Source organism: Gopherus flavomarginatus, chromosome 3, assembly GCF_025201925.1.
Source record: "Gopherus flavomarginatus isolate rGopFla2 chromosome 3, rGopFla2.mat.asm, whole genome shotgun sequence".
In the NCBI taxonomy this organism is placed as follows: Eukaryota; Metazoa; Chordata; order Testudines; family Testudinidae; genus Gopherus; species Gopherus flavomarginatus.
The window spans coordinates 233,264,607-233,336,695 of NC_066619.1; the positions used below are offsets into that span (position 1 = coordinate 233,264,607).

General features: G+C 43.6%; 1 protein-coding gene across 2 annotated transcripts; it reads right to left on the minus strand.

Moving 5' to 3' along the window:
* Positions 1 to 4,696: 4,696 nt before the first annotated feature.
* Positions 4,697 to 60,599, minus strand: PDGFRA (platelet derived growth factor receptor alpha). 2 transcript variants are annotated; one of them, XM_050947421.1, is made up of 23 exons: positions 60,447 to 60,599; positions 50,812 to 50,872; positions 48,910 to 49,224; positions 37,276 to 37,539; positions 36,979 to 37,109; positions 35,398 to 35,569; positions 35,104 to 35,293; positions 33,121 to 33,236; positions 31,230 to 31,356; positions 30,020 to 30,213; positions 29,411 to 29,505; positions 29,172 to 29,304; positions 20,165 to 20,269; positions 18,605 to 18,715; positions 18,179 to 18,332; positions 17,488 to 17,654; positions 15,806 to 15,921; positions 15,266 to 15,388; positions 14,576 to 14,687; positions 11,611 to 11,710; positions 11,381 to 11,486; positions 9,535 to 9,770; positions 4,697 to 8,286 (listed from the first exon to the last, which is right to left on the minus strand). In XM_050947421.1, exons 2-23 carry the CDS (start codon positions 50,858 to 50,860, stop codon positions 8,139 to 8,141), a joined length of 3,264 nt encoding a protein of 1,087 aa, XP_050803378.1. In that variant the 5' UTR covers positions 50,861 to 50,872; positions 60,447 to 60,599; the 3' UTR covers positions 4,697 to 8,138. The 2 variants fall into 2 exon arrangements, with proteins under 2 accessions (XP_050803378.1, XP_050803376.1); XM_050947419.1 differs by lacking the exon at positions 60,447 to 60,599 and adding an exon at positions 58,765 to 58,863.
* Between the last annotated feature and the right edge of the window lie 11,490 nt (positions 60,600 to 72,089).

Sequence of the window (72,089 nt, forward strand, 5' to 3'; positions counted from 1 at the left end):
TCATTCACCTAGTGCTAAACTTTTTTTGAACTATTTAGGTCCTAAAGATGCAAATCGACCCCTAATAGGATTTCCAAAAGTCCCTAGGTTCCATACTGCCTCTGGAATCATTAGGCATCTAAATACCTTTTAAAATCTGGCCAAAATCCCTGTCCCATGATTTAGGAGGAAAAGCAGACACAGGTAGAAGCGAACTTGACCTCCCCTTAAAGACCCAGTTCACCCTGTCAGCTGATAAAAATATGACCAGCAGAAATGAATGGCAAACTTCCCACTCAAATAGTGTAGATTCTGACCCTATATTTCAAAGCGAGTGTAGAGGGCTTTGCACAGTGTTAGAAGGCATGAGTCAAAGACCAAAGAACTTTATCCCTCTCAGAAGCCCAAAGAACCCTTAAAAATATACTGCTCTGTATGGATTTTTGTTATGAATCAAATGTATAATTCTATAGAAGAAGTGCGACTTGTGCATGTATTGTAGACAATATCCTCGTTGGTATGTCTTTTGTTGGGTACAGTTTGAATGTTCAAGTATTTAAAGAAGATGTTGAGCATATACCTCCTGAAGGGCCTCAGAGGCAGATTGCATGCACCTGGAATGCCACTATGCACAAGTTCCTGCTTATCTTGCTTTGAAGAGTTTTGGTCCCATCACATTGTGACCAGAACGTGAGGTTGCTACAGCTGGGCAGTCCTTGCACGTCAGTGTCTTTGTTATGCAAGTGTTCCGAGCACATTTTCAGGTTGGCATAAGGAGGAATGAAGAAGCTTGAATTGGCCTGCAGCAGACTGAACACAAAGATAATCTCACCACACCAGTGGTGAGGCAGAGAAAAGACTGACAGCTGGAAAAGCTACATTTAAAGGTATTTCTTTGGGCACTTACTGGCCAGAGAGGAGAGCAATGATGTGAGTTCTGGCTAGCCCGAGTGGGGAGAGTCTTTAGGTGGCCAGGGCTGGATAGTTCAAGTTTGTCTAAGTGAAAAGAAAGTCATAGAGACTGTGGTGAAAGAAAAATCAAGGAATCTATGTGTGCTAGGAGCAAGAGTCTCGAAAAGGAGAAAGTGGTGCTGAGCTAAAGCAAGAAGGAATGTCTGTTGATGGGGAATGACTGAGAGACGATGTATTTGGGGCTCCACATTTTGGTGGATCTGGGTTATAGTTAGCTGTAGCCCACCCCCACATGCTGCTGAGGGGAATTATTAAGTCAATGGTATCGTAAAGTAGCACTTCTCATAACAGGTTAGAGCTTTAGTAAATAAATATCAATGACCACATACTAACCAGAGCAGGGAACAAGCTTGTATCCCACATCATGGAATATTATATCATATCTCTGATACAGTTATCATTATGTATTTAAACACCAACTGAAGAGAGTACCACAATTAATCGCAGTTAACTCATGTGATTAATTTTTTTAATTGCAATTAACAAAAAAAATCATGATTAATCACAGTTTAATCACACTGTTAAACAATAGGATCCCAACTGAAATGTATTAAATATTTTTGCATTTTTTTTACATTTTCAAATATATTGACTTCAATTACAACACAGAATACAAAGTGTACAGTGCTTATTTTTATTATTTTTATTACAAATATTTGGATTGTAAAAATGATAAACAAAAGAAATAGTAGTTTTCAATTCACCTCATACAAATACAGTAGTGCAATCTCTTTATTGTGAAAGTGCAACTTACAAATGTGGATTTTTTTTTCGTTACATAACTGCACTCAAAACAGTGTAAAACTTCAGAGTCTACAAGTCCACTCAGTCCTAGTTCTTGTGCAGTCAATCACTAAGAGAAACAAGTTTGTTTACATTTATGGGAAATAATGCTGCCTGCTTCTTATTTACAATGTCAATTGAAAGTGAGAACAGGCATTCACATTGCATTTTGTAGCCGGCACTGTAAGGTATTTACATGCCAGATATGCTAAACATTTGTCTGCCCCTTCATTCTTTATCCACCATTCCAGAGGACATGCTTCCATGCTGATAACACTCGTTTAAAAAAATGCATTAATTAAATTTGTGACTGAACTTCTTGGGGGAGAATTGTAAGCCTCATGCCCTGTTTTACTTGCATTCTGCCATATAGTTCATGTTATAGCAGTCTCATATGATGAGCTAGCACATGTTGTTCATTTTAAGAACACTTTCACTGCAGATTTGACAAAACGCAAAGAAGGTACCAATGTGAGATTTCTAAGGATAGCTACAGCACTCGACCCAAGTTTAAGAATCTGAAGTGTCTTCCAAAATCTGAGAGGGACGAGGTGTGGCTCATGCTTTCAGAAGTCTTAAAAGAGCAACACTCCACTGTGGAAACTGCAGAACCCAAACCAGGAAAAAAGAAAATCAGCCTTCTGCTGGTGGCTTCTGACTCAGATAATGAAAATGAACATGCATCAGTCCACACTGTTTTGAGTTGCTATCGAACATGGACGCATGTCCTCTGGAATGATGGTTGAAGCATGATGGGGCATATGAATCTGGCACGTAAATATCGTGTGTTGCCGGCTACGACAGTACCATGAAAAAGACTGTTCTCACTTTCAGGTGACACTGTAAACAAGAAGTAGGCGCCATTATCTTCTGTAAATGTAAACAAACTTGTTTGTCTGAGCAATTGGCTGAACAAGAAGTAGGACTGAGTGTACGATTGGTGCTAAAGTTCTACATTGTTTTATTTCTGAATGCCGGGGTTTTTTAACATAATTCTACATTTGTAATTTCAACTTTCATGAAAAAGAGATTGAACTGCAGTACTTGTAATGGGGGAATTTAAAAATACTATTTCTTTTTTTTTTACAGTGGAAATATTTGTAATCAAACATAAATTGAGTATTGTACATTGTGTTCTGTGTTGTAATTAAAATCAATATATTTGAAAATGTAGAAAACATCCAAAATATTTAAATAAATGATATTCTATTATTGTTTAACAGCACGATTAATTGTGATTAAAGTTTTTAATCGCTTGACTGCCCTAATAATTACTGAAGGAAAAGTCTATGGTACATATATGATCAACAATCAAATCATAATGCTTATGAGTGTCTGAAGTTGATTTATGCTGCAAAGTATGGTCTGATTTTAAGCTTTAATTTTACTGACTAGTGGCAATAGATGTGTGTACTGCGCTTATTAAATCTAGAGCAAATAGTTTCTTATACTTATTTCTTTTTGTCAGTTGAGATGATTTTACTCTGATTAAGCATCAGTTTATACTCTTTAAAGCATAAAACCTTGCTACAAACCGAAGGCCTGACTGTGCAAAATTTTACTCAAGTGAGTCATGAAACTCACATAAGGAAGTATTCAGACTATGGTGCAGATCCCTTTCTGCCAACCAACTTACTGTGCAGTTCTAGCCAACTTTTACTGAAGATCACAAGGGAAGAAAATTCTAGTTTTTAATGTGTATTTGCTGAATTTCCAGAAAGGTGAAAATAGAACTGGGAGGGGTAGCAGCAAAGGCATAAATTGCGGGATGAATACCTAGTGAACCCGTCTTCCTCACAGTTGGACCCAAGCAGCAGTCTGTTTAAGACAAGCCCCATTGTGGCAAGAGCAAAGTAAGTGAGGCCCATTGCTGCTGCTCATATCGTGAATTTAGGCCCTAGGGGATGCCTGAGACATTTTCGGGGATGTCTATGCTCTGTTTGTAGCTAAATAAAGTGTTCTCTTGCTCTATGAGAATCTAATTCAATAGATAGTTGATATGGTACTCAGAGTCCATCTAATATGGGCAGAAGCAACAAACAGGAGGTTGCTAGTCTGAATTCCTGTAATTGTTATTTTTGCACACCTGGGCCCTAGCTAGCTTCCATTGAAATCTATGGTAAACTGCAACAGACTTCACTGAGAGAAGGAGCGAATCTGACAGCTGTAATGCTGGAGTCTGGGGATTCCTCTCAAGAAAAGCACACAATTATATCAGTTGTACTAAGTTACATTGTGTGGGACTATAGGCCCATGTGAGGCATTTGTTTGGTTTGAAATGAAACTGAGCTTGGGACAAGCTCAAAAAGTTAGCAGTCATCAGAGAAAGTGCCACTACAGCCTTCTAAATGTAGCATCATCTAAACCCCTGTATTCATCAAGAATGATGGTGGGAAACCTCAACCTTGCAATTTTCAGGACTATATTTGGTTTTATATGTTGGTTTTTAAACTTGAGGTAAAATCTTTTCCTGCATTGTGCAGCTGCCCTTGTGGAGAGAAGAGGAGAGTACTGGAAGCATCCTCCCTTCTTCAGCAGCACACTCACAGATGAGCAGGCCAGGATCCCAATCTAGCATTCACTTGGGACCTAAATTGGATGAGCAGCTACCATACTGGCCAGTGCTCCAAAGCACCACTTGGTGGAGATGTTCTGCCATCTTGGAAGAACAGCTTGGCCTCCACCTTTTTGTCTGTATTCTGTAGTTGGCAGCCAGGTGCTGGAATAGAGCACCTGGTACATTTTAAAGGGGGAGCACAGTGTACTTCAAATGTCATGTGACACTCAAGTCCCTTGCCCTACACTCACCCATGGGGCTCAAAATACTTTTTCTCCCTGCTGGTTCATGGCATGCAGAAAACTCAATTAAGGAAATGTCATGGACAAACTGAGCAAGTCTGATTTATTATCAACTGATCATCTTTAAATAAGTGAGTATAGACCCCTACATAGCCTTAAATTATATATAATTTATTGAAATATAGAGATCTTAATTTACAGGGTTTAAGACAAAATATGAACAGGGGCATATGTAATACATGTTGTACCTTAGGTCACGCATATCAGTTAGCCCTTCTTCAAACACTTCACACCACTACCACTTTGGAAACACTTACTTTTTTTTTATTATTCTAAAATATAATTTTTGGACATTCAAAAGTGCAACAGTTAACGTGCCTGTGAATTATATCACAGTTAAAAAAATATAAAGAATGGCAGTGATACAGCTTGTCATAAATGTTTTGGCAGTATCCTAGAAGTCTATATAAAAATACATATATACATATTGATGTATAACATCACCATATCTTACGTCCTTCATCATATAATAGGACAATTTTTTACAAGTTGCAGCCCAAATTTTAAGGATTTGATTGACCATTTAAAATAAGAAGTTGCATTTCATAGGACTGTTTTGATTGTCATTATACGGAAGGAATTGGGAATTTCTCTTCTGGTGGCTTCTCAAAATTAAGCCATAAAAGAAAAAAATCTGCAATGCTGGAAACACAAAACAAAACAACTCCTCATTATACTACAATCTAAATAATTTTTTCCAGGCGCGTATCTCTGGCCCCAATCCTGCAATGAGCTGTGGTTGGACAGACCCCTTCACCGGCACTGAGCTCTGCTTTCTTCAATGGGGTTCTGCACAACAGGCTTCCATCTGCATGCAACTCATCGCAGGACTGAGGGGCTTAAGATTGCAATGGGACTGGATAGCCAGTAAATGTTTTGGTGCCGATCTAAAGCATAGATCCAGGCCCAAGATGTGTTGTAGATTCAGCATGAAACCAACAAGAGGAAGGGAGACAATATAAGAATGTTACATGACCTATGTTTTGATATCAATGGACCTACATGACCTGATTTTCAAACACGATGGAACACGGATCATATATAAAAATGCTTGCTAATTTGAACACAAAGTTATGTGACTGTACACACAAATTTGTCGTCTCAGTTGACCAGTCCTTAATTTGTAATGAAAGAGGTGCTAGGACTCCAGCAATTAGGTACAAGGGCTCAAGCATTTTTTTTAGCTTTCATAACTGACAAAGCAAGCACACAAAATAAGTGCAAATGACCCTTCAGCTATCTAATAGGCCATTTGTGTTTCGTAGCTTCATAGAGTTTAAGGCTAGATGGGAAAATTAGGTCATCTAGTTTGACTTCCGGTATGTCCCAGGCTCTTAAATTTCATCCAGTTACCTCTATGTTTAGCCCACTCACTTGTGTTTGACTAAAGCGTAGTTCAAGTTTACCTCAAGCATATCTTCCAGAAAGACATCCAGTCTTGATCTGAAGCCATCAAGAGCTTGAGAATCTATCACTTCCCTTCATAGTTTTTTCCAGTGGTTAGTCACTCTGCTTGGTAAAAATTTGTGCCTTACTTCCAATTTGAACTTGTCTGGCTTTTGTTTGCAAATGCCTCATTTGCAGCCATAACAGCATGCATGCATACTTTTGCATGTAGCCTTAGCCATGTGACATTCTGAAATTCAAACTTACACTGATTTATCCGTAATAATGGCAGTACTACATTTGGGACCAAATTTTGCTCTCCTTTGCTCACCCACAACGCTCCGCAATAAGTAAAGTCAAGAGGAGGCGCACAGCATTTCTGAGGGCTTAACTGGTCCTTCAAGTTTAGTTGTAATTTGTGGTTCAGAATCCAGTCACTTTGTTCTGTTTAGTCACTCACTGGTGGTCCCATTTCCACATGTAATAGGAAAAAAATTCCCACACAAGCTTGAGTTCGGATCTCATTTGTATTGATTATGTCATTTTTGGTACTGAGCACTTTCTGTGAGGTGCTCAGTGCACTCAACTCCTACTGAGTTTAAAAGCTGAGTGCCAAACAGGATTTGGCCCATAATTGGCATGTATCTTATTTTCATCTGTAAGAGTTCCAAAGCATCGTGTATCAATAACACATCATATAGACACAGCAGTAATCATAGCACATTCTACAGACATATGATGTCAACAAACAAGTATTGCAGAATCGAGAGTGGATAAAATTTTGTACTCCCTCTTTTCTAAGTGAAGGAGTCAGACCAAAATAACCAACACACTTGAAAGCAATTACTTGTCTTAGTTAGGGTTGGTAAAGATAACAGAGCCAGCTTCCTCTCCATCTATGGAAACCTGAAAACTAAGATAAGAACATATGTTACAAAATGATGACTGCACATTTAATCTGGAGCCTCAGGCTAAGAAACAAGGCTTCCTTGTTTGCTTCCAGAACAGTTCAAATAGCAAATCAGTTATTCACATTTGACCCCAAAATAAGCTCTCTTTTGAATAGATGGGCAAAATATTATTTAAACACTAACAATGATGTTGCTATTGATTAGTCATACGTCCCTTTTACAGTAACTTGGGAAACATGGTGTAAATTAATGAAAGGTTTAAAAATAGCTTTAAATTTAAAAAACCTCAGTAAATCAAGGGGTGATTAATTGCTTTTAGATCATCGTATTAGGAAAGCCACTCATCCGATACTGGAAAACTAACTCGTCACGTTTTAGAAGATACAAAGTTCTTTTCTACATGTGAAACTAGTTTTAGCTCACCAGCGCCATTATCATATTGTATACAGTCAAATACAACAATTGTTTTATATAAACATTTTGAATCTTAAATCTCTTTACCTACTTAAAGTTTAACAACTGTGCTTTTGCTGAAGGACAATGAGTTATAAACTATACAGTTAGTGTTACTGACAGTACTAGTAGTAGTATGAAAACAGCTATCTTCTATAAAGACTCACTAGGCTTCTAACACCTATTATAGAAGGCTTTTTAATTAATTATTATTATTCCCTTTTATTTGCATTACTGTAAAAAGTAAAATGTTATGTAGTTCCAGTACTTTTAAGTTTCAAAAGTGGTTTTTGCATGTACTTCATTCACATGATAGTTCAGCAGCAGCTGATATTGAAATTAAGTGGCAAAGTACACAGAAATCTTGAGTGATCTCTTCTAAGTCCACAGAATATATTCAATGCACACCTTAAAAGATCCTTGAGCACACAGTTATTTAAATAATTACAATGATGACGTTTTGCTGCAGTGGAAATTTTATCCATCAGAGTCACGAATGCCCTTGAAACACAAAACTGGTCTATTTATGGCCTTTGTCCTTCTACCTATTCAAACTGCAAATACCACTGAGATGTTACTGAAGTACTACAAAAAGCAACACTGAAAAGCTGATTTCAGCATGTCTCACTCTTTCATATCCAGGATGACCTCTGTGCACTGGAAACAAATCTCTACTTTCCTTACATCCTTTGCATTGAAATAAAGTGGTTTTCTCTACAGAGTAAAAAGTCCTTAGATCACATGGCGAGCTTCTCTTGTGACATAGCTCAAAGTTGTCCATTAATTCCATGTGAATTACAGGAAGCTGTCTTCAACCAGGTCTGAGGAATCTATTCCAATGTCATCCATCATGTCAATGTCCTCAATGGTCTCATCCTCTCGCTTGATAAAGGTAGAGCTGCTTGAACCAGTCTCAATGGCACTTTCTTCAGATGTCTGGGAACTGTAAGAGGCAGAGAAACTAGGAGCTATAATACATAGTGAAATAAACAAGATACTTAAATTTCTACAGTTGACCCATTGACATAGAAGTGGATCTATGCACCGACCTTCTGGCACCTTGGGTTATCTTAGGTGATCTCTAACTACCTTTCTCTTAGAGTGATTGACATCTGGTAGGAGGAAGTCACCAGAGGCTAATGAATAATTCTGGAATTCAAGAGAGCAAGTTGACCACACTTTTCTGATAATGCCTGCTGCCAATTCATCCATACAGTATTCATGAGTGAAACATTAGACTTGAAAGAAGTCCCCACCAACCAATATCAGATACTGCTGAGGCAAATGGCTAATCAGAAAAATCTGAGAAAGAGAGAGAGTGAGATGCTTAAGGAAAAGATGGTATAACAGAGACCACAGGTGCTTAGATCAAGCTTGGAAACTCCTGCTCTGTGGTAAAAAATGACCTCATTCCAGTTTCTTTTGATAATAGTCCAAAGATACAAAACTTGGCTCCTAGAATCTTAAATTTATAATAAACAGAGTATAAAATGAATGTAGCTGAAAATACTGTTAGCCACATTGTGCTAGATTCAGCTACCCTCATTTACATTAGGTATTTTATTTATGTATCTAATTCTATTGATAAGAATCCATTGATAAGAATTCCATCCAAAGGCTTTGTTACCAATTTAAAAAATCACAAAAAAACCCTCCAAAATAGCTAACCCCATTACAAGAACCAGCAGTTCTGAAATAAAATAAATCAATCCCTCACATACCTCAAACCCTGTTCCAACTCGCTCATTCTTGGAAAAACAAATGGGGCTTACTATGTGCCCCAAAGGCCAGTCAATTTTGTTATGTTGGACCAAGTTGGAAAGTTAATTCCAAAGGTGAGGGTCCTCATGGGTAACATCCTGCCAGACCCCTTCTCTATGGCAGTACACTACAAGAAAAGAGGAGGTCTCTTAAGTAGGCAGGTCCCAGGCCTTAATGAGTACCGGGCTTCATGGACTGCCCCATTGAAATCATTGGGGCTAGTCACAGAGAGCTGCACTCTTACCCTGACTCATAAGGAATAATACCTAACTCTACAAGTAGCCCCACTGAAGTCAGTGAGCTAGCTTTCTAGTAAGGTGCTACTCAAGAAGAGTAAAAGTATCAGAATCTGGACCAGACTAAGGTGCTATAGAAGGGTAAGTGAGGATGGCAGAATCTGGCCCATACTGTACTTGTAACCAGCAACTACCTATGCCTGTTCCTTTTGCCAAGTTCATCTTCGGAAACGGGATCAATGTCAGGCAGGGGGATGATGTAGCCACTGTCAGCGCTCAACCTTTGCTCATCAAATCCACTCTCCCTGTCCTTTAGCTTGTCTTCATTCTTGTAAGTGACACCGATGTAGGTGTTGTCACAGTCCACTCTCATGCGTGTGACCGCTGGGTGATCGCTTTTCAGGAAGTCCAGATGAATCCTTTCATAGCTCTGAAAAGATTAATTTTAAAATGGTCTTTGATGCTGTACAAGAAGGCATCTGCTCCTCAGCAACCTGCTGCAACTAGCTGTGCTGCATAACTAAACCAAAACAGTAGGCACTCTGCCTTGATGTGAGCAGGTGTGGCTCTATTGCCCTGAGCTGAGCTGTGCAGGCTTATTCGAGGTGTTTTACAAGGCTTCTTTGGAAAGTGCCTCTGGCCTGATAATACACACAGGTACGAATAGTTAAAAGATGGTTGGGTGGGTTTCAGTTTAAAATAGTGCTTGTACACCTCTATGTGCACACCTTGGTGCACTAACATCTCTGCAGGCAAGTGATGGCATCTTTCAGATGCAACTCTAGATCCAAACAGGGAGTTGTTAGTTTAATTATTCAGTGGCGCATGTATGCCCTGAGACTGGTTACCATGTGACTGTTACTCAATATTAGTAGTGGGGATCAGGGTGTACTGACACTGCATGATCTCTCTCCCTTCTAGTTTCTGTGTGCAGAGCTCTTCCACTTGCTCTCCTTCCACTAAGCTAATGAGGAGTGACAATGAAGATCCCCATTCGTTCCCTTCCCTCCTCTGGGCAGGGAGCAGGAGTAAATTCCTCTGGCTCCTGGCAGCTACCCTTCCCCTGAGTCTACTGACAAGATCTGGCACCTTCTCCAAGGAAGGAATGAGAGGATATTCCTGAAGGCGAGATGAATTCCTCTCCTCTCTCACTCCATTGGATGGAGCCCAGGAAGTGTGGTTATATGCAAATAGGGCCAAAGGTGGTGGCAAGTGAGGAGTGTGTGTGTGTGTGTGTATGTCGAGGAGGGGCAGAAATAATGAAGAGCTCTGCGACGAGGAAGAAGAGGGACTCAGCCATCCATGAGTTTGCAGGGGCCCAGGAATGAGGGGCTGGGAGGTATACAGAGAGGCATGGATGATGTATGGGGTGGTAGAGGCCCAGCAATAAGGGTTGAATGTTGTGGAGTAAGAGGCCCAGCAATGAAAAATAAATGGGTAGAAGAAGTGAGGAGCAGATTTATGGAGGCACAGGAGTGAGGGTGAACAGCAGAAGCGAATGGAGGGGCAAGAGTGAGTTAAGGGTGGGGGGAGGAAGCAAGAGTATGTACATGTGGGGGAACCCACTAATAAATGATGGGTGCATGGGAAGCAGGAGTGAGTGATAGGAGTGTGTGTGTGAAGAGGGGTCATTAGTGCCTGGACATCAGGGTTCAAGCTGGGGAGAAGGGGTTGATGGAGAAGAGGCTGGGGGAGATTATACACACAGGGGAATTGGTGCCTTTTTTTAGGATTTTTACATTTTCTGAAAAAAGCCTATGCAAATATGTAGGACCAGCTCTGTGATTAACAGAAGGATTAAGATGATAATGGGCCTACAGGAAATGGAAAGTGCTGTCCCTTATGTAATACTGTAAAATGGCTCCCACCAGCAACCTTAATTTTATAGCCTTATAGTCTCTTATACACTGCAACAGCATATCTGAAGCATTTCGTTCACATGGCTTAACGACTTGCTTACTGCACAAATGAGCTGAGCAGCTGAGTTACAACTCATCTGGGAACAGATACAAAATGCAATAGACATTCCAGAGAACAAACCTTCTTGTATTCGCCAGGCAACAGATTCTCCACAATTTCACTCAAATGGTAAAAAGAAGGTCTTTTCTCTGGTTCACTGTTCCAACATTTCACCATAATCTCATACCTGCAAATAAGACAGAGACCCAGTTTCATCAGTTGGAAGCTGAAAATCTACAGCCAGAGAGACAAAACCAAAATCAACTGGAGGTAGATTTTGGCATAGAAGAAACAAAGAAGAGCATACATACACTTCACTGGTAGCATGGTCAGGTTTTGCCATTCGGTAGCCACTTTTTATCTTGTTGTAGAAAGAAGAATCAACCATCATGCCAGGGTACGGTGTGCCACCTTAATGGTGAAAGGCAACAAAAGTGGCTCTTTTACATTGTTTGAATACTTCCAATGTTATAATAAGCCACAACTAACTATATGAAAAACCAAACACCCAGCAGACCCTCATTAAACCACAGATCTCTTCTGCTGGGTATTTGATGAGCTGGAAATGGAGATTGGAGTAGGGGGTTAAGATGATGCTCAATTCATGTGTCTAGTTAATATTTTCTGCAATAGATGCTATCTGAAATTTTGGAAAGTGCTAAGAGTGTGAGCTAGATTTGGGGGGTGGGAGTTGAGCTGGCTTTTCTAAGGCTCTTTAATCAATGTACTGGATTTCTGTACTGAATATTGTTCTTTTTAAATCTTGTGATATATCAGGAGTTAGAGATTGATGCTCTAAATCTGAAAATTAAATAAAAAATAATCCATCATCTCTGCTGTCTCTCCATCTCTCAACAGAGATGTAATAGCAGGACACTGTAGTGAGGTTTTATTATTACTGTGATTATTGATTGCTTGTAATGCCTCAAGGCCCCAACCGAGATTAGAGTTCCATTTTGCCAGGTGCTGTAAAAACATATGTTAACATACTGGAAAGGTTTGGTTATTTATACATTATATGCTACAGTATACTTACTAGTACAATATCTATTCTTTTTATTGGCTTTTACTTGTCAGCAAATGTTTTATATGTTTTTTATTCTAAATGTATATGCTGGGCAAAAGCTCTGTCTGTGAAAAAAATTGGATTGGTGTTGTTAAGCTAGAAGTTATCAATATCAAGTGGGTGTTGGCCCTGAATATTGGCTAACCACTCAGGCCCAAAAGGGGTAACACTATATTATGAAGTGTTATTAGAATTAAAGCCAAACTATAGTTGACAAAATGAATGAACAAAGTACGTTTCATGATGCATTATCCTTGATTATTTTTATTGCATTTGTTCACTTTGGGTAATATTCTGCCACTTTTACTGTCATTGAACAGCTCATTACTCCAGGTGGAGTCCCACAGGAATCAATGGGCCAGTCAACAGCTCAGCACTCAATAGAAACCACTCCAAATGTGTTAGTCTGGCAGAATCTGGCCCTTTACAAAATTCAGTTATTCACAATGGCTCTCCCCAGGACTAGCGTGAACTGTTGAGGTTCTAGTGTACATCTTTGGAACCTGTTCTTCCATAGAACCGTAGCATGATTTTAATATGCTGTGTTTGTACAGCACCTAGCACAGGACTGAGGTTCCTAGGGGCTTCTGTAATACAAATAAATGAATACACATGCCAGAGCTCACATTACTGTCCTGGAGAAAAAGAGCTTAATATGGTAAACAGTTTTATGTGAAATATCTTTTAGGAACAATTGTAACAGGCCCTACTTACAGAAGAATCAATCTGCAATGTTTGTGAAGTGTATTATGCTAGGAGAGAGAAAAGAAAGACAGTGCAGTGGTCCAGGTACTAGCTTGGGGTTGGGTGGCCCAGGTTCACTTCCCTGTTCTGCCACAGACTTTCTGGGTGACTTTCGGCAAGTCTCTTTGGGCTTCTCTACACTGCCCCACAGTTCAGACTATGGGGCTGTGAATAGCATTGCACACCAAAGTGCTGTCCTGTAACTCCCATGTGTGGATGCTGCAGGCACAAACTAAAAAGTTCCTATTTCATATTAATGATTAATGTAAGCACACATAGTGATGGTGCTCGGATACTGTAGACAGGGATGAGTTAGGACTACCTGCGAGAGAGAAATTATACTGCAAAGATCTGATTGAGTTTGAACACCACCATCCTAAGAACTGCTCCATTATGTGTCATAGGCCCTCCGCTGCAGGACTACATTAATGCAATCTAGGAAACTTTTAGTTTGCACTCGCAGCATTCATGTAGGGGGGTTACAGTGCAGCACTTTGGTACATTGCAGGGCAGTGTAGACATAGTATTAGTCTCCCTGGCCAAGATGAAAGGTATTTAGGGGCCTAACTCCCATTGATTTAAAAAGAATTTAGGCACCTAAATACATTTGAGGATCAGGACCTCAGTTGCCCATCTGCAAAATGGGAGTTATAATACATCCCTACCTCACAGCAGTGCTGGGAAATTTTAAAAGATTGTGAGAAGCTCTGGTGCTAAGGTGCTGGGGACCATATAAACACAGTTGATAGACGTGCATCTGTTGCTGTTTTAAGAAGTATTTATGTGATAAGCCATTCTAGAGTTTAACAGTCTCTGCTCATTTTTAAGGGATATTGTCATGTGGTGAGCCTGGGGCTGTTTAATAGGGATTACACGGTTGTAGTCTGCTCTCATCATTGTAATCTCTGGCAGACTCACCTAATCCAGTCTCTTCCTACCAGACCAGAAGCGAGTCACTGGAATGCCTGGGGCAGCTATGCTTTGTGCTAAACTGCCCCACCCAATGGCTGCTGCTGCTTAGAACTACCAGTGCAAACAGACGGCTCCAGTAGCCCTGCTGCCCAGAACATGTTTGCTTTGAGCTTCCCTCAGCCTAGGAAAGTTTCCAACAGCCCAGCATGCAATCTGCCCCTCTCCTTTGGTCCAGTAGATGGAAGTAAATGAGCTGAGGATGGCTTTCAGTTCACTAGCACCCAACTTAAAATCAGCAGCAATCAACAGCACCAGCCTTCAACCTGCCCACCTTGTCATAAACCAGTATTGTCAGTTCTTTGCTCCGGGACTTTTTTATTTCATGCCTGCATAGCACCTTACACAATGGAACTCTGATCCCAATAATACCCAATAGAAATAATGACAATTCACCCCAGTAGTTTGTTGTCACAATAGTATTTACAGTTCTTATTTTAATGTAGCATGAACTCAACCAGCTTAATTACTGCATGTAAAGTGCTCATGGTACATACCAAGAGAAAATATCTCCCACAGCAGAATGCCATAAGACCAGACATCACTTAATGTTGTGTACAGATTGTCAAAAATGCTTTCAGGTGCCATCCATTTTACTGGGAGAAAAGTCTGCAAGAAAATAAACATTTCATTACAGAAATCCTGCTCAGTACAGCAGATATATCATTTGACAGTAGGAAGAAGGTTTGCCTTAATAAATGCACATTTGCTAAAGCAGTTAGTAATATTTTTTATTCAAGGAAATATGAAGAGGTTACAGAATTATGAGCAAAACTTCTACTTATTCCTCAAAATAATGAATCCAGGAGTACCTGAATTGCTAAATTATTAGCAAGTGACTCAGTTGATTTGTGGACATGATATGGGAGGTCCACTGGTGATTTGCTTATGCAAATGTGTCACTGACTGCTATGTTATGCTACATCACAATGACATTCCCTTAGTAATTCATCCAGTCACAAAACTTGCCAGTTAAAATCTCACCCTGCAAAATACTAGTTCTGGCCAAGGACTTTTCATCTTTCAAACAGACTTTGTGAAGTCATGTGAATTAATTGAAAAAAAAATTGTTCCTCTTGTTTTCATCCAACTGTCCATTAGTGTAACCAAACACTGACAAAGAGTATTATACTGACACTTATCATCTCAATTAAATACTGAAATAAAAAGATTAAATAAGTACATACGCTGCCTTTGGAGACATAGTTGGAATCATGCATGATGTCCCTAGCCAGACCAAAGTCACAGATCTTCACAATTTTTCCTTGAGCCAGCAGGACATTACGAGCTGCCAAGTCACGGTGCACACACTGCATGGAGAGATCATAAGTCATTTAAAGAGATACCAATTCCCATGAAGGCCCATTTCCTTTGGAATGCACAGTCCCCTCCCTGAAAAAACAAAACAAAATGTGTTGACCTTGCAGGCACACTTTAAATTGGACCACCTATTGAGCCAGCATTCAAGAAGGGCAGTTGGGAGAGGGGGTGGGTCTTGTCAGCTAGGGCAGTGTGGTGTGAGAAAGCTCTGCTTTGCAGTCAATATTCTGACTGGTGGCAGACGTGTGTAGGGGAAGAAAAATGCTGCGGATTTGGTTTTGTAATCACTTTTGTCTTGTGCTTCTAGTTAATGGAGAGGGTGCTTAGAACCCTAAAAGGACATTTTTTCATGTTTTTAAATCCAAAAAAGACTAGGCCATTTCTGCTTGGTTCCTCATGGCACTCACATTTTTAGAAGCCAAGAACTCCATCCCCCGTGCAACTTGGTACATGAAGCTTAGTAAATCCAGCAAACTGAGGCTGTCAGAATTGTCGTCAGAAAGCAGGTTTTTGACTTCTGGTTCTGTTGAAAAAGGTGGAGGGAAAATATGCTTGTGTCATAAAAGTGTATTCAGGCCATGAAACCAGTGCCCAGTTCTTTCTACCTTCTATGCTTTTAGTATCATGGCCCAAAACCATCTTTTCAAAATAAATAATCCCTTTGCTTGTTTGCATCGGTAACTAACACAGACTGCACTCCTTAAAAAAAGAAAAAATATCCAATGCTAAATATAGTTTTTGTTTGTCTTCTGTATATAGATTTTTTTTTTAAACGGGATTGTGGAAAACAGCTAAGTTAGAAAAGGCCACCTACATTACCTGGGTTGTTCTTACTATTCAGCATGGGGTTAGAAACAAGCCATTGATTTAGAGATGGTAATGCCATTAAAACTTTTGTACATTTTTGACCATTTCAGTTTTGCTGAGCACTGTTATGTTTCTCAGCAAGTATGCATTAGGACATGTCCAGTACCGTCACTGGAAGATCAGGAATTCTATGGCAATCATTCTTTTTTTAATTAAAAAAATGACAGTAAAGAGCAGACTAGGCTGTTCATTTACCCCTGGTGGCCCTGAGCAAAGCAGCCGTGCACTGGTCTGCCAACTGAACTCTGGGTCCTGCAATTCAGGACCTCAGGCCTAGAGCCAGAAGTGAGCAAGCCTCTTTTGGAAGCAATGTTTTGAGTTTCTGAGAAAAGGAGAAAGGAATGGGATGCTTTGCCCTTCATCACCCTCATTACATAATCCAGAAAAGCATCTGGAATTTTTTTCCTTTTCATAAGTGTCTGTCAATGAAAGTGGAAACAGAAAGAAAAATTAATTATTATTATTATTATTATTAATTATCACTGTCACATTGCTCAGAATCTTGCAAAACATACAAAAGTAATAATACCTTTGCCACTTAAGACTCTGAGGCTACATCTACACTATTGTGATAAGTCGACCTACGCTACGCAACTCCAGTTACGTCAGTGAGGCCTGGCTTTACAAAGCCCTGGCTAGGATAATTTAGTTGGGGATTGGTCCTGCCTGGAGCAGGGGGTTGGACTAGATGACCTCCTCAGGTCTCTTCCAACCCTAATATTTTATGATTTTATGAATAACATAGCTGGAATCACCGTACCATAGGTCGAGTTACCATGGGGTCTACACTGCGGGGGGTTGACAGGAGAAACTTTCCCGTCGACTTACCTTTCTCTTCTTGTTGGGGTAGAATACAGGGGTTGACTGGAGAGTGATCTGCTGTCGATTTGGCGGGTATTCACTAGAACCGCTCAATTGACTGCCGGTGGATCGATCTCAGAGCATCGACCCTGGCTGTATTGTAGACCCGCCCTGAGTGTCACCACGCTACACACTATGGCTGCTGAGAACTTCACAGCAGAAGCAGCAAAAATAAAACTCCCTTCTCCTTGCCCCACAAGCATAGGCACCTATCACTTGAGCTAAAGGAGAATCTTTCTCCCTGGTAAACTGTAGGAGGCTTGCCCCAGATATTGGAGTAGTTCTAATTTCTTCCACTGGAGGGCAGAGGTAACACATACGTTTCTGAAAGAATGGTTTTTAAAACAATGAATGCAGTTACCTGACACAGATTTTTTCTTATATGAAGCAGGCCGATCATACATTGACCTCTGGATATCTGAATACTTAGAACCCTCCTTCCGTTCCAGCATTGGCACATACTGAGTTGTGTCAGCTTGTTTCATGTCCATGTATTCTCCATTGTTTTCAAAGGATAAAATGACATAACTGAAATAATAAACAAAGACAATATTGCCCAGTGATTTGGTTCATATTTCACATGGCATCTTCATGGTTCTGCTTCTGGGTCATAGTTCATTGTGGCATAGTTCATGTCACTCATGTCATATGCATGTAGTTCATGTATAGAAGTATAAAAAATTACTTCTCATAGTAATAAATAAAAACCACGCCCAACATTTTCAAAGCTGAGTGGGGAAATTAGGTGTCTGAATATGGATAAAGGAGTCTAAATATAAGTTACCTGATTTACACAAATGCTGAGCACTCACACATCCCACTGAACTCAATGGGAGTTGCAGGAACTCAGCTAATATTGCTGCCTGTGTCATTTATTTTAAATATTACAGTTGATCAAAGTATACCATTCATTCAGACAATTTTCACAGGGCCCAGTTCTGCCAAGAAAACCCATATAGCGAAGTCAGTAGGGCTATTTGCCTAAATGAAGATTTGCATTGTAACATCATGCCCTTAATTGGCAAACGATAATCTTTTTTGTCCTTTCCCACCTTCTTGTGCTTTCATCAGCTGGGTTCATCCCAAAAATGTCCAAGTCCTTCTTTGGCTTTTCTGGATGTCGGCTCAGGAAATTATCCCTGTTTTTATGCAGGTAGTTTACCAAATCCCCATAAAAGCAGTATTCAGTAATGATGTAAATTGGACCTAATGAAAGAAGGCAAAATAATACCTTGATGATAAAAAATATGTATCACTGAAAAGATAATGGAAAACCAAGCATACTGGGACAAAGTGTTAAGTATTATGCATGCCAGTTTGTTGAATGGGAAATATAACTATTAGCATGTATAGGCAGTTTTATCAGGCATCCATTTACTCACATTTATATTAAAAAGCACTTGCTCAACATATAAACTATGTTAAATGCTAAATTTTAGTTGCTTGGCAAACATTGATTTTGTGTTAGACAAACCTACCTGATTTAGTACAAGCTCCTAAGAGATTCACAATGTTCAAATGAGGCCCAAGATGTGTCATTATCTTCAGTTCAGACATTAGTGCCTGTTTTTCACTGGATCTAGCTGTGGCTGTCAGAAAAATAAAATAGTTCAGTTAACGGTCAATGATCCTTGTTCTTGAAAATGTTAATACCGTTCAGTTAATACAAATATTGAATATGATATATTGCTTGGTTGTTTAAACATTTACACAGAGGCCTCTTAAGGAGGGCTTTGCACTTTATCTGGTGATGGCATTTCTGAAGGTCTAATGAGAATTACTAGTCACTAATAAAGACTCACTTGACTCAATTCACTAGTGAGCCCAATCTATTTGCCCTTCTTTGTGGTACAAAGCAATCATAATCCCAGGTTAGCTAACCCTTCAGGGATTCATCCATGGGTGGGCAAACCTCCAAGTGGCACAGAGACCAGTGCTTAATTTGTAATGAAAGAGGTTCCAGGCTCAAGCAATTAGGAGCTGAGGCTCAATCTTTTTCTTTTTTTTTACTTTCATAACTGACATTGCAAGCCCAGAGGTGCCTGGGCTATGAACTGCCAAGCCTAGAGGAGCTGGGGCTCAGCCCTGGCAAGCCCTGGCACAAATTAAGCACTGGCAGACCTCTTTGGAAGCTCCCTACTGACAGGGGCGGCTCCAGCTTTTTTGCTGCCCCAAACACGGCAGTAAGGCTGCCTTTGGCAGCTTGCCTGCGGGAGGTCCCCGGTTCCACAGATTCGGTGGCTTGCCTGCGGGAGGTCCGCCAGTCCTGCGGCTTCAGTGTACCCACCTCCAAATTGCTGCCGAAGCTGTGGGACCAACGGATCTCCCTCAGGCAAGCCACCGAAGGCTGCCTGACTGCCGCCCTCACAGGGACCGGCAGGGTCCCCCCCTGCAGCTTGCCGCCCCAGGCACGTGCTTGCTGCGCTGGTGTCTGGAGCCGCCACTGCCTACTGAGCAGCTCTACTCCCTGACAGCACCCACTGGCTGGACTAGCCCTTGGGGGCACTGGGCTGCTGGAATAAAGTAGGGCAACCCTGCGGCAAGTCTATTTTATGCAGGTTCAGACTGGCAGCCAGACAGCCCTAAGATCAGAGGCCCACAATCCTTTGTCCAATCCCTCCAATCTTGCACCAACCAATCTGGCTTGTAAGATTTATATATGCAAGTGCTAACCACCAGACCACTATGCTGCATGTTAGAGCACCACTATGAGAAATACTTACAAAAACAGAGATACTAGGTTTCAAAAGTTTATAGTGCTTTTTACCACTAATGTAGCTCTTGCCTGTGTGAAAGATGACCATTATCACATTTATGCTGTAGATATTAATTTTAAATTTCTTTTAAAATCATTGGGTCATCTCCTCAGCTAGCATAAGCTTATTTAGTTTCAGTGAAACTCAGGTGATCTACACTAACTGAGAACCTGACTGATTCTACTTAGCTGCAACATGGTATCATAAATTAAGACAATGCTAATAATCCTTCATCATCTTTTACCACCTGGCTTGGATACTGACACCGTGAGGATCACTTACGTTTCAGCATTTTCACAGCTACCTTCATCACTGGTTGAGAGCGACTTAATCCATATGCAGTTCCTTCAACTACTTTCCCAAATGCACCTGAACCAAGGATTCGACCTGCAGACGATAGAGTTTGTTATTCAATGAACAGTTGCTGATAGCTTATCTCAGTTTCTGCTGCCACTGCTCTTTATGTAATGCTGCTGGTATGTGTTGCTATTTATGCAGAATCAGCATCCTTGTTCATCCAAAACTATTATTATTGTTACTGTCTACTCCTATCACCAATAAAAAAACAGTTAAGCAGAAAAGGACAAAACATGAAAAAGAATTGCTTGAATTAAATAATATTCCTAAAGAAAGCCAAGTAAACAAGAGGACAAGAGCACATTATTAATCAGCTAGTATGGCAGGAGGTGACAGCACTGAAATTCACTGTTTCGTTCACGGTTGTCCACTACCCTAATCCTTTGGCTGAACATTTTTATCTATAGCACACTGATTTCCTAATGTCTAATCTAAATTCGCTGTTCCAAATTCTGCTGTGGTGTAACTGGCTTCAGTTGAGTGGTGCCTGCTTACCCCACCATCAGTTTGATGCCATTACTGTCATTAGATACCATGTCATTGTGATGTTATGAGTATAATATAATATCTCATTGAAAGGTGACAGGGCCAGAAAGAGTTAATTAACTCACCTCACCAACTGGCCTGACCCATGGGTGAACCTTAAGAACTGGTTAGCAAGATATGTAAATGAATAGAGCTTTGAAATGCAAGTCTGCATTGTTAGAGGTAGAAGGGGAGGTGTTTGCTCAGGTCTTGTGGTGTAAGCAAACAAGTCTTGTCTATTGCTATAGTTTTAATTCAAAGATCAAAAAAGGAGTATTAGCATTTAAGATGATACTTGAGTGAAATAGTATTATTGTCTATGTGTCTCTTTGAAGGTTGTGGTAACCTGTATCTAAACTGTTTAATGGATAAATTACTCTGTGCTAATTGCCAGGATGTTTGGGAGAAGGAGTTAAGCCTATTGTTTTCTCAGGCTGAAAGGCTGCTGGAAATGTATAAGAAGCCTGGGACATGATCCTTCTTCATCTCAGAACTGCTTTGGGTTTCAAGAGGGGGAAACCTTAAGCCACAAGGATTGAGATTCCCAGTTACTGACTGGAGTCACCCTGAATATGGACATTGGATTATAACCTATGGACTATTTCTAAAAGGACTTTTGGCAACTACAAGCTCACCTCTACTATGTATCTGAACCTCAAGAATTGAATTCAAGTCTGTATGTATATTGATCTTTTAACCAACACTCTCTCTCTTTTCTTTTCTAATAAATTTTAGCTTAGTTAATAAGAATTGGCTATAGCATGTATTTTGGGTAAGATCTAAGTTATAATTGGACCTGGGTATGTGGCTGATCCTTTGGGATTGGAAGAACCTTTTCTTTTATATGATGAAAGATTTTCAGGAATCATCATCATATCTGACAGGTGTGTCTGGACGGAGGCCTGAGGCTGGGCACTTTAAGGGAACTGCGTTGTTTGGACTTCTAAGTAACTAGTGAGGTACTATAGAAGCTGTTTTGTGCTGGCTTGGTAAACCCTAGTATTGGAATAACCACCAGCGTTTGGGGTTTGTCTGCTCCGTTTTGTTTGCAGTTCACCCTGATTGAGTGACCTCAGCTGGCTCCCATGGGCAGCACCGTCACAGTCATACAGAACTATCAATCTAAAGGATAATCCAGCGGAGTGCCTTAGTCCCTTATGTCCACACTCTAACAACACGATAGATCTAATGGTGGTACCAGCTCAGTTTAAGAATACGAAAGCAGGGACTATCAACAATCTGAGAGAAGTTAAAATACATGTTGATTACACTTGAGGGAAAAATCCTCTGAAGTTTAATATACAAATGTGTTTCATATGCAGGAATAGATGTTATGGTAGTTTCCAAGTGCTCTATTTACACACTCTATGTTTAACCCACTTTATTCTGCCCACAGATCAGTTCAGACAAAAATAGTTGATTAGCGCATTCAGTCTTCTGTTGTGGATTCAGTATGGGGAAGAAGAACTGTGTGTGGAACTATCAGAGGGGTAGCCGTGTTAGTCTGGATCTGTAAAAGCAGCAAAGAATCCTGTGGCACCTTATAGACTAACAGATGTTTTGGAGCATGAGCTTTCGTGGGTGAATACTCACTTCATCGGATTCATGTAGTGGAAATTTCCAGGGGCAGGTATATATATGCAAGCAAGAATTAAGCTAGAGATAAAGAGGTTAGTTCAATCAGGGAGGATGAGGCCCTGTTCTAGCAGCTGAGGTGTGAAAACCAAGGGAGGAGAAACTGGTTTTGTAGTTGGCAAGCCATTCACAGTCTTTGTTTAATCCTGAGCTGATAGTGTCAAATTTGCAGATGAACTGAAGCTCAGCAGTTTCTCTTTGAAGTCTGGTCCTAAAGTTTTTTTGCTGCAGTATGGCCACCTTAAGATCTGCTATTGTGTGGCCAGGGAGCTTGAAGTGTTCTCCTACAGGTTTTTGTATATTGCCATTCCTAATATCTGATTTGTGTCCCTTTATCCTTTTCTGTAGAGACTGTCCAGTTTGACCGATGTACATAGCAGAGGGGCATTGCTGGCATATGATGGCCTATATTACATTGATGGACGTGCAGGTGAATGAACCGGTGATGGTGTGGCTTATCTGGTTAGGTCCTGTGATGGTGTCGCTGGTGTAGATATGTGGGCAGAGTTGGCATCGAGGTTTGTTGCATGGATTGGTTCCTGAGCTAGAGTTACTATGGTGCGGTGTGCAGTTACTGGTGAGAATATGCTTCAGGTTGGCAGGTTGTCTGTGGGCGAGGACTGGCCTGCCACTCAAGGCCTGTGAAAGTGTGGGATCATTGTCCAGGATGGGTTGTAGATCCCTGATGATGCGCTGGAGGGGTTTTAGCTGGCAACTGTATGTGATGGCTAGTGGAGTCCTGTTGGTTTCTTTCTTGGGTTTGTCTTGCAGTAGGAGGCTCCTGGGTACACGTCTGGCTCTGTTGATCTATTTCCTAATTTCCTCATGTGGGTATTGTAGTTTTGAGAATACTTGGTGAAGATCTTGTAGGTGTTGTAGGTCTTGAAGATCTTGAAGATCTTGTAGGTCTCTGTCTGAGGGGTTGGAGCAGATGTGGTTGTACCTCAGTGCTTGGCTGTAGACAATGGACCGTGTGGTGTGCCTGGGATGGAAGCTGGAGGCATGAAGGTAGGCATAGCGGTTGGTAGGTTTTCGGTATAGGCTGGTGTTAATGTGACCATCACTTATTTGCACCGTGGTATCTAGGAAGTGGACTTCCCGTGTAGATTGGTCCAGGCTGAGGTTGATGGGGTGGAAGCTGTTGAAATGGTGGTGGAATTTTTCCAGAGTCTCTTTCCCATGAGTCCAGATGATGAAGATGTCATCAATGTAGCGTAGGTAGAGAAGGGGCGTGAGTGGACGAGAGCTGAGGAAGCGTTGTTCCAGGTCGGCCATAAAAATATTGGCATATTGTGGGGCCATATGGGTGCCCATAGCGGTGCCACTGATCTGGAGATATATATTGTCATCAAATTTGAAATAGTTGTGTGTGAGGATAAAGGCACAGAGCTCAGCAACCAGTTGTGCTGTGGCATCATCAGGGATACAGTTCCTGACAGCTTGTATTCCATCTGTGTGTGAGATGTTTGTGTAGAGAGCCTCTACATCCATGGTGGCTAGGATGGTGTTTTCTGGAAGGTCACCAATGCATTGTAGTTTCCTCAGGAAATCAGTGGTGTCACAGAGATAGCTGGGAGTGCTGGTGGCATAGGGTCTGAGTAGAGAGTCCACATATCCAGAAAGCCCTTCAGTGGGAGTGCCAATGCCCGAGATGATGGGGCGTCCAGGATTTCCAGCTTTGTGGATCTTGGGTAGTAGATAGAATAACCCTGGCCAGGGCTCTAAGGATATGTTGATTTGTGTATGGAACTGATATGAAGGCTTGAGGCAGACTTTTAATGAAATATGCAACATGCAAAAATACACCCAAATTAGTAAATTCCATGGATTTCATAAATTCCAGATGTCAGTATGTGATCACATTCCTGATGCACTTTTTTTTTTCCTACCAGTACAAATAGAAGATCATCCGGTTTCCATTCTTATTGGGAAATACAACATTGCAACTTTTTATGTTCATGAGATCTATACATATCTGCCATATATTGCACTTGCCCTCTCTTGCGCTTCTGGAGATGATGCTTCTCTAGAAGCTACTGTTTATCTTAACCATAATACACAGTGCATGGCCTATCTGGAATTAATAGACCAACTCCTATATGAAAATTCCAGCCAAAAAAATGCATGTATCACCAAGATAGACAGGAAAGATGGGATTTTCAAAACCGGTCAGTGCTGGCCTAACTGTAATCCTTCCTCAGGTCTCTCATAACTTGGTTACAAAACAATATGAGAATTTTTTCTCTCAGCTTCTTGTGCATCAGTAGGTTCCCTTACCAGTCAGGATGTGAGAATCTTCCTACAAAATTTCTGCCATCCTGTGTGTGTAAATTAGCCATGGAACATTTTCAGATTGCAGATCTGTGAACCACATGGCAGGATGCAGCCCCTTAAAACATGTTGCTGATGCGGTTTCATCTTGTCATCTGCACTCTCCAATTCCACCCACAATCGTATCATTGGCATCTCAGCTAAATCTGGGGGCTTGTGGAGAACGGTGGGAGTACTTCCTGAATGTCAGGGACTCATTATTTCTCGTTTTCACCCCCTCTTCACATATTTTTTAAAGTCCTGTTCACTATATCTTTTACACTTGCATTTTGATATCGGGTGGGAATTAACTGCTTAGAGCTGGATGTTGCATCTGCCACAGAGAAAAGCTCCTTATGCTATTGGTACAGAGACCTTGACTGGCAGCCCCCCATCAGACTACACATTTTCTTTTATTTTTGCTATAAAAGGTGCCAGAGGAACAGCCCTGGAGAGTGAATTCTTCTATTTCTTTACATGGACAGACAGCAAGGATAACAAGCTTCTTCATACTGAAAGAGAGGGCCATATCCAGGGGTGAGAAAATGCCTCAGTTCAGCCTCCATCCCCATTCGCTTCTCCACTTCTCTGGTGAGATTGCTGAAGAGAGGTGCCATTTTTTGGCAATTCTAGGCCAATTTCTGCTCTCATGGAGCACAAGCATAAATCTGGGAAGTTACTGAACTCAGCAGAGCTGCTCCAGAAGTAGACCTGTGAAATGGAGACTATTCACTTCAATCTGGATTGTGACAATTAACTCATTTCAAATCCAGCCTCCAACTGGTAACATGGTCATTGGCATGAGATGCTAGTCTGTGATAGTGCCTAATAAGGGATAGATTCTGTAAGCCATATTCATGCTTCAACCACCATTCCAGAGGACATGCTTCCATGCTGATGACACTCATTTAAAAAAATAAATAAATCATGCATTAATGACATTTGTGACTGAACTCCTTGGGGAAGAATCATATGTCTCCTGCTCTGTTTTACCCACATTCTGCCATATATTTCATGTTTTAGCAGTCTCAGATGATGACCCAGTACATGTTGTTTGTTTCAAGAATACTTTCACTGCAGATTTGACAAAATACAAAGAAGGTACCAGTGTGAGATTTATAAAGAGAGCTACAGCACTTGACCCAGGGTTTAAGAATCTGAAGTGCCTATTGTGGCAAATCAGTGGCCATCTAGGAGACCATGAGTGTCCTTATGGAGATCATGAGTGTCACACACTATGGCCATTCAGAAATCCACAGCAACAGCAGGGATAGAACTCAAATCCTGGTACTCAAAAACTCTATTCCCTACCACTTCAGGGAAAGAAGAAAGTCATTTAGCTATTAGCAGTGGAAGGCCTATGACACATAGCAGGGCAGTTCTGGTTATATCCAGCAGAGGGAATTGGTGTTCAAACACATTAATCAGATCATTGCAATATAATTTCTCTCTCTCAGATAGTCCCAACTCATTACGTTTATAGTATCTAAGCACCATCACTATATGTTATTTTCACAGGACAGGGTTCCCTCCCCTTGGATTTTTACTGCAAACAGTCCTCACACACACCAGTGGCAAATTCCACACCTAGTGCTTTATTTACAATGTGCTCTATAAATGTTTGTTCCCCATAACATAACTTCTCCCAAAGTCTTCATCTCCTACCAAGGCACAGGGCAAGGGCGACCTCTCACCTCTCTGAAATCTTGAGCTTCTTTGGCTTGAAGGCACAGCCTTCTACCCTGGGGTCTTCCTGCCTCTCTCTTTTAAGGGTAAATTCCAGCTGACTGAGCTGAATCAACCAGCTAATTAGTTAATCACTGAGAACTTAAATTATTACTTCCTCAATTTACCCCAGGTGGAGATGCTTCCAAAGAGCACCGAGTGGTGAGTCAGCTTGGGCTACTCATACTCTGTCACTGTAATACATTGCGGGAACAAGAACAAAGCAAAATTGTCAGTGTGACCTCAGTTTATTGAATTCCAGTCAACTGAAACTCCAGTAACCCAAAGCTGACTATGTTCACCTGGCATGGTATTGCACTCCAGATACCACAAGCCTGTAAAGCAGGTAGAAGGATGCTGGCTGGCTCGCACAGCTAGAAGAGTAAGTACACACATTAAAGGAACAACACCAGTTAAGCCACATCCCCAGATTTTCCTAAAGGCTTTGGATAACCTTTAAGATCTTCAGTAAGTTACTGCATTGCTATCTAACTGATAGAATAGCAGAAATTCCATTTGGGGGGAAAAAATCCCATCATACCAGTAAAGTCAATGGGGTTCACTGGCATAAATGAGGGCAGAATATGGCCCATCTGATGAAACTGTCTCATAAGAAAGATATATCTGATGAATGTATGTTCACTATGTCAAGAAAAATACTTGTGCTACCCAGATTGCTGTAAGAACATGCAGTGCCATTTTCTAAAGTTAACCTTCCTGAATTTACTCATAGACAAGAATGCATTGAAGTAAACCGATGCTGATGAGTCAAAGAGAGACAAAAATTACTGTGGTGGACTGTTAACAACCCAATACCAATAATTGTTTTATACACATAATTAAAGCCAGCGATGTAGTCAAATAATTCCCATAAGTATCCTCCATGGTTTGATCTCCAGTTAGCAGAGCAAATTTAATTAAGTGAATTTATTTCTGAATCAGAAATTCCTTGTCATACATTCACTTGAGAATCAACAGAAATCCTCTCTCTGGCAAGAACTGCTTTTGATTATATTGACTCACACAACAGGAAATAGAAATAGAACATGTTTTATAAAGTGTATAAAAATATCTCTCATCGTTTTCTTCACTTGTGTTTGTGTAATATTTGGTGCATAGATATCTCCATAATGGGGATGTTAGAAATGCTTAAGATGCTATAGATAGGAGAGAGAGAGAGAGAAAGAGGCAGGTAGGCAGACAGACAGACAATTATTTATTATATTATGCTACCCAGAATTGTGCTGGGTATTTACAGGTCATCTATAATGGTATGAGAGCCTTACCCTGAAAAGCTTATAATTGAATTCCACATGAGACATGACGAAGAGACAACAAAACAGTAAAGCAGAGGTGGAAAAAAAAAAGCAGAGTTCATAGAAATAAGTTTATGTAACAATGGCATTTGACATCATGGATTTATAATTTTAAAATATTTTAATAAAACTGCATAACTACTTCCAGATTACATTGGGTCTCTACACATATAACTATAACTGTCTAATAAAATAAAAAGGCCCCTGCTGACTCATTTCTTGTGGGCATCTCAGCAGAAGTGAATGGTAAGGCAGGAATTTAGGGAGGGAAGGAGAGGCTAATGGCCTGACAAACCTTTTGGGGAAGGTACTATGTGTGAAACAATGTGGAAACAGGGTGGAAGAGGTATACAGGAGACATTAAAGTATGGGGCTCAAGGCAGTTATCTCTGGTAGAGAAGAGTGGTCAATGGGTAGGATGAGGAGAGAGACAGGCAGGTAAGTGGGAGGGACAGTTCCACAGTCCTTGAAGGCAAGGACAAGGAGCTTGAACTTGAGGCACTGAAGCAGGGATAGCCAAAGGAAAGACTGAAAGAGATAGTGACAGTTTTGTAGGGTCTGGAGGGGAGCCATGTGAAGAGAAGAAAGGCCAGAGACAAAGAGGTTACAGTAATCAAGACAGGAGAGAGCTTTGCTGTCTGGAAAGAGAAAAATTTGGATCTCAGAAATATTATGGAATAAGTTGGATGTGAGAGGTAAAGGAATGGTAGAAGTCAAACATGGCCCCAGATTTCAAGTCTGGGTGTCAGGGAGGATGGTGATGTGACAGAGGGAAGAGGATTTCAGAGGAAAGTCAAGGGTAGGTAGATAGATGTATTTTTGTTGTATTCAGAATAATTTTCCAAGAAAAATCTGTTTGTTTGATTGTTAATAATTTTGTAACAATTCTGCAGCAGCACAGAACATAATGGTTATCAGCTGTATTGCCAACCATGGCCACAGAGATTCACAGTTGTCCTTGGACTTTCTGTTCCCAAATCCAAAGCTCCTATCAATGCCACTAAAGGAGAATTTTCCATGAACTTTAATAGTATTAGGGTTTATATGGTCTATGGTCCAGACACTATAGGGTGACATAATCAAGCACACTTGGGCATGTCTGAGCTTCTGTCCAGTACAGGGCAGTGGTACTTTTATAGTTGGCAGGGCATTCTGATTTCTAGATGTTTTGCAAGACCTTTCTGGTTTTGTTTTTATACCAGGTTAAGAATTCTATTAATACTGGATAGCATAGAATTGCCATGGTCTGATCATTCCATTTAGCAACATAGAGAGTTCTCTCTCTATAAATAGACTTTATCTACCACAGTTTGGCTCTTCACAGAGCTCACCCAATGAGTGCAGGTCAAGAGCTCTGATTTCCCACATGCATTAAATCAACATCTTATCTCTACAAAAGAAGAGGATCTCAAAGTTCTTACCAAGTACTAATCCATCTCTAGGAAACTCCCATCTTGAGTCATAGGGCAGTTGCATTGGATCCACATAAATGTACTCATGGCCATCAGGGCTGATAGACTCAATGACTCTCCATCTTATCTCATACCTTGGTTTCTGCCGTGCACAATAAATGAAACATAATTGTCAGGCTCACGCCTGATTTAAGAATGGGTCAGATCACTAATTCAATTCAGTATAGAAATCACATATTTTAAGTTACCTGTTTCCATATGATGACCAGGACAATCAGTGAAATAATCACAATCACTATTAACACTAGGACTGCTGCAGCCACAGTTAATTCTGATCGCAATGCTGTAGTAAAAGAAAAGGCCTCAGTTTAGATTTGCCTTCTGAATGCAGAGGGATGTGACAGAGGCCCAAGTTTGTAGGTGACAGTAAGACTCCCACCTTCTTTGCCATCAAAGTTCTTGTGCACTGTAGATGTGAAAAGTGCAGTCTCCATAGGCAGGGGGCATTAAGTCGTTCACTGCCTATAATAACCTTGCCTTCCTATTTCAGAAATAACAACAGTGGTTGCCTGGAAGATACTTCCATGGCCATTAGTAACTAAAATGAAAAGATGGATCATGGAACTACATAATATGGGAAAGATAGATTCAGAGTTAAGACCTGGAGAATGGCTCTTGCTCAAATGTCTGGGGAAGAGCTGCCAAATCTGTTTTCATCATTATTTACTTTCAAAGAGCTGGTGTTTTACCTATTAGACATTCACACTGCATAATTATTTCCAGATTTGATTGGGTTTATTTGAGGGGGAGTTTGAAATGGCTACTTAAATCTCTCAGGAGTGACAAAGTTAACTCACTAGGAGCCACAAGCTTCAGTTCCCGAGTAACGGCACCAAGAGTGTTCCTCGCCATGCACCGTACTACCAGGGTTTCTTCTACCTTTTGGAAGGTCACCTGGCTTTCCACCTGGTCCTTATCAACCCGATGAGCCTCCATGTGTACATCTGAGATGTTGTTAGTCAGAAGCATCCATGAGGTATCATTACTGCATCTGCAGAAATAGAATATTCATAAATATAGACATCAGATTTATGTATGGATGAGCAAGTGTAAACAAAATGAGGATCACCCTAAGCACCCTTTCCCTACTCCCTTTCTCTGGCAAGAATCATTTTAAGGACCAAAGGTGTTTAAGTATGTACCCACTTCCTAACAATCCTCTGGCTCCCCTACTCCTAGAGCCAATGAATTTCTGATCCCTACCAGCACTACCACCTTTGAAGCGCCAGTAATGGAGCCCAGCAGGCCTGGCAGCCCACTGTTGCTTAGTCCAAACTTCGCATTGCTCCGAGGCTTTCTCATTACACCCCAGAATTCATGGCTGGCCTCTGAAGCCCCAGTGCTCCACAAATCTCTTTGGGATAGAAGAGAGGGAGAAATCCCATACAGTAGTGTGAAATGTGTGTATAAGGACAACAGAAAGTATCTGAGGTTACCAGGGCTGCTGGGCCCCATCAGGTTTGTTGTCTCCTTGTTCGATTGTCTCCAGAGGAGTGGGAGAAGGGGTGACCCCGGAACTAGATCAACAAATGTGAGGGGATTAATTAGTTAACATTTCTAAAGCACTTTGAATGTAAAAAAATATTATTATCTACGGTGGACTCAGTTGCAGGAAGAAGGGTGGATGTGGGAGTGTGAAAGGGTAATGGGATAGGTGAGTCTGTCCAGGAGATGGCAGGAAAGTCTCAAAAGATATGTGAATAAGCATCTGACTTGCTCATCTGAACTTCCCTGAGGCTCACTCATCACTAATTAGGTACCACATCGTAGAGAAACCTGTTAAATAGATACAGTGTATGTGTTCTACAGGACAAAATCAGTAGGAATGATATTAATCCCCACCCCATCCATATGCTGATGAAGCATAAACAACTTGTCACTTTGGCAAGACAAACCAGAATCATAGTTTCCAGAGGGCTGATAAGGAATGTGTGTCACAAGCTTAAATTATGTTGGTCAAGGAAAAACGTTCACATTTAGAGATAAAGGCACATCTGTTTTTCTTACTTTTTAATGTCCTTGCAAATCAGCCATTCCACGTCAGGGAAAGGCGTCCCTTTTGCCAAGCATTGGACCGTCTGTCCCCCTCCAGAGCCCTGGTGATCATCCACCAGGTCTAGAATTGAAGCTGAAACTAGAAGTGAATTAAAAAGAGCATGTTAGAATTTCCCCCCCTTTAGTCGGGATAGAATTACAAATGGAACAAGACAGACATTTAAAATTGCTGTCATTTGCCTGGCCAGCAGCCTCAGGGAATCCAAGTCTGGGTCCTAAGCTTTTTGCTTGCTCTCCAGAGCCTGATTTTCCCCTGAAAGATATGAATAACTCAGACTGACTTTGATGAAAGTTACTTATATCCTGTGGGAGAGAACAGGGCCCAGGCTACAGCACAGTCACAGAAGCGGGTGCTGTGGAAGGGGTGTGCTTGGTCCTGGGGCATACAGACAGCATGAGAGCCTCACACTGCTCCTGAGAGACACCAGCTGGGTGGCAATTTGGATGTCCCTGACTGGATGCAGTGGGAACCTTATCCTTCCCTACTCAAGACTCATTTGCGAGCACAGGGAGAGTAAAGATGAAAAATACAGAGAAAACCAGAGGACTCCCCCTCCCACTCACCTCCCAGAACTCTGCCATTTAGCAATATCCCTATTACTATTACTTATTTGTAACATGGGAACACCTGCAGGAAGCAGCCAGATCTTGGCCCCTCAGGAGCCAAGAGGACATTTCATGTAGGGGAGGGAAGAGAGGGAGAAGCTGATACCATTTTCACAGGAGGAGGGAGCAGAAAGCACCTAGCACCTCAGGGTGGCTCTGTTCCTTTATCCCTTCCCTCCTTGTGAAAATTGGGTCAGGTTACTCTCTGCTCCTTCCCCCTTCCCCTTGACATCCATGCAACAGCCAGCCTGGACAGAGGCAGAGGGTGGAGGGTGGGGTAAAAAACCCCTGGAGCTGTAAAAGAAGAAGAGGTGAGGCTTGGGGAACAGCAAGTGTTGGGTTGGGGGAGACAGAATTGATGTGGGAATTGGATAAGGGGCAGAACTGATGTGGTGGCTGCTGGGAGGTAATTAATTGCTAGGCTGACAGATGGGCAGATGTGGGACTGATGTAATTAGTTAGAATGTTGGGATCTGGAGAGAAGCTGGAAGCTCCACACCATCAGGCAGCCAGTGAGGACTCCTGCGGAGGGGACCAAAGTCACTTTACTTTATGAATTTTGGAGAGTTGGCCACACTGTAACTGTCACACAAACACTGGCATGGAAGGGCGAGTTCAAAAATCAAAAGATAGACAAAAAAAGCCACAAGTAAACTCAAGATTTTGGCAGATCTGACTCATTATTTTGAACTTTTGGGACTGGCAATACTGGAAATATTGTTTCCACAATGTGCTTCTTCTGCAGAGGATGATAAACTGTGTAAGTGTGGAGTGGCAAAAGGTGACCTGTTGTTCCTAAGGGTCTTACCTGCGTGACCAGTCAGTACAATTGACATACCCGGTAGGAACTACTCTTGGAAAACACCAATCCAGCTCCAGCCAATCAGCTAGTATTGTGCTAGTAAGCGACATGGCAGGGAAGCAGCCAAACTAAATTGCTGCTGAAATCATAACACTTAGCACTCTTCATCTTCAAAGCAATCCCTTGTGAAGTAGCTTAATAAATGTCCTCCCCATTTTGCAGATGGAGTAACTCGGGCTAGGCAGAGAAGGCCACTGAAGAAGTCAAAGTCAGGATTCATCAAAGTCAGGATTAGAACACAACCATTCCTGGCTTCCAGGCCTTTCATTCTAGTATATCTGTAGGTTAGCAGGACACCTGGTGTTTAAATGGACTTAAGTCTTTGCTGTCTACAGCTACCTCTGCCCAGTCCAATAGGGTTCTTGATATGCTTACCTTGTATTAGCAATGAGAAAGTATAGCTTTTAGTCTCTTCTCCATTTTCAGCAACCAAAGTATAATCTCCACTATCTTCTTCCTTGGCCCGAATCAGTTTTAATATACTTTGGACCCTATAGAAACAAGAGATTTTGTACACGTTATTTTACAAAACATAAAATAAATTAATCCAAATCATTAAAAAAACGAAGCAATTATTAGTAGAAAATTTATATATTTAATGTAGGTATATGATGGGTATAATGTACTGATACTTTGCACTTCTATAGTGCTCTTCCCGTCAGAGTGCTGTTGAAATGTTAATTAATTCTCTCATATGAGAAGCAAGCAAGCATTATTTTACCTGGCAAGGATTTGGAAAGGGCATTGATGTGATCAAAATGATGACCAAGAGATTATTTTGGGAGCAGCATTTTGGAAAGACTGGAGAGGGGCCAGGATAGTATCCAGAAGACAGGACTGTAGTAAGATTGGAGAAGGTTTCAGTAGTCAAGGTGGCAGATGATCACAAGTTTGACAAGTGAATTAGCTGATAGGATGGAAAATGAGGGAGATTTTTTTTTATAAATTTCACTGCTGCTGGAATAAAGTGTCTAGTTCTGATATAAACAATTCAAGAGGGACATTGATCAATTGCAGAGGGTTCAGAGAAAAGCTTCAAGAATGATTAAAAGATTAGAAAACACACCTTATAGTGATAGACTCAAAGAGTTCAATCTATTGAGCTCAACGAAGAGAAAGTTAAGGGGTGACTTTATGATAGTCTATAAATATCTACATGTGGAACAAATATTTAATAGCGGGCTCTTTAATCTAGCAGAGAAATATATAACATGATCCAATGGTTGGAAGTTAAAGCTAGACAAATTCAGACACGAAACAGGGCTGGCTCTAACTTTTTTGCCGCCCCAAGCAAAAAAAAAGTGCCGCTCCACCGTAACAACCCCTCCAGCACCAGCCCACCGTAACAACCCAACCTGAGCTCCACCCTGCCAAAACAACCCCCCTCAGCGCCGCCCTGCCGAAACAAACAAACAAAAAAAAAACAACGCCACCCCACCACCCGAAGATTGGCCACGGTGCAGCCCTGACAGGAAATAAGGTGTAAATGTTCAACAATAAGAGTAATTAGCCACTGGGACAATTTACAAAGGGTCATGGTTGATTCGCCATTACTGACAATTTTTAAATTAAGAGTGGATGTTTTTCTAAAAGATCTGCTCTAGGAATTATTTTGGGGAAGTTCTATGGCTTGTGCTATACAGGAGATCAGATGAGATGAACACAATGGTCCTTTCTGGCTTTTGAATCTATGAATGTTATGTAGGAAGCAGCCGTAAAATGCAGAGGGAAAGAGGAAGAATGAATCAAAGATGCTGCCCAGGTTATGTTTCTAGATGACAGAAAAATTATAACATTGTCAACTGCAATGGAAAATGAAATAAGGGCGCAATGTGTGAAGGAAAAATTATGAGCTTGGTTTGGTTTGATAAGCTTGAGTTGACTGTAAGCCATCCAAGCTGAGCTATCAGCGACACAGTGAGAGATATGAGAATGAACCATAATAGGAGAATTATATCTGAGAATTGCCACCAGAGAGATGATAGTTTAAATTATGTAAGAGAGTGAGGCTACCGAAGTATAGGATATAAAGGAGAAGAGGATGGGTGAGAAGAAAGAGCCTTGACAGACTCCAGTAAAGAGGAGGAGCAGAAATGCAGTGCCCCCAAAGGAGACATTTAAAGAACATTAGGTAAGGCAAGAAGAGAATCAAGAGGGGATAGTGACATGGAAGTCCATGGAGGACAGGATGTCAAAGAGGAGGGGATGATGAAAGGCTACAGCAAGGCAAGGAAGATAAGGTTGTATATAATGTCTTGTTTTTTCTCACCAAATTCTAGGCATAGATTTGATAAAATGAAATCACAAGGTTTCTGGAAGAGAAATTCAGATTGTCACCTTGGCAAAACCTTTCTTTACCTTGTCTCATTGATCTTGTTTGAACTGGTAACAATCTCTGTAAGGTTCTCAGTCAGAGACACATTGTCCTTCAGCCAGAACATTTTTGGAGCTGGGTACGCCTGCACATCCACTACAAAATTTTTGTCCTCATGTAAATTGACAGCTTCCAAAGGGCTAAATTGGGGGTCCAGATGAATGAATCCTTTATCTGTAAATGATACAGATTCACATAAATAATGCTACTCACTTTTATTTCAAACATGGTATTTGCCAGCATGCTAACAATTTTTGGACACTAGAATTGGACTGTACCATGAACTGTGATGACTACTCTCTTATTTTCTTTAACCTCCTTGGTTGCATGTCGGGCCGTACACTCATAATCCCCGGAATCTTTCACTGAAGCCTCAGGAATGGTCAAAGTGTAAACCAGCTTCTGGGATGGAACTTTAATGTCATCAACTTTTATCACACCTTTTTCTTTCTGTGTTTTGGAGAGAGAAAAAAAATCTTATTTAAACAACTCAGCTGCAAGAAATAAATAATATATAAAAGAATTAAGATTCCATTTGAAGGAGAGCAATGAAAGAGTTACTGCATATGGTCCAAATTCCTTATTCAAAAGGAATGGCTCAATTAGTTAGGGACAAATTTTCAGACATGGATGCAGCAGGTGTGCCCATAAGAATACACAATTTTGGAGACAACTACCAAAGGGTGAGTAGGTTAAAAATGGCATATGTTGTGCATTTGGAGTAACGTACCATCTAAAAATTAGATGGAGAGCCTAAAAGAGCATTTTAGTGCTAAAGCAAGCTAAGGGACTGTATCCTTTGACTCTGGTGGTGATGCTGTTGATTTTGGTCCAGAATATTTTTTGATCAGTTCCCACAAGGTGAGGTGAATTCTTAATACCTTTTTCCTGCCAGATCATGCCATTTCCCAGTTCCTATATCCGGTGTGTGCTAATTCTGAGAATAATTCATTGGCAAGGGCAGGGGGTGATGGCGGTGCTCAGTTGAGAATAAAAATGTTCCAAAGGAAAGACAGCACCTGCATATTGAGGGATGGGAACCAAAAATATGTTGGGGATTGTGTGAAACTAGAATAACTGGCAAGAGAGTGAGGTTTTGAATTTGTAAAACTGAAAATAAAATGAAACCTTCCTATATGAAGTAACTTTTTTTTCAGGCTCTTAAATTTTTTTAAATTAAAGCTGTATTTCTAGGTCACAATTATTTTGCAACTTTACAATGCCCCACAATTATCAGACCTTTTACACAGCAGCACAATTGCACTATATGTGGAACATTGACTATAAATGGGATTTAACTGAAGAGAAACCTTCACTTCAGAACACACGTTATGAGAATTTGGGACTGATTCTCCTCTCACAGCAGGTTTTCATTAGTGTAACTCCACTGACTTTAACTGAGTTACTCCTCATTTACACCAGTTTAACTGAGAAAAATCAGCCCTTCTGAGACTGTGACTTGAAGAGAGTCATTTTTAGAGTCAGATTCACTTCACCACCAGTGTTATATGCAGACATCTGGACACATTTCCAGAACATTCCGTCTTTGTTCCATCAGGCTTTCTAGAGCACAAATTCACAGAGATTTTATTCCTTCAACACTACAGTCCCACTCCCTGATAACTTCTTATGCTCCCAGTCACCCCTCATGTCCCTTGAATGCTTTGTATACTTACTAATAATGAATTCTAACACTTGATACTGATTTTCTATAGTGATAACCTGAAAATAAAAGAAATGGTTCTGTTTTCTCTCTTCCTCTGTCCTCATTCTAACAGTGAAGAGCTGACCGCTTCACATCCCCATATTCCTCACCAACTGATAACTACAATTATGCAGAAACAAAACGAGATATTTACCGCTTTCCCTGGATAATTCCACTGTAAATTAACCACCTCGTTGTCAAAGACCACACAAGTTACAACAATTGTTTCGCCTGTTTTATATACAGTTTTAAGGGCCTCAATCTCAACTGGCAGCTCTGAAGTAGCTGAGGGAAAAAGAAAGAGAGTGCATCAAGTTTAAAAACCATGTGCAGTATATGAATAGTGAACTTCAAGGACTAGATTCCAATTTCATTTACGCAATTATGGCATAAGCAAGAAGAGAATAAGGCTCAATATTTTTACTCTCCTTTAAAAACTGAAAAAGAGTACCTTTCAAAATGTAGATGAAAAACTGATCTGACTTGAACTCCACTTCTTTAACAGTCGTTTGGCACGTGTATGAGCCTGCAGGAAAATTTCCCAGAAAGCCTTGTTTGCTGTCATAATAGGCATATACGACCTTGGCTTCACTGTTAACTAAAGCTACTTGAGCATTAGGGTCACTTGTACGACAAGGGATAATGGTGGAATCACCATCTTCTACTAGGATGAATTGATCCTCTGGTAGTAGAGGAACGAAGGGCATATCTGGATCTGTAAAAAAGATAAGTATTTTTATATTATATCATTTTAAGGTGTCCCTAGTACAAGAATGGAGACATCAGCAGATAATTATGCACCTTGATAGAAATGAATATATTTTGTTTCTTTACTTTTCCAGCAATTTCCTTTATCATATGTAAAACCACAACTATGTTAAAGTCACACACAGAGTCGACACACTGTCACCATAATGACATTTGCCATCTGATGAGACATGTAAGAAGACATCCCAGTAGTCCAACTAGTAGCCAAGATCCTATGTAACAGAAATGTACCAAACTGGGAAGTTTAAGACCTCCAGGAAAAAGAGAAGTGTTATTATTTCCTTTAGATGTGGACAGGGCCGTCACTTCCATTTAGGCAACCCAGGCGATTGCCTAGGGCACCAGGATTTGGGGGGGCAGCATTTTGCCATCCTCGGCGGCAATTCTGCGGCGGGGGGTCCTTCCACGCTCTGGGTCTTCGGCAGCAATTCTGCAGTGGGTCCTTCACTCGCTCCGGGACCCGCCGCTGAAGTGCCTCGAAGACCGGGAGCACGGAAGGACCCTCCTGCCGCAGAATTGCCACCAACGACCGGGGACGCGGAAAGACCCCCGCCTAGGGCACCAAAAACCCTGGCGCCGCTCCTGGATGTGGATCTAGTGGAGTTTTCCTATAATGTTATTCACAGGCAAAAGGCAAAAAGCCAGAAAACCACTAATGTTTAGGTGTGAAAATAGTTGCCCATTCCTGCGGGATAAAATAAAATTGAAGGGCTGAACTTTGCCTTTTGTTATGCAACCCCACTGAAAACAATTTCCAGCAAAACCTTCAGAATAGAATTTGGACCTAAAAGTCCCATTTTCCAGCTCAGGGGCCTTGATTTGTATTTTGGATCTACATTAACTGACAGACACAAAAAGGAGATTAGGCTGCTTAGAATAAATGTCCTGGCTTTCACTGGTGTAAACCACTGTGATAGAGCATGAATAGCCCAAGGACCTATCTACACTACCACTTTTGTTGGTATAACTTAATTTGCTTAGGGATGTGAAAAAACACACCCCTGATGTGTGGACAAGCTCTCCTGTCCACAGAGAGCGGCTATACGAGAGATCTTACAGCAGCACAGCTGCAATTGGTACAGCTGTGCCGCTGTACCAGTAGGTGGCCTAAGGCTGACTCACCATTCTGTGCACTGTGTAAGGGTATGGCTACACTTGAAATTTCAAAGCGCTGCCGCGGCAGTGCTATGGGAGCGCTGCCGCAGCAGCGCTTTGAAGTGTGAGTGTAGTCGGAGCGCCAGGGCTGGGAGAGAGCTCTCCCAGTGCTGCACGTAAACCACATCCCTTACGGGTGTATCTTGCAGCACTGGGAGCTGCGCTCCCAGCTCCGTGGCACAGATTACACTGAGGTTTTACAGTGCTGTATCTTGCAGCGCTCAGGGGGATGTTTTTTCACACCCCTGAGCGCGAAAGCTGCAGCGCTGTAAAGTGCCAGTGTAGCCATGGCCTAGAGTCCCCACATGGGGCAAATTGATGAGACAATAGATTAAGTGCCAGGTGATTAACCAGTTAACAAGATGATTCAGCTTATCAACCGAGGACAGTGAAGAGAGAGACAGGAAGAGGATGGAAGGGCTAGAGAAGTCATTGATTTCAGGGAGGTGAGAGCTCTCCTCCCTCACATCCTGTGTCTGGAGAGAAGGTAAAAGCCTTAAGCTATGGGGAACAAGCGTTTGCATAGCACATTGTAAATAAAGCACATGATGTTGAACTTGCCACAGGCATGTGTGATTGTAGAGAGAAATCCAAGGTGAGGGAACACCTCAGTCTCCTCATTACAGTCACCCATCATTTCTTTCTTTTATTCTAATTCCTTTTCAACTGTAATCTTAGAGCCCCTGTAATCAACAGTACACTTTTTAATGATCTTCTGCCTCCCTCTCTTCTAATAAAAAGTATTAGAAACCAAAGATATTGATTGGATTAGTTTTCAGCTAAATTAGTTAGATTGTTATTTAAAAATATTTCTAGCTACATATCTAATTCTATGTATTTCTATGTGCTCATCACCATGGTACCTAGATGTCATTAACTATGGTTATTCCATGTGGTTTCTCGAATTATGAGGCACAACTATAAAAAAGCAAATAAATCCCCAATATTTTTTAAAACCAATCCAATGTACCCAGTTCCAATAGCCATCCAATCCAAATTTAGTTTAAAATCTAATGCAAAACATACCCAACCTTAAAACAGCAGCTCAGAAAGTGATCATAATCTGCCCCTTCTAAACACACAAATAACTGCTGCAAACCTAAGAGCTTGTGAGCCAAGGTTCATCATCAATTTTAATAATGGGAGTATAAACCCCTCCAACGATGGGATTTATAACACACTGGCACGCTCCTTGTAACAACAATCCAAACACAGCACTATAGAACTTATATCCACCCAACTCAGTACATTTGCTTTCCAAATGTAATGAAAAACAAAAAGAGGCTTCACCTAGGTTTTTTTTTCCTGCTTGTATGGCTATTACATCCTTATGGAACGGTCATAAAGCATACTGGTTTTAAGAAAGAAATTTGCTTTCCTCCACAGCCCTCATAATTTATTGTAGGGAAGGGAATTGCTTTGAACAAAACAAAAAAAGTTCATGGTGGAAACAAATTTTCCTGAAAATTCTAAAATTAGGTGAAAAAAAGATTAACTTTTGCAACAGTGTCTGCTGGCTCTTTAGCGAGGGGAAAAAGTTACAAGATGCCTATGCCTTGCAGATCTGGTAGGCTCAGGTCTAGGGGACTGTGACAGAATGTACGCCTGTTTCCACACCCTACCCACTGTTGTAATAATCTTTGTATAATGTATGCCTTGCAAGGTATCAACTGAAAACTCATTTGCTAGTCAATATTCTCCTGATAAAATATGTGTGACAACACTGTAGGTGAAGTTATAAGATTCCACTGTATGGTGATCTTAACACATGTTCCAAACGGAGGTTGGCAAACTCGTCTGTCTCAAACAAAGGAATGTGCGCTCTGCTTACTTTGCATTTAAGCAATAAAGAAAGTCATCAAGGAGGAAGGATAGACAAAGAAACCTCAAACAGGTAAGAAAAAGCAGCGGGGAACATCCTTCTCCATAGATTTTTTGTCTCCAGAATCTCAGCTGGAAATGTTTTCCAGGATGGGGACTAACACTATAAAAAGAGACAAACACCCCAAAGGAATCCCTCCTCTTTCTTTCTGTTCATTGCTTAACTGCACCAGAAGGGACACAGGAAGCAACCATTGAACTGGTGAAGGGGTCCTGGCCTAAGAAGTTTGGTCAGTAAGACTTCTGAGAGCATGTGGTGAGAAAAACTTTGCTTTGAATTTAACATAGTTTAAGTTAGGCATCAGTTGCATCTTATCTTTTCCTTATAACCATTTCTGACTTGCATTCACTTAAAATCTATCTCTTTGTAGTTAATAAACTTGTTTTATCTAACCTAGTGTGTTTAAATTGATGTGTCTGTGAAATTCCATTTGAGATCACATGGTAAGATGAGACTCAGAGGGGAGGAATCAGGGAGGTGATGAGGCTGGGGGGGGGGAGGAATCCAGGGGTGACAAGGCTTGGGAGGGGAGGAATTGGGGGTGACAAGGCTTGCGGGGAAGAATCAGGGGGCTGGGCGGCAAACAGGGGCAGCTTCAGACCCCAGCACACCAAGTGCGTGCTTGGGGTGGCATGCCAAGGGGGTACTCTGCCGGTCGCCGGGAGGGCAGCAGGCAGACAACCTTCAGTGGCTTGCCTGCGGAGGGTCCGCTGGTCCCGCAGTTCCGGTGGACCTCCCGCAGGCACGCCTGCGGAAGGCCCACCAGAGCCGCGGGACCGGTGACCAGCAGAGTGCCCCCCATGGCATGCCGCCATACTTGGGGTGGCAAAATGTCTAGAGCCGCCCCTGGTGGCAAACTGGGGGAAAGTAGCGCTCGGGCAAAGGATATTTGGCTCTTCAGCTGCACAGAGCCCAGGTGTCTCCCAGCAGCAGTCACCACCGCTGGAGGGGAATCAGACTGCAGCTTGAGGAGGGGAGGAATCGGGGTGACAAGGCTTGGTGGGGAAGAGGCATGGGATCCCGGGGGGCAGTGAGTGGCCTGTCTGTATGTTCTAAATAATAGCTGTTTTTCCCTAGCAAAAACCTCCCCTCTACATTTCCTTTCTATTTTTGCTCATTTTCTCCACTTTATAGTTCTGTTTTTAAAGCCTATATTGTCTATTCAGGTTAATTTGTCTCTCCGTTTCAGACAGGATTAAATATGTAACTTATTTTACTTAGAAAAATAACAGGAGAGATAATGGTAAGACTATATCACCCAGCATTCTAAAGAGGATCTGTCCGTTACACTTTGTAAAAAGGAAAAGCAAAACTTGCCTTTGAATTTTATTAACCAATGTAAGTGCTTTTAACACATCAGGAAGAAAGGCAATGACTTTAAGACCTGTTTGTATAATAATGGAAATACTATGGTTTCTCACTGGCTAACTGTTAAAACATCATTTCTTTTGTTTACAGCCACTGGCAGTAGCTATATAATCCCTTACCCACAATGGTGTTCTGTAACATTTGCCATGGCTACTGTCTAAATTCTTGCCAAGCTTTTCATCATATCAACAGGGGTCTGTTTTGGGACCGGCTCTGTTCAATATCTTCATCAACGACTTAGATGTTGGCATAGAAAGTACACTTATTAAATTTGCAGACGATATCAAACTGGGAAGGATTGCAAGTGCTTTGGAGGACAGGGTCAAAATTCAAAATGATCTGGACAAATTGGAGAAATAGTCTGAGGTAAACCGGATGAAGTTCAATAAAGACAAATGCAAAGTGCTCCACTTAGGAAGGAACAATCAGTTTCACACATACAGAATGGGAAGAGACTGTCTAGGAATGAGTATGGCAGAAAGAGATCTAGGGGTCATAGTGGACCACAAGCTAAATATGAGTCAACAGTGTGATACTGTTGCAAAAAAAGCAAACGTGATTCTGGATGCATTAACAGGTGTGTTGTAAACAAGACACGAGAAGTCATTCTTCTGCTCTACTCTGCGCTGGTTAGGCCTCAACTGGAGTATTGTGTCCAGTTCTGGGCACCGCATTTCAAGAAAGATGTGGAGAAATTGGAGAGGGTCCAGAGAAGAGCAACAAGAATGATTAAAGGTCTTGAGAACATGACCTATGAAGGAAGGTTGAAAGAACTGGGTTTATTTAGTTTGGAAAAGAGAAGACTGAGAGGGGACATGACAGCAGTTTTCAGGTATCTAAAAGGGTGTCATCAGGAGGAGGGAGAAAACTTGTTCACCTTAGCCTCTAATGATAGAACAAGAAGCAATGGGCTTAAACTGCAGCAAGGGAGATTTAGGTTGGACATTAGGAAAAAGTTCTTAACTGTCAGAGTAGTTAAACACTGGAATAAATTGCTCAGGGAGGTTGTGGAATCTCCATCTCTGGAGATATTTAAGAGTAGGTTAGATAAATGTCTATCAGGGATGGTCTAGACAGTATTTGGTCCTGCCATGAGGGCAGGGGACTGGACTCGATGACCTCTCGAGGTCCCTTCCAGTCCTAGAGTCTATGAGTCTAAACAGAACAGAGATTAAATTAATGTAACTGCTAGCTTCAATTCATAATAGTGCTTGTAAAAACTGCTCCATCAAAGCACTTAGTTCAATTTTGCAATAAATATCAGAATCCAATAAAGACTATTAAATCTGACTTATTGCCTACATACATATTATATTTGGAGACGCAGTCAGCTATTATTCAACACTGAGGTTCGGCAGGGGCTTGTACTCACTGATGCTCCAAGTCTCCGGCAGCACTTCGGCAGCGGGTCCTTCACTCACTCCGGGTCTTCACTGAAGGACCCGCCGCCGAAGTGCTGCTGAAAACCCAGAGCGAATGAAGGACTCGCCGCCAAAGTGCCACCGAAGACCTGGTAGGGAACCGGTTGTTAAGATTTTGGCAGCTCATCACTGAGCAAAGCAGTATAAAGGTCACCACAGGTTAGAGGGCAGGAGTGACACAGCTACTCATCAGTTTGGATTGTACCCTGGTACATGACAGGAACATAAAAAAAAACCCTTCTTGAAGGAGTCTTCTGATATCTGTCTTCATCTTCCTTGTCCTCGAGCTACTAGTGAGCTATCATACTGTTCAGCAGTGGGCCACTTAGGGTATGTCTACACTACGGGATTATTCCAATTTTACATAAACCGGTTTTGTAAAACAGATTGTATAAAGTTGAGTGCACGCAGCCACACTAAGCACATTAATTTGGTGGTGTGCATCCATGTACCGAGGCTAGTGTCGATTCTGGAGCGTTGTACTGTGGGTAGCTATCCCGTAGCTAGCCCATAGTTCCCGCAGTCTCCCCCGCCCATTGGAATTCTGGGTTGAGATCCCAATGCATGATGGTGCAAAAACGCAGTGTCGCAGGCGATTCTGGGTAAATGTCGTCCCTCATTCCTTCCTCCTTGAAAACAACGGCAGACAATCATTTCGTGCCCTTTTTCCCTGGATTGCCCTGGCAGACACCATAGCATGGCAACCATGGAGCCCATTTTGCCTTTTGTCACTGTCACCGTATGTGTACTGGATGCCACTGACAGAGGCGGTACTGCAGCGCTACACAGCAGCATTCATTTGCCTTTGCAAGATAGCAGAGACAGTTACCAGTCATTCTGTACCGTATGCCATGCCATTGTAAATTGGCGATGAGATGATGGTTATCAGTCGTTCTGTACCGTCTGCTGCTGTCATGTGTGCTCCTGGCTGACCTTCGCTGAGGTCGGCCGGGAGTGCAAAGAAAAAAATGGGAATGACTCCCCGGGTCATTCCCTCCTTTATGTTGTATCTAAAAATAGAGTCAGTCCTGCCTAGAATATGGGGCAAGTGTGCTAGAGAACCAGTGTACCAGAGAGCACAGCCGCTCCGTGTCAGATTCCGCAGAAATGATAAGCTGCATGCCATTCTAGGGGGTGCCCCTGCAACAATCCCACCCGTTGCTTCCCTCCTCCCCCAACCCTCCTGGGCTACGGTTGCAGTGTCCCCCCATTTGTGTGATGAAGTAATAAAAAATGCAGGAATAAGAAACACTGACTTTTTAGTGAGATAAAATGAGGGGGAGGCAGCCTCTAGCTGCTATGATAGTCCAGGCAGGACATTAAACGGTGCGGGGGGGAGACGAGCCCAGCATCCCGCTGCTATGATAGTCCAGGCAGTACAGAATCTTTTCTTTACACATGAAAGGGGGGGGGGCTGATGGAGCTCAGCCCCCAGTTGCTATGATGAAGACGGTTACCAGCCGTTCTTTACCATCTACCGGGAATGACCAGGAGTCATTTCTATTTTTACCCAGGTGCCCCCAGCTGACCTCACCTGAGGCCAGCCAGGAGCACTCACGGGATGATGATGAGGATGGCTACCAGTCCTTCTGCACTGCATCATCTGCCACCGGGAAAGGGAGGGGAGAGGATGCTGCTGTTCAGTGCCGCAGCACCGCGTCTACTAGCAGCATGCAGTAGACATACGGTCACATTGAAAAAAGTCAAGAAACGATTTTTTTTTCCTTTACTTTCACAGGGGGAGAAGGGGGGTAAATTGACGAGATATGCCCTGAACCACCCCGACAATGTGTTTGACCCTACAGGCATTGGGAGCTCAGCCAATAATGCAAATGCTTTTCGGAGACTGCGGGGACTGTGGGATAGCTGGAGTCCTCAGTACCCCCTCCCTCCCTCCAGGAGCGTCCATTTGATTCTTTGGCTTTCTGTTACGCTTGTCACACAGCACTGTGCTGTGGACTCTGTATCATTGCCTGGAGATTTTTTTCAAATGCTTTGGCATTTCGTCTTCTGTAACGGAACTCAGATAGAACAGATTTGTCTCCCCATACAACAATCAGATCCAGTATCTCCTGTAAGATTCATGCTGGAGCTCTTTTTGGATTTGGGACTGCATCGCCACGCATGCTGATCAGAGCTCCATGCTGGCCAAACAGGAAATGAAATTCAAAAGTTCGCGGGACTTTTCCTGTCTACCTGGCCAGTGCATCCGAGTTCAGATTGCTTTCCAGAGCGGTCACAATGGTGCACTGTGGGATACCGCCCAGAGGCCAATACTGTCGATTTGCGGCCACACTAACCCTAATCCGACATGACAATACCGATTTCAGCGCTACTCCTCTCGTCGGGGAGGAGTACAGAAACCAGTTTAAAGAGCCCTTTATATCAATATAAAGGGCCTCGTTGTGTGGACGGGTGCAGGGTTAAGTCGGTTTAACGCTGCTAAATTCGGTTTAAACGCGCAGTGTAGACCAGGCCTTAGAGCTGACTTGATACTGAGGTATAAAGCCTACAGGCTGTGCCCAAGCTTCAATAACTGTCTGAAGGACAAGTGTCGGTGCATAGTAAATGTAAAGGGAAATCATGGAAGAGTCATGCTAACCTTGCACGTTATGGTCTATAGAAAACCCAAAAGCCATTGCAAAACAGACTTCAAAGTTTTAGGGCACTTCACAAAATCTCTGATAGTGTGTCTTCCCCCTTACATAATCTTTTTGTAGTCCAGGCATCTTTTTTTTTAACTTCACAAACATGTTAAACTTTTACAGGGTGACTTGCAACCTCTTTTCTTTTCCCTTGTTTTCCTGTACTGCTATTGCAGGCTAACCCTCAGAATGCTCACTGTCAGTCTACCAGTCTGGTACTTTGTGTCCCTGCAGTGCTGTCTCTAATCCCCTGTTTCCTAGTAGAGCCCCAGGCAGTCATGTATAATGCTTTACAAAGGCTCTCAATAAAGTTTGTAAAGCCATTTATCTTCACATCCACCCATTTGTTCCCCCATCCACCCACTCACCCTCCCCCACGCACACCAAAATCCCCAGATGTCAAATGTTATAGTCTCTTCCTTTTTAAAGATGTTGGCGCTCATGGATTCATGGGACAGTCAGTCATGACTCAGTCAGTAACTCCTATTAAAGCCATGACAAATGGGTTTAATAGACTTTTGACTCCAACCTCAGAGAATTGGCAGACAGAAGGACATTCTGTGACATCCCTACTCCCGCCCCTAGAATGTGTAGGGGAGGAGGGGGCAAGGTGGGCACTTCTAAAAGGGAATGGGAAGATTACCAGGTGGGGTGATGTTCCCTGAGATCCCTGTTGGATGGTGTTCTTATTAATAATATAATACCTAACTCGGTAGATTCAAAATGCTTTATGAAGGAGGTCAGTATCATTATCCCATTTTACAGATGGGGGAAACTGAGACACTGGAGGGACATGGCTTGCCCAGGGTCACCCAGAGGAGAGCTGGGAACAAAACCCAGATCTCCTGGGTCACAGTCATGTGCTCTATCCACTAGACTACACTGCCTCATTGGTTTTGCCCTTGTCATTTCTTTGGGTCCAATAGATTTTTCCACGGTGCATGAGAGGAAGTTTAGGGGCAGGAAAGGCAGGTCTTGCTGTGAAAATTGTGGCAAATGATGCATGAAAACACCACATTATTTGCCACACTGGCCCTCACTGCCATTTCTTGTTTCCACCTCTCTTGTGACAGGTGTTCCAATACAGCTACATCTTACTAATCACCTTTGATTCCTACACCCTGTAAATATGTGAGCATCCTCCTGCACTGCAGTTCAAGTTTTCCATCAACTAACACTTTTCCACACTTAGGATATTTGAAAGTAGCAATACATAGCCTCTGAGCTAAGTCAAATCCAATTTTGGTCAATAGAGATCAAGAGCCATTACCATCCATTGACTATATAGTGGTATTCATGAAGTTAGTTGGTCTCAGGCCATGTCTACATCTAAAATTTTGCAGCGCTGGTTGTTACAGCTGTATTAGTACAGCTGTATAGGGCCAGCGCTGCAGAGTGGCCACACTTACAGCAACCAGCGCTGCAAGTGGTGTTAGATGTGGCCACACTGCAGCGCTGTTGGGCGGCTTCAAGGGAGGTTCGGGGAACGCGAGAGCAAACCGCGGCGAAGCTGGTCTCCTTTCCCGGTTTGCTCTCTCGTTCCCCGAACCCCGAGCAAGCAGGTCTCCTTCCCTGCGGTTTGCAGGGTGGTTCGGGGAACGCGAGAGCAAACCGCGGCGAAGCTGGTCTCCTTTCCCGGTTTGCTCTCCGCGTTCCCGAACCACCCTGCAAACCGCAGAGAAGGAGACCTGCTTGCTCGGGGTTCGGGGAACGCGAGAGCAAACCGAGAAAGGAGACCAGCTTCGCCGCGGTTTGCTCTCGCGTTCCCGGAACCACCCAGCAAACCGCGGGGAAGGAGACCTGCTTGCTCGGGGGTTCGGGGAACGAGAGAGCAAAACCGGGAAAGGAGACCAGCTTCTCCGCGGTTTGCTCTCGCGTTCCCCGAACAAGCAGGTCTTCTTCCCTGCGGTTTGCAGGGTGGTTCGGAGAACGCGAGAGCAAACCGCGGCGAAGCTGGTCTCCTTCCCCGGTTTGCTCTCGCATTCCCGAACCACCCAGCAAACCGCGGGGAAGGAGACCTGCTTGTTCGGGGAACGCGAGAGCAAACCGGGGAAGGAGACCAGCTTCGCCGCGGTTTTGCTCTCGCGTTCCCGGAACCACCCAGCAAACTTCAGGGAAGGAGACCTGCTTGCTCGGGGTTCGGGGAACGCGAGAGCAAAACCGGGGAAGGAGACCAGCTTGATTACCAGAGGCTTCCTCAGGTATGCTGGGATACCTGCTTATTCCACGGAGGTCAAGAAAAGCGCTGGTAAGTGTCTATATTTGATTACCAGCGCTGGATCACCAGCGCTGGATCCTCTACACCCGAGACAAAACGGGAGTACGGCCAGCGCTGCAAACAGGGAGTTGCAGCGCTGGTGGTGCCCTGCAGATGTGTACACCTCCTAAGTTGCAGCGCTGTAACTCCCTCACCAGCGCTGCAACTTTCTGATGTAGACAAGCCCTCAGTACAGGTCCCAAAGAACACATTACACAAGCCACCACCAAATAATTGGCATTAGTGTTCCCCTGGTTGGAAGCCTTATCAAAGAAGCCAATGGGCATGGAGACAACTATGCGCAGTGTGCCCCCCACAGAGCTCGTCTCCATGTCTGAGTCTAGGTATCCACTGGGAGAGCACTGCCTTTTTCCTGTGCTTTGTAGAGAGAAAGCTTCAGCCTTCAAGGCTGTCAGTTCACTACCTTTCATGAGAACTAATTCATACCAAACAAAATCCATGTGAAAAGGAGCATGCCCCGCTCAGATCAAGAGGTTGCTCTCCATTTAAATGCTTAATAGGGTCCTTGATATTCCTACACAGCAATCCAGGCAAACCTTTCCTCTGTAACACAGCATAAACCACTCACCAGGCACATAGATGTAGATATCCCTCCCCTCCACCTCTCCATCTTCCTCTTGAGTATGATTGTAGTAACAAGTGTATAATCCGGTATGAGCCGCTGAGGCATTCCCCACTTCCAGCAAAGTCACAAAGAGACCGCTATTGTTCTCTTCGTTTCTAATGTCAACTCTGTGGCTTCCTTCAGCCATTGGGTATTGCCAGGTCACTTCGCTGTCTCCAGAGCATTTCAGAGTAAACGAGGCATTCAGTTGCACGACCATTTCATCTCTGTTTGGAAGAATAGTCGGCAATGGAAGCAGGCAAAAAGTTAGCCATGGTCCTGTCAAAGGAAATGAATAAGTAACCAGTTACTAAGCAGAGCATGCTCACCACATAGATGTGAGAAAGGATAAGTGATTTATCTATAAAACAGCCATGTTTATGGACAAACCAAACACACTAATCTCCCTTTAAATATGCCCTTTTGAAAGTAGCCACTGCATTTCCCTATGGAGAGCAAAATAATTCCTCTTTGAACCTCTCACACAAAATGCTGTTCATTTCAGTTCAGCCCGACTTGCATCAACAAATGAAAGACAAAGAGTTGAAATTAGCGATGGCTCTCAACCAAAACCCCAGATCCAAACAGCCCCAGACTCTGGGAGCATTTCGTGCTAGATCAACACCTGTATCTGAACATTACAGCTGACCTCTATTTCTGCAAAGGGCTACAGAAGTAGCCTGGATCCAAACTTTGATTATGTCTCCACTGCAAAAAAACTGCAGCAGCAAGTCTCAGACCTTGCCTCTACAAATTTGGACTGCACTATGGTGCTAAAAAGAGCCATGCAAACAGACATTCCAGCTCGGGTTTTTAAGTCCACCTCGAAGCCCAAGCTCCAGCTCAAGCCAGAATGTCTATGTGGCTATATTTAGTGCCATGCTGTCAGTCTTGCAAGCCCAAGTCTGTAGACCCAGGAGGGCTCTAGGCATTTTGCTGCCCCAAGCACGGCAGGCAGACTGCCTTCAGAAGCTTGCCTGCAGAGGGTCTGCTGGTCCCGCGGCTTTGGAGGATCCTCCGCAGGCAAGCCGCCGAAGGCAGCCTGCCTGCCGCCCTCGTGGCGACCAGCAGAGCACCCCCCGTGGCTTGCCACACAAGGGTTTAGTGGAGCCAAAGATTGGGCCCATCATGGTCTCTGTTCTGCTTCTCAAGCCATTGCAAGTATTTTACCTGTAATAGCTAGTAATGCTGGCCTTTTCTATATTTGGCACTTTGAGCCAAAGCCTGCCCTGCCCCCCCATTTCCTTCTGCTGATATGGAAGGCCTGCTTGCCAATGCAGTTATGTTCCACAGAGTAGGAGGATGCCAGGATCCCACCCAGGCAGGATGCACTCTGCTGCACATCATGGAGCTCTGCTCCCATGTGCTGCTGAAGAAACTCTGGCGGGAGAGATGAGACATGGCTGGTGCGTCAGCAGTGACACAGATCCACTGGCCAAACCTCTTCCCTCCGGAGAGGGAGAAGCAGCTGCACAGGTTACTATAGCCCTGAGGCTGCAATAGTAGCTGCACAGTGGATTCCATTCCCCTCCACCAGGGAATTCCCTTGTATCATATCCATTTCATTGGGCTGTTCACGGGCACCAAGCTGGGTTCCTTAGTCAGTAACAAAAGACGGACTGTCCATAAAAATATGAATATTTTCAGTAGATTTAATCACAGGCTTGGGACTGTCTTCCTGGTGACTTTTATTATAATTAATGTCAGAAAAAAAGAATTTACAGCCACTTGACTGATCATCTGTGCTGTGATTCATGATCACTGATCACACTGAAAACAAATCTATATTGACTGTAGAGCATTGATTTAAGCCCAGACTTACAAAGGAGAATGAATGAAGTGACATGGGGTATTTAGGAATGTTACCTGTCAGGAGACATCCCAGGAGCAGGAATGTCCTTGGGGAAGTACCCATCACTGAGGACAACTGAAAGAGAAAAATAGAAAAGCAGGAAAAAGTAAAGTTAGTGAACAGATTGATAAAGGCAATGAGCTATTTGCAGGGCTCCATCGCCAGCTTAGGAGTACATACTGCATACTGCATACAGAGATCTCTCTGGGAAAGGTTAAGGACACTTTGGGTCAAATTCTGCACCTTCTGCCCACAATCCCTACAGCAGCTTGCAGAACTGGGCCCATAATTGCATTGCTCTATGCATGGAGTAACTCCACAGAAGTGAGTGAGATTGCAATGGAATTACATCAGTGTAACTGATGGCAAGATCTGGCTTTTGGACTGCTTACAAAATGTCATGGTAGCAATTCTGAGAGAAGTGGGTATTCACCCACGAAAGCTCATGCTCCAATACGTCTGTTAGTCTACAAGGTGCCACAGGACTCTTTGCTGCTTTTACAGATCCAGACTAACACAGCTGCCCCTCTGATACCTGAGAGAAAGTATATTTAAAACCACTTTCTATCCTACAAAGTACCATCATCTGCTAAAGTTCTATTTTACCACTGTATCTACCTTTTAGTTTGTTCAATAAATGCATTTGTTTAATTTAATACAAATTCCCTTGATCAAGAGACTTTCTATTTAAAACAGGTGCTGAAGTTCTCTAATAAAACACAAGAGGGAGCACAAGACTGCAGTTGTGTTTCTACAGTACCTCTTTTCCCAAGCAGCATGAAGAATAATGGATTATTTGGAGTTTTCTGGTCTTCTAAGCCATACAGAGCAAATTGCCATAAGACAGCAGGCAGTGTCCAAGGGGTAATTGCAACAAATAACTGTATATCTATATGCCACGTAATATAATTTCAATGTATGGTAATCAAACTATCCAAATTTCCCAAGACAAATGCTGCAGTCCCTACTCAGTTTTGCTGTTGATTTCAATAGGGACAGTAACATCAGTATATACTGAACAAGGATAATACAAATGGGCTACTGAAGTGGAACATAGGCCTCTCAGATATGAATTAAATGTTGACAGCAAGCCATGCTAGCCCCCGGTTCTTCAAGGTGCTGCATAGCCTCTACTCCCACCACAAGGACACAATAGGACTTGAGCAGTGTGGTGACAACAAACTACCAGCTAAAGGAACATATGCAACAGCTTCAGAAATTCAACAGACAGCATTCCAGCAAAGACAAGCCATTCAGCCTGATTTTGCAATTAACAATAATGGCCATGTGTTTATGTATCTGCCTCCCACTGATAACAGACTCTGGGACATCAAAGAAGTCCTCTGGTTTCAGCCTCTTTTCTCACTTTTATCACATTTATATCCTGTATTTCTTTAGATAAGAAACCCACTGCACATCTTTAAAGAATTCCCATACTCTGCCTTATTGATTTGAGTGCTAACAGCTCACGTTCCCCAAGACGGTGTTAACCATACTGTCTGCCAGGTTTCCTTTGCCTTTGCAGACAGAAGAATCTCTTACCACAAAATATTGCTTTCCTGGACTATTCATTGAAAACAATGCAGTCTATACAGAAATAATCTGGATCTGATTCTCGTCTTACCTTGATGCAAATCTGGAGTAACTTCACTTGAAGTCAATGAAGTGATGCTGGTATAAAATCAGTATAAATACATGGAGAATCAGGCCTATAATACCCAGTGTAACTATGGGTGATGACACTGTGCTGTGACATAGTCAAACAGCTTAGCTACCATGCAAGCCAATGGGAACTAAGGGGCCTGAATCCAATGTAGTCGTTGTCAGACTGCTTGCTCTTTGAGATCTGACATATTAACCTATGGGACAAGGTCCAGAGGAACCTACAGCAACTGAGAAAGAGAGAATAGGGATACACATATAATTCTTCATCATGACTCCAGTTTGAGTGGAATTGCACATTGTGATGCATCTAAAGAACAATGCCATGCCAATGGGTTCTTGTATATGCTTCTTTTGCCTGTTTGCCTAACTCAGTGCCAATACTTTAGGCAAACTATTGATGGGAGTAAGTATATTTAGCTCCAGCCGCTAAGTGAGCAAAAAGAAGTGTCTCATCCCAGGCAAGAGAAAGAGTTAGTCCATCCCAGCCCTTCATGCTCTTTATTTTAACGATTTTTGTTTAGTCAGCTTCAGTAAACACCCTAGGTTCAGTTCAGAACACCCCATGAACCTAATTCTTATCTGATGTAAATTGAGTCAATAAAGCTACACTAGCTGAGGATCTGGGCCAAGGCCATAAGCACATGTGCAGTGTATGCATACTTATGGTGTGATTCTTCATTCCTTGTACACCCTAGGACACCCACTGATTATAATAGGAATAGGGAGGCATGCAAAGAATGTTAGATCGGGTTCAAATTTCCAAATTAGTCTGCCAATATATATAAAGCAGAGTGTATAGAGTAAAGCAGTAATTGTGTTTATTTAGATATTTTAAGTGATCTAGATTAAATGTTAATATTTCAGTTACTTATTTAGATGATACTAAATCATGAAAGGAATATAATCAAAATCTTTGTTTATAAGGACCCGGTCTGGCAAATGGTTCCTATCGAGTACATTGCTTACCACCATGAGTAGTTCATTTGACTGTAGCATGTAATTAAAAACAAAATTTGGAAAAATTTGAATCCAGAATGTTGTGAACCTTGATGGAAAAATCCATATAGAAAATAATGAGAGACCCAGTCAGTCATTCTGCACATGCTAGAGGGAAAGCACCAGCACTGTGGGGAGGAAAGAGTGATATTAATCTTTCATATTGTCATAAATTAGGCAAAGACCTTCACCGGGAAAGTAGAATTGTATATCCATTGTTAAATTACAGAAAATAGCCTCAATTCCCATTGGGTACCAGTCACCTGCATTTAATCCAATTGGCCACATGATGGCAGTGTTGACCCACACTAATACAGCCAAACTGAATTTCTTTGGCAGACAGCAGCGTCAGTCTCAAAGGTGGTACATGGAATTTGGACGACTCCAAGTCTCCATGGATCAACTTAAAACTGTCATTTTATACAGAAATTATATTAACTTCATATGAGCAAGAGTCTTGGTAAAAAGACTTGATCCTGCAACATTTACTCACACCTGCAGTACTAGTGGAGACTGTTGCAGAAGCAGGTGGAAATACTATGGTCTCTTCAGGTTTTGGAAACATAATGATGAGATTATCTTAATTTGGGAATGAGTTTGATCCTTTTAGTGCAGGTTCTCCCTAAAACTGGCTTCTCTGGGGAAGCTCTGAGCTTTTCCAGGAAAGGTTGGATCAAGGTAAGAAAAAGGAAAACATTGGATGAAAATGGTGTGCTTTACTAGGTTGATGTAAATATGTGGACACTGCCCCCTGTAAATTTTCTTGGTCATTGGCTCCTTTCCTTATAAGACTCCCCAAAAGCAAGACCCTCTGTACGGTGAACAATAGCAGGTTCTGAAGATTTCTGTGCGTGCTAAGAAAAAAGGACCACACAAACCAAAACCAAAAATGCTTCTGTGACTGTCCACTTAAAATACACTAGCAAAGTGCAGTTTAAAATTAAATATTTTTTTGTAAAGAGAGGGTTGCTCAACTGCCCCTTTCAAAATATTTACATTCAGAGTGGCCTGAATAACTCTCCTGTACCATAGCAAAGTAACAGTTATTAAATATCAATTCTAATTCTGTATTAAGTTCTAACAGTTAGTCCAGCACGATACAGGACACACAGGCAGCAATATCTGTCCCAAAGATCTTACAATCTAAGGCCTTAATCCTGCAGTCTGATCAATGGGGTAAACCCCATGCTTAGCCCCTTTGACTTCATAGAAAGAATACAAGAATAAAGCTTTCCCCTTGCAGATCAAATTGCAGGATCAGGATCTAACATTCAAAAAAGAGAAGACTGTCTAAAGTGGGAAACCCAAAGGAAAGTTTAACTTGAAAGCCTGGGGGTGGGAGCAGGAGGTTCTATCTGTTTGCATTTTAAGCTATTAGCACTTTTGGGGGGGCACAGTGAGGCAGTCTTCAGAAAACCCTGATCTTTGTAACAACTGAAACAAACCTCTTTGGCTCAAGGCCATCAGAGTATAATATGCATCCAAACCCTAGTTTTGCCCCAGAGTACAATACAAAGAAAACGAGGTTGAAAATGCACCTTACTACATCCTGCTTTCCTTAGTACCAAAATCTGTATAAACCACCCTGATCTATGAAGTTCTCTTTGTAGCCTACACATCTGGTGACACATAATAGCAAATATGGCCCCAATCCTACTGTTAGAGCCACTCTGGCAGACTCTTGTGCGTTCCCTCCCTGCAAACACTGATGTAATTTTGCAGAAACAGAGCCATCATTTAAAAGTAAGATGATCTCTGACTAGGGATAGGGGAACCTGGTGCTTGTGGATTCTGAAATTCCCTTGAACTTTTTACATATACTTTCATGCTTCTTGACACTTTATCAAGTTTTTGGACATATTTTCCTTCATTCAAATCATTGCTTAGCCAGGGACATTTCTTTAAAAAAAATCAATAGAAGCTAAGAATGAAGATGCTTGTTTGAAGATCATGCTTCCCTGATTCTAGGGCATTTTTTTAAAATGCCAGATCTCCATAGTTCAAATTTTGCTTGAGCTAAATGGAAGGTGAACCTCAAAATCTTCGATTTCTGTCCTATTGTTTTTGTCTGATCCTGTCTCTGAATCCACTGACACAGCCCCTGAGTCTGGCTGGAATGACGTTGACTTCAAGAGGATTCTGCATTGGTGCAGGGCCACCCGGGGGGAGGGGCAAGTGGGGTAATTTGCCCCAGGCCCCGGCCCCCCATGAGAGTTTTTCGGGGCCCCTGGATCACTCTTCACTCGCTCCAGGGGCCCTGGAAAACTCTTGCAGGGCCCAGGCCCCCAGAGCTTCTTCTGCTCCAGGTCTTTGGCAGCAGGTGGGGTCCTTCCACCCCAGGGTGGAAGGACCCCCCCCCCCCACCGAATTACCACCAAAGCGGGACCCGCCGCTGAAGTGCCGGGTCTTCAGTGGTAATCTAGCTGCGGGGGGCTCCTGCCACAGGTCTTCAGGGCACTTAAGCGACGGCTCCCAGAGAGAAAGGACCCCCCATGACCGAATTACTGCCAAAGATGCCAGGCCCCCTGAATCCTCTGGGTGGGGACCCCCCACTGCCGAAGACCTTAGGCCTCCTGAATCCTCTGGGCAGCCCTGTGTTGGTGCAGGGAACTGCACTAGTAGAGCCTATGCCAGGATAGGCCCCCGAGACTGGAAATTCTTGGGGTAAAGAACCATAGGCCTGATTCCTCAATGTATTGCTCCTGCTTTACAGCAGTGTAACCCCACTGAAATCAAGTAGTGGGACTAACCTAAGGGGATGGTACTACTCAGACACAGTCTAGAACAAGGATCAGCAACCTTTCAGAAGTGGTGTGCCCAGTCTTCATTTATTCACTCTGATTCAAGGTTTTGTGTGCCAGTAATACATTTTAATGTTTTTAGGTCTGTTTCTGTAAGTCTATAATATATAACTAAACTATAGTTGTATGTAAAGTAAATAAGGTTTTTTAAATGTTTAAGAAGCTTCATTTAAAACTAAATTAAAATGCAGAGCCCCTTGGACTGGTGGCCAGGACCCAGGCAGTGTGAGTGCCACTGAAAATCAGCTCGCGTGCCGCCTTCAGCAAGTGTGCCATAGGTTGTCTACCACCGGCCTAGAATCTGGCCAATATGCCGCAAACATTGTAAGGCTCAGGCGTAACCATAAGAATGACTGCTAGGGGGCAGTACAACACCGCAAATGGCTTTTGCAGAGCTCAGCCTGTCCCAGATTGAATAATCTACTCCTGCCTCTTCCCATGGGAAAGCATTGTCTGGCACCATCCAGCCTATCCACCACGTCACACCACACAGGCACCAGCCCTGCTCTCCGGCGCTAGCCGTTTAGCTAACGCCTCGTCCCCCACTCCCTCCCCACAGCGCTGATTTGGGGCTGCGAAAGCAACCTCAGCACTTCTGTAAAACCAAACAGGCTTTGTTTGCCGGGGAAAGTTTCTCTGGCTGCGTTTTTTTAACTGTCGATGCTAACAACTGGTGAACGGTTAGGTATGTTCTCGCCACCTACATCCCGCTCCCAACTTTATGGGAGGAGGCTGAGATGTTTCCCTTATGCACACACGGAAACGTATGGCACTAATTGCTGGCAGGGAAAAACTGCAGAATCAACGTTCCTACAAAATATATATACGCAGCTGAAGGAGGGAGCTCTGTAATTCCTCCCTCCCTCCCTCCCAGACCTGACTCGAAGAGGCCACTAATTTCCTTCTCTCCCTATGGAGCGCAACCAATTGTCCTCTGCGAGAAACCAAGGTTTGAGATTTCAGCCTGGAGGAAACTGTGTCAGATCCACCAAACCATTCTTCTCCCCAACTCCACTCTCACTAGATCAGGTTAAAATTTCAGCCTGGGTTCAAAAACCCAAGTACACACACTCACACATATGGAAAATTCCTGGAGAACTTAATAGAGATGAAACCAGTAAAGTCCATGGAAATTGAATAGGGTGCTATGAAAACTACTCTAAAACCCCTATATATTTCAATAAAAAATGATGTCCTTTATTTGAACCAAAATCCTATGGCAGGGAATATAATTCTAGATTACATTCAAAAAACCAACCGTGTGACCCCTTTCTGTTGAAGTCTACAGGACTTTGGCATTACGGGTTGCATGCACACACACATACACACACATGGCTCAACCGGGAAGCTCACTCAGTCTCCACTGCCAGAGAACAACTGGACATTGTAAAGACTGCCTTGATATTATCAGTTTGTTTAGTTTGGGGGGCGAGGAATGTTTACATTCACACTTTCAAATCCCCTGTTCTGTTTTTTAAACGTCTGGCCAACGCTTGCCACTCATTGACTGACTCCGAGAGAGTGAAGGCCAAATGATCCTAGGGTACCCCGAAGCGAAGAAAGTCAACACATTTTAGGGAACACTTATCTATAATGTTTACCAGATTGGAAAAGTCGAGGGAGCTGAGAGCTAGCAAGAAAGGATTAACCTAAAGAGCCCAAGAACAATGAGATAACTCAGCAGTGACGTCAAATTTCAACCACTTTGCTATTTTCATAGGAAACAATAGCAAAACCTTTGCCAAGCTGAAGCAACAATCCTTAGGCGAGCCAGACAGAAACGAAACAAGAGGTGGCGAGGAGCCCCACAAATTCGGTCTTTACTGGGGTGATTCAATGTTTTCCAAGCGCCACATTTCCATGATCTGTTGCGCTTGTTCAGAACTTCTTTTTCAATCCCCTCTCCAAGCCTTAGGGGCCACTTCAGACAGGAATCCTAGGCCACACTATTCCACGTGCCAGCAGATCTCCACAGCGGCTGTGAGGAGTCTGCAGGGTCCCCCAAAGCTTTTCCTGGGGACCTGAACAGGTTAGGGATTCACCCTGTCTATGCAGGATGCCTGGTCTCTAGGGGATCCGAGGCTGAGGACTCCCCTGCGCAGATCAAGGCGTCCACTAGGGATACGGGGGAAGAGATTCTCTCTCTGCCTGACCTCAAACCTTCTCAACTCGGGAACGCTCCACGGCTCACACACGACGCAGTCACAGCTGGATGCGCTCGGTGGGGGCGAGCGCAACCCGCATTCTGGGGACCACCCGTCCGATGAGTGGGCACGGAGAGAGATGTGTGCACACCAGGCTTGTCACTCCCAAATCTCCTCCTGGGGATGCAGTAGATTCCTGTCTTTGCAAGACACTTCTCGCAGGGATTATTACACATCTGGGTGGGACGTCGCCAAAGCAATTGGAGAATTTGCATGTGGTGGGGTTGAAAACTCAGGACAGAAAATAACCCTGTAATCCAGGCAGGAGCGCAGTTAAAGCGATGTTTGTCGCTGTAGTTACCTCACAGGAACTAAAGGCAGCGGGCTCTCCCCTGGAATTTACCCGTCTCTGTTCCCAGACGTGTTGCTGAGTCTTGAAAGCTGGTGCTGCCTCCCTAGATCCATCCATCTTGCTCCAAAACACGGTCCAGCCTTGTTCCTAGGAGTGTCTACTCGCTGCTGGGTCCCAGTCCAAAAATGTTGAGCAATGGAGAAAAGAGCCAAGAAGCCATTTCCTAGTCCTCTCGGGATTTTTCCAGGGGACTCCAGCCCAGCAGGGTCAGCAAGTTTCAACCTCAGCGCCAGACAAAATCCAACCAAACACCTCACAAGCCGCCAAGGGTTGATGGTCCCTTACGCTCCCTGGTCACAACTCAGAGGGCTCGTCCGCCTGGGCTGCAGCGGCTGCCAGGGAGGGGGCAGAGAGCTAGGGGACGCTGGCAGCTCTGTGGCTCTGGCATGTCCATCGCACGAGGAGCGCAGCTGGGTGTGTGTGAACTGGGACACCGCCAGGTAACAGCCCAGAGCGCAGAGTTCAGCTTCCCCGCTTGCAGGGAGAACTGAGAGCGAGGTGTAAGAACCTCCGGCGCAGGGATCGAGGTGGGGGATGATTTGCCCCTGCATCCAGACAGTCCCCCGCCAGGGGCAGGAAAAGATGAGGGAGGGACAATGGAGGAGAGGGACGGCAGGTCGGACCTGATGGAGGGAAGGAGGGCTAGATAAAAGCCAAGGGAGGATTGGGACCACAGCGGCCAACGGGGGTGTCAGAGAAAAAACCTCCTCTTACCTTCGCCAAACCCTCTCAGCTCCCCGCGTACGCTGGCCCGAGAGCTGATCCGAGTCCTCGCCAAACTCTCCGCTTTCCTTCCCGTTACGAGATTCCTCCACTGATCCCGGTCTTCACACAAAGGGCTTCACTCTAGATTGGGAATAGGGGGGCGCGGAGCCCGCTCCGTCCCCGGAATCGCTCCCAGCCAGGCGGCAGGAATGTGGCGCGGTGGCCCCTCCGCCCCAGCCTAAATGTGTTTGTCATTAGCGCAGCCTTTCCGCCAGCGGGGCAGCACCCTCCAGACAGGGGCCCCCCGCGTCCCCCGAAGGGTGGGTCCCGGCTGCCGCCCCCCAGTCCGGACTGTCGAGGGCCCCTGGCCCCGCCACTGCCGGGCGATCGCTGCTCTCTCCTCTGCCCCCAGGCCACTGGAGCTCCTGCTCCATCCATCTCCGGAGCCGAAGGGGATCGGTGATACGTGTCCATCCTTGGCTCCTCGGCCAGTGCCCTTGCTTCCCTTCTCGGGGTCCAGCGAGTGCCCCGACCTTGCCCGCTCCCCGTCTCCATCCAACCCCCATCGCCCCTCTCCCCAGCCCTCTCCAACAAAGCGCGCTACCTCCATTCAGAGCGTTCTCACTGGAGGGGGAAGGCGTCACCTTCCCGGGACAAACCACCTTCCCAGCCCTAGCAACTCCCCGTGCGAGCCCCCTAAGGAGGGAGCTGCCCGCCGAGGAGCGAGTCTCCAGCGCCCTTTGAGTCTCAGGCGCAAACTTCCAGAGTTAGGGTTTCCAGCGAGGATCCCCTGAGGTGAGCCGCCCCCGTGCCCTGGCTCTCCAGTCCACACAGGGGTTGATCCCCAGCAACCTTCCATACCTTGGATCCGGATCGGCAACGTCCCCTGGAAAGAGCATAAAAAGTGGAACTCCCCCACGCCTTACCTTCCAGTTCACACGTTAATCCACAATGAAAAGTCTAGAGAAAGAGTCAAAAATATGTCCACGTCCTCTGACTTTTCCTCCTCCTCCTCCTCCTCCTCCCTCGCTCCCTCCAGTTCAGACTGCAGTGCTCTCAGAGACCGCGTCTTGTAATTGATTCGATGTTAGAGTCCATCCTTCCAAAACTAATCATTTGCTTTAAGTAAATAGCTGTCAGGAAATGAGCCCCCCTCCCCCGCCCCTTCAGAATAAGAGCCGCTCTGGTCCGGTCCGCGCCTGAAGCCCAGCCTCCAGCGGCTCTTACGCAGTCAGGGGGGCCAGTCAATCTCCAGCCGCGGAGAGGAGGGGCGGCAAGTGGAGCCATATGGCCGGGGAATGGGGGGCGAATTTGAGAGTTTTGCACTGCAGGGGGAAAAAGTTTCCTGAAAACCCATCGTGTTCCCAATGGCACGAATGAGCTTCCCTCCACACACGCTCTGTGCAGGTGGGTGGCTGCTTAGGCTGGGGTCCCTCTCCCCGTGTCAAGGCATGGATGAAGAAGCTGAGATGGAAATGAATTGGTAGTTTAGTGATGTCTTTGATGCCCGACTGAGCTGGGGCTTGGTGTAGAAAGGTGGATGGCTGTGAAGCGCCTGGCACTCGCAGACAGAGGCGAGCTCCTAGTGTTTATGAATGAAAGGAACAACGAAAGAGAACATTGTCCGAACCCTGCTGTTTCACATGGGAGGACCATGTGCTCTATCCCTCTCTTCCTAGGCTCGCTCAACTTCCAAAGCCACCGCAGAGCATTAAGGAGCTTGGACAGACATTGCAGTCGAAGCCTTGCGGGTTTGAATGGCTCGGTTTACAATAGTCTCCGGCCAGAGCTTTGATCCCCAGCCGGGAGATACACGTATCTCGTCGGGCTCGATAGTTGCTATTTGCTGGAGATAAGTGTGTGACAGACTGAGATGTAATCGTGGGAGTCAGATGGGGCTGCTCTTCTCTTTCTGGCTAGCTCCTACCAAACGAGGCACAGAGAGCACAGCTTCGTGCAAATGGAGTTATTCAGCTGCTGGGTGCGAGGGGGCAGTGCAGCCCCAGGAATGGGAGCTGAGGTGCCTTTTACATCCCCTTCTCCAGGGCAGAACTTGGGGTGAGCAGGGCGCGTGCTGCCGGGGAGGGTGTCCTAGAGGAATTTATGTTAAAATTGCGTCCTCGTTTTTTCCTGCAGAGCTTTCCCGTTCTCCCGCCTTGCCTTTATAGGCGCTGGTCCTTCGTTCGTCACTAAACAAAAGAAGTTTGTTCTCAAAGTCAAGCAATAGACTGTGGTGGTTTTCTCCCTCCCAAACGAAGGCGAATTGGTCTCTGAAGCGCAAATCCCCCGAAGGGACTGGGCAGCGAGAGCTGTGAAAGGCAAGGAGTGTAATTCTGTTCAAGCTGAGAGCCCTCTGGCTGCGTTTGCAGGGTCCCCCCTCACTGGGTTGTTTGGTGCTCCCAGTGCCTGCAGCCTTTTGCGTGTTCTCCACCAAGGCATCTTCGGCTTGGGTGAGTGCACAACCTCACTATTGCTTCCACATGTTCCTTCAGGAAATCATTGGAGGCAGATATATGAACAGCCCCTTGTTCGGAATGCTAACAGGATACCGTAATGCTTGTAAATAAATACCAGGCTCCAATCGATCAGCAAGCGAGGAAAATATATGCAGCTTGGAATTATTTTAGCTACAAGGTTACAAATGGCCTTGCTCTTTTAGCTGGTGATGGAGAGAGGAAAAACAAAGCCTCTAAAAAATGATCAACCCTGCATGGTTACAAGAGTTTAAATAAAAGTGAGATTCGGAATTTTAAAACAAGGCTCGCATCAATCACAACGGGCTCCAGGATCGCAAAGAGGTCTTTATAGTAGCTTTGCAAAGTAGCTTTGTTTCGGTTGGGATTTATTTGCGTGAATATCGCCTGGGTATTAAATCCCTAAAACGATAAAGGGGACATCTGATGCTGTAGTGTCCGGACCAGATGTGAAGGGAGAGCCACCCTTGCAAAGAAAGAAAGAAAAGAAACGAATGTTCCTGCTGGTTGTAATTACCTGTCTAATTTGAATAATGCCTTTGTTATGATCATTAACAAACATTCGCTAACTGCTTCCATGTGGGATCCCACAGCGTTTAGGGAAAAAGTAAAGGCACCTTAGCAGTACAGTTCTTTGGAGGATAATCTGGTATTTCGGGACCTAGCGTCTTAATTACTGGCTCTATCACAGCCATCTATAACATGAAATATGTATCTAGCGCCTCTCCTCCCTCAGGGTAAACACAACGTGGCTAGTTACAAGCCATAGGCCCTGTCCAGCTCTCACGGAAATCAGTGGCCAAACTCCCTTTGCCTCCAGCTGAGGATAGGATCGGACTCAACGTGTATACGCCTCCGTAGCAGGAAATACCGCTAATAATCCATCTTGTATTGACTCTGTTTCTGGCCTGTTGCAGAGAAGGTATCGGTGCCTGAAGTTCGAAATTTTCAGCCATTTGTCTCAGTCCCTGACTCCAGCCCCCTCTGAGTCACTCTCCCTGCGTGGTTTACACAGGGGAAGAGCGAGACGCCCTTTCCATTCTGTTGTTCTAAGATCCTACAAGATTGTTGTACAGAGCAAAGCAGGGGGCCATGTGTGGTCCCCATCTTGGGAACAGGGCGAGAAACCTTCCCATTTACAAGGCTGGGTGTTTATTTTTTTTCTTATCTAGGTATGTGGCTGATAGAAAGCAGTGGAGATGCACACCATATGTGTGCCCTTGGCTGGAGGGCTCCGCTCTGCCCCTGTTCCTATCCCGGCTGCCTCCGGGCCATTTGCTGGGAGAGAGCGAGAGACCCTACTGTGCTCCTGTCCCACCCCCCTCCTCTCCTCCACTTATTGTGCTGAGAAACAGGCTTGGGAAATGCAGGGATCCTGCCCTGATCACTGAGCCGTGCGGGGCGTGCAAAAGCAGTGATGAGGTGGCACTCCATTGTCACACGTAGCCCACTTTTGCAAGCAACGGTGAGGAACGGACGTGAAGCACTGGCTTGTGGGGAGGGGTTGAGGTTGGTAGAGGGAGAGGAGGAAACTGGACGGTTAAGAAACCAGTTTCAAATATAATTCAACATCTGGATATTTTCAAACACCCTCCCCCCCCACATGGCCCCCAAGCACTGTGGTTCCCCATGGCTTTGCCAGAATCAGCCTGTTGAAGGGCGATGTATTTAAACAAACCGTCGGTCCTCCAGAACAAGCCCTCTGCCCCCAAACACTGCTTAAGCCGTTCACATGCCTTCCCCATTCGGCTTCTGTGACAAATTTTCTTATACTTCGAATTCCATCCAAGCGCAGCTGGATTCGGATGCATTTCGCAGGGCAACCAAAAAGCATTCGGCTGATTTCCTTCGCTGCGAATCGCGCAAATATGTGTTATCCCCTCCTGAAAGGGGTGGCATGGGGAGGGCCTTTTGGCCCTACCCCACGGGGTTCAAATGCCCCCTTTTCTGTCACAAATGCTTCCAACGGCTTAACGGCAAGGGCAGTTCAGCCTGAAACCGACGGCATCGTGCTCTCGGGGGGACTTTCCTTCCCAGACTGTTTATGTGGCAGACAGATGGGAGCTTCGCGTCTTAAACAAAACATTGGGAGCCCAGCTGACAGGGCTGTTGCCTCAAAGTACATGTTTACACTTCAAACCTACACTTCAGCGTGTGTATACACTGCGGCGCTGGCCCAGCCAGCAAGGCAACGCTAGCTCTTATCCACAGATCAGCTCGCCAGTGCTTCAAAGCACAGATCTCGTGGCTGGTCCAAGAGCGGAGGGGAGGAATCCGCACGGAGAAGGGGGTAGCTGGGGAGTGAGGTTGAAACGAGCAGCGGTTCCCTGTCCAGCGCTGCTCATGTGGTCTGTTCATTGCGCTGGGAACCCTCAAGCTGCCTCTCTGGCCCCCGCAGCGCTATTGGTCCCCAGGAGAAGAAACAATTTGCTGTAAATAATGACCCTTTCCTGCGCGTCCCTCGGCCCAAGGGCGAGACGGGTTGAGTTTAACTAGCTGACCTATTAGGCAGGCTAATGGTTTGTTAATTTGGATCCCTGTCCTCTGCTGTAGCGGGACAGAGCTCGCTGGGCTCCTTGGCTGTTGTGTGTGCCTTCATGCCGCCTGCCAAACCTGGAAGCATCGGATCGGGCACTGTTTTTAACGGGCTTCATTTGTACATGGGGTCGGATCAGATGGAGCTGGGATGGAGTCCTTTGTCTCAGCTCGAGGAGGTCTGGTTTTAATTATTCTTACCCATGTTTAAGCATTTGCAGCATGGGCTTTGAAGTAGTGTGCTGGCCGATTTCATCTAAACCCCTCCTCTTGCCCGCCTCACCTTTGTGGCTATCTCCCTGAAGCTGACACTCTTTTAGGTCAGGGACACGCATCTCTTGTACTTTTCCAGCTAACTTTGTTTATTTCCCGATACGGTCCAAGGTGGCGAGCTACAAGGAATGAACTAATCAATCCCTTGTTTTGACCTTGCTCATAAATAAACAGCCGCTGTATCTGGATCCACTAAACTGAATCTCCCAAATTGGATCTGTGACTTTTCTGCACAGAGCCTGGCCAAACCTTGCTAAGCAAGACACTCAGGTTGACACGTCGTGTGCACTCCCAGCTATAACCACAGTTACCTGCGGCCGAGTAGCATTCAGAAAGGTGAGAACTTCTTCCCTACTGTAGAAAACATCAGAGAAAGGACTTCCCAGCCCGATTCTTAAATCCGAATGCGCCCGAGCAGCATGTGCATCAACGGCCACAGGAAATGGCTTTTGGGAAATCATTTTTGATCCCCGGCCAAATGAGCACTACAAGCGAGAAGCACTGAAACCAAATTCCCTCTCGTCTTGGCACGTTTTCATATGCAGCCTGATTTCCACGCGTCTCCAGCATTTTCTCTGGAATCGTTAAACCACTTAGCATCAGAGGTTATTCGAGTCACTTCAGGGAGATTTCTTAAAGGGCTGCTTGAAAGGCTAGGAGCAACAACTGCGTTTGGGTTGGGTTGGTGTAGTGTCTCCCCCGCTACCCTCCCAATATCACCTTTAGTTTCAAAGCACAAATCTTGTTTCAAGCTCTAAACTCGGAGAAGCGACCCACCAAACCCCCAAGAAGGGGGCTTCTCAGCGCCTCCGCTTGTCGCCACATTTGGGGGTGGGGACAGCAAGAGGGTTGTTATCCCTGCCAGGATAAACAACTAGCCGAGCAAGTAAATCAAGCTTCCTAGAGACACTACACTGGCCGTTGTGAAGACAAAAGCAGAGAGGAGAAAAAGAAATCCAGTCGTCACCTAGATTGAGTCTGACAAGGCTAGCCAGGCCCTCTGCTGACGTGCACACATTTACAGTCTCCCTGTGATTTTTTTCTTATTCCCCAACACCAGTTCCACTCAGTGTGTTTGTTCAACATAATTTGGCTTTGAATAGCAGGGATCCAGTGACACTGCAGGGGAGCTGAGCCAGACAAAAGAAGTTAACGGTTAGTTCCCCCCCTCCTTTCCTCCTACCTTTATTTTTATTCATAACATTGTTGGCTAAGGTAGTTGAGCCCAACGTTTTTCTACTGAGGAACGTGGAGATGGTTTTACTCTCATTGATGCGATTGGCTTTTAACATTAAAGGATGACCCCACCCCACCCCACCCCCACCTCCACCCCCAAAAGGCTGAAGGCTTTATTCTCTGAAAACAAGCTTTGTTTTCCTTCGGCTCCTGCCCTGGGTGTTGACTGTGGCAGAATAAACAGGCTGCTCTGGACCTGAAGCAGCCCTAACCCAGTTTAGGGGTGAGGTCATCCAGCCCAGAGAGGCAAAGAAAAACTGACTCTTTGATATGCTCGCTGGGGCAGTAGAAGGATCAGTCAGTATTTCCCTAGGTCCCCCGTGCCACTTTTCACCACTTTCTGCCATTAGTTCCTAAGTGCAATTGCTTTCCTCAGCCTTCTTAAGAGACAGACAAACGCATATCCTCATATTAGTATTTATATTACAATACTTAGAAGCCCCACCCAGGACTGGTGCATCAACTGTGGTAGGCTTTGTGTATCTACACCCGCACAGCAAGAGACAGTCCCTGCCTGGGAAGACTTAACAATCTAATTAGCCCAGACAGGCAAAGGATGGGAGGAAAGAAGCATATTATTCCCATTTTATAGCTGGGGGACTGAGGTACAGAGAGATTTGCCCAGGAAGGCTGTGGCAGAGCTAGAAATTGGTACAGAGTTGAATGTACCGTTGGTAGATCAGATAGATGGATAGGGTAGGACACAGGTATGAAAAAGTCAACGAATGTCCTCGAAAGCAGGGGAGGGGGACATTGAACATAAAAGCCTCCAGATGACATGGGGATGAGCATTAAATCCTAACGATCTGGGGTGTGTTGTTAGTCAACGAAAGGATTATTAATCTGCGTGCTATGCGACTTTCAAAACATCACAGTATGAACATCTGTTAGATGGTTGGGGGAAAAACGTCTGCAGACTGCTGCGGCAGTAGTATTGCACAATGTGGGTCGGGGCTTGTTGTTGCAGGAATTTAGTTGATAAGGGACGCTGTCAATCAATTTGGAGGAGGTGTCTGCACTATTCTTAAAGTCATAGTAACTCCCTCGAGCCTTCACAGGGCGGGACAGTTAGAGAAGAGTAAATCTTGGAAGACGTGTAATTTGTGAAACACTGAAACATTTCCTGGTGGCTACCGTTAAAACCACTAGAGGGCACTCTAGTCCAACAGAGAACTCAACCTCTTTCAAGGACGCTTGGCAACAGACCAAAGTGACATTGGTCAAATTCTGCATGGACAATTCAAATTTTACCTCTGTACATAGCATTTCCCCCGTCTCGTTGAAACCAGCTGTTGCCTCTATTAACTACAATAAAGACAAATACGACTCCTGCTTAGGAATCTCGATCATGAATTCTTCTCATTTGCAGCCAATTTTATTTTATGAAGATTTTCTGTTTACAGTTGCAAAGGATGCTGGTGGTTTCAAACAGCCTATATAATGTAGGTGTGAATGTGAGAGGTTTGCTGGGAGATGGCCCAATGCAAAACTCTTGTCTGAAGATATTCACATCTCCTGCTACACTTTAGAACTGTGGTTTTTTGGCTTTAAAAATATCCTGTCAAATATTCATAATGCCCCAAGACAATTCATTCCTAAATGATTGATGAACAGAATCAGATCAGTTTGGTCTATCAGTCCCTTCTGCATATGATCATGAAAGGAACCTTCCTTAGTTCTTAGGATTGTATACATCAGGGGTCGCAACCTTTCAGAAGTGGTGTGCTGAGTCTTCATTTAGTCGCTCTAATTTAAGGTTTTGTGGGCCAGTAATACATTTTAACGTTTTTAGAAGGTCTCTTTCTATAAGTCTATAATATATAACTAAACTATTGTTGTATGTAAGTAAATAAGGTTTTAAAAATGTTTAAGAAGCTTCTTTTAAAATTAAATTAAAATGCAGAGCCCCCCGGACTGGTGCCCAGGACCTGGGCAGTGTGAGTGCCGCTGAAATTCAGCTCGTGTGCCGCCTTCGGCACGTGTGCTATAGGTTGCCAACCCCTGGTATACATACTCCACAGTGCTAATCTGAGGCTAGTCAGATTCACTACATGTATGACTCTCCATTGATAGTTCCCCCCAGGGAAGTGGCAGCAGGGATGAAGGTGGCTCAATGAAGCAGAGGTTAAGGCCCAGATCCTCCACTGGGGTAGACCAGCACTAATCCACCCCATCTGACAATCCCCCCTTAGTTGCCATATTTAATTATGGACAGAATTATCTTAGGCTTTGTTCTTATAAAAGTCTCCAGTCTGTTTTATTTGAAATGTTTTCAATCTACAATTAACGGATTACAACAGCAAATCAATGTTGCCAAGTTCAGACAATGTTGTTTATGCAGTTATTGACTATCGGTACCATTCCCCTTTACAGCCTTTGATACCATAAGATCTGACAACGCCTTGCCAGCTCAGCTTCTAGATAGGAAACCTGAAAGAAACATCCAGCTGCTGCAGGAAATGTTTTTAACCCAGATTATATATTGAAAACTAAGCACTATATGAATTGGGCCAGGTTCTGTTCCCTTGTTTAAATCTGGTGTAACTTCATTTAGCTCCATGGAAATATTCCAGATTTAAACTGGTATAACAGATAAGAATATGGCTTCCCTTCATGTCTTTTCTTTGGCAATAAAACCAGAGATGTACTGCAAAGACAAATAATTCAAACCAGAACATCATTTGGAAGCCCTTTTATTTAACTTATGCTATAAGGGCTTTAAAGACATTTATTCTCCATGGTAGCAGCATTTTAAAATGTTCAGTTTGGTTCCAGTAACCAAGTTAACCCTTGAGAGCAGAGTATGTTTCAAGTAACTGTGTGCACATAAATATATCATTCTGCAGGAAGATCAAATAATGTAGAAGTAATTATTAAACTAAATTTATTAAAAAGAACACAAAGGTTGCAATTGTTATTTTAGCACAAGAACATGTGACATTATGATCGGCTGGGGGTTTGTCATGTGATAAAGCAGCACGTTTTCTTCTTCTAGCTATGAGTTACATGCAGGTCACAATAGTCCAGAATATTTGGCCTACATTATGAGAGGTGGCTAGTAATTTTGGGTGCCCAGCTTGACACATTTGGAAAGAGCCTACTTTTCAAAGGGCATTTGCTCAGTAACTGAAAAGCGAGCACCTCTACAGTGTCTCAAGTCAGAGGCTCAAAAACTGAAGCCCCCTAAATCAGTAGCTTCTGAAAAAGTAGGCCTGCCTACATAACTCACCATGTGTCGGCATGGCACTATATCTTTTAATGGCCAACCTGTCTGATATCAGTGTTTTTGTTTAGCTAATGTCACTAATATAAAATCAGCTTATCATAAATTTTTGCAACCCCAAGATGTCTCTGGGCTTGATTTATGTAGCTGCGTGACGTGTTACAGGCAGGATTTAAATTCTCAGAGATTATTTCCCAGAGCTCCCATGCCCCACTCCCATTTGGGCCTCCAGGCATCAGCTGGGAGGTGGGGCGGTCTCAGGACTTGAGGATTTCTGGGACTGGGGGCTTTAGCCCCACAGGGGGAGGGAGGAAAGCAGGGACTCCCACAGTTTTGAAAATATTTACTGGAGCAACGCTTCAGATAGCTCCATCTGAATTTAAGCCCTGGTTCCAGGGCTAAAGTGTTGGCCCAGCTGAAGCCAATAGGATATTTGCCGTTGACAAGAATGGGGTCAGGATTTCACCCCAGGTTAATAGGAGTGTCTTAAAGGTGGGCTGCAGCAGGAAAGGGGAGGATTAGGGTTGTGCACTTAGTTGTTCTTTATGATCTATAAAGGAGGCCTGAAAGATTTGTTTTAGGGTTTTTTAAAGAGACAGGAGGAGAAGAGACATTTTGTTTGTTTTTTTTAGCAGAAACATCAGGACTATTAAGTCTCTTCATTCCTCTTTTTGCTGGAGGACTCCTTGTGGCCCCAGAGAACTGAAATGGGTGTCTTTGCAGTGATCAGTGAAAGCTGAACTTTTCACAAAGTAATCATTTACCCCAACTGTTTGCTGTACCTTTGAGATATAACGCTTAACCAAACAAACTGCCAAGGGATTTCTCATAGTCTGAGAGAGGAAGGGATTTCTCAATTACTCAGGCTTCCCTCTTGTTACTGTGATATCAAAATCCTACTAGTTAACACCTCATCCATAGTCTTCTAAAAAACAGGGTAGACAAGACCTCGATGTCTAATGTAAAAAACAAACCTAAAGAAAGGTAGTGTCTTGGTTCCCTCTGAAGGGAGATTACCAGTCTGAGTGAGAAGCTGCAACAGAATACAGCACCTGTCAATTTTTCAGAATTAAAACAGGCACGATGTACTATACAGCATCCAACTGGAATGAGGTCAGACAAATGGAGGCAGAATGGCTCAAAGGACCAGAGAGAAAAGTGTTCTGCAGTGCTCTGGTACCAAAAAAGGAAAAGTGTTGGCAACATTCAAAAAGCAGGTTCTAGGGGTTGCCCCATATTGTATGATCATAGCCTCTGGCAGCTGTGGGGCACAGGCCCCATACCTACTGCTGTAGTTAGCAGCCTAAGTCTATCTATTGGTCCCTCCTCCTGTTTTCCTGTGTGGGTGTTTTGGAAGTGAGAAAAAAGACTCCAGGCCCCCTCTTATTCTGCTAGCATATTCATGCAAGAAAAGAAATACATTTAGCTCTATAGGTATCAATGAAAATGAAAGACACTGGAAATTGGGTCCATTATGTATTCAAGAGGCATTTCCAATGTCTTTCAGTCAAGACGAATACAAGGCATTCTTGCTGCTATTCATTTTTACTGAAAGAAACTGGAAATAGATATAAAAACACGACGAGCACAATTTCTTTCAGCAAAGCTGCATATAGAGCCATTCTGATTTAACAGTGTTTTACACACTTGCACTGGGGTAGAAGACTGTGCACGGTGCTAACTGTTCTGTTTCAAGTTTGTACTACCTCAAATACCAAAAAAAGGATGTTATTAAAGCTCACAATATAGATGTGAAAAATTGTTAGAAGCTGCGCACAGACATATTTGATAGCAGGTGTTATATTAAAATCATAATTCACTTGCAAGGGGCTGGTGCCCCAAATGAGTTTATGAAGCCCAGTATTACATGAGTTTCAAAATGAGAGTAGCATTCAGTCAGCCTAACAAACGGAAGGATTTAGGAAATTGCTTTACTCCAAAGAAAATATGTGAGTAGCTATACATGTAGGATTGGTTGGCAGTTTGATCCTAGAGTTCCAACTTTAGGATCAGACTTGCATTTGTTATTAATGTCACCAGTGTAAACACTGAAAGTCAGAGCCATGGAATTTGCTTGTGTGTGGTTAAACTATATAGGTAGCTACACAGTTTCAGTGGACAAACGCCATTGTAAATATGTAAGAAACAGAATGACTTCTTTTTCTGGGAGACAAATGGTCCCACAGCACACTTGCACCTGTCAGTGCCCCTTAATTGCCCTTTGCCCTGTGCAGTCGCTTGTTCAGAGTGCTTCTAAAGAACACCCTGGTTCTAACTTCTTTTCCGTATGTTGGTGGTTTTTTTCATTGCAGCCTATCCCAATATTGACTTAGGAAAGAGGAAAGTTAAAAGTAACTTGTTCTGTTATGGTCTACAGCCCACTGCACAGCTTTGCTTTAGGATCTTGAATGGCAAACATTAGCTTAAACCATTATTAGCATCTGAATAGAGATAAAGGTCACAGGAGGAAAACTGGGTGAGGCAGTCACCTTGTGTACATACTATTCCATCAATTATTTTGAAACAGAGAGTAGAAGCGGGATGACGCTGGATGCCTTTTAAGTCTCTCTCAGCAACATAGGTTATTCTGCATGAGGGATACAGCAAACTCACTTTTCGCAAATGTGTCAGGTCTCAGGGGTACTGTAGCTGTAATCACTGGATACCTGATATCTGAGGGGTAGCCTTGTTAGTCTGTACCCACAAAAACAACAAGAAGTCCGGTGGCACCTTAAAGGCTAACAGATTTATTTGGGCACAAGCTTTTGTGGGTAAAACCCACTTCTTCAGACCCACGAAAGCTTATGCCCAAATAAATCTGTTAGTTT

What these genes read in the sequence shown, in the direction of transcription:
- PDGFRA (XM_050947421.1), bottom strand. Translation starts at nt 50,860, where the DNA reads ATGGGTACTTCCCCAAGGACATTCCTGCTCCTGGGATGTCTCCTGACA. An exon ending in GGAATTATCCAGGGAAAGCG is followed by an intron (nt 35,570 to 36,978) that starts GTAAATATCTCG and finishes TCCAAAACACAG; the next exon opens with AAAGAAAAAGGTGTGATAAA. An exon ending in TAGAGATGGATTAGTACTTG is followed by an intron (nt 20,270 to 29,171) that starts GTAAGAACTTTG and finishes TATCGTCTGCAG; the next exon opens with GTCGAATCCTTGGTTCAGGT.